The sequence below is a fragment of the Agelaius tricolor genome, unplaced genomic scaffold (assembly GCF_023055355.1).
Source record: "Agelaius tricolor isolate 1412-34295 unplaced genomic scaffold, bAgeTri1.0.p SCAF_8, whole genome shotgun sequence".
Classification (NCBI taxonomy): domain Eukaryota; kingdom Metazoa; phylum Chordata; class Aves; order Passeriformes; family Icteridae; genus Agelaius; species Agelaius tricolor.
The window spans coordinates 29,403,158-29,475,246 of NW_027269268.1; the positions used below are offsets into that span (position 1 = coordinate 29,403,158).

General features: G+C 36.0%; 1 long non-coding RNA gene across 1 annotated transcript; it reads left to right on the forward strand.

Annotated features, from left to right (window-relative positions):
* The first annotated feature begins 6,467 nt into the window (after window positions 1-6,467).
* Window positions 6,468-39,907, forward strand: LOC139592624 (uncharacterized). Its single transcript, XR_011680067.1, has 3 exons — window positions 6,468-6,565; window positions 38,607-38,768; window positions 39,847-39,907. It is a non-coding gene; the product is annotated as an uncharacterized lncRNA (long non-coding RNA).
* The last annotated feature ends 32,182 nt before the right edge of the window (window positions 39,908-72,089 follow it).

The following is a 72,089-nucleotide window of genomic DNA, read 5'->3' on the forward strand; positions in this document are numbered from 1 at the left end:
GGAATTGGATGGGATAGGGGGAAACTGGGTTCAAATATACATTGATTGACTGAAATGCATTTTCTTAGCTTGTCTTTCCTTCCAACAGACTCTATAACTCCTCAAGCAGCCTTTCTGGAGTCTTTACTTTTTACAGTAATCTGGAAGCCTTTTCCTTCTCAAGAACTCCTAAAAGCTTTTGGTTCCCAAATTGATGCTCTATTACACCTTTTTGTACTTCTTCTACATTTAGTTTCTCTGACAATGACAAGATAAGCACATGACTCAACCTGAAGGCCACTTTTTTCTGTTTCAAAAATGGATAAAAATTTGGTTACTGAATTAACATACATTTCATTAAGGCATCATAATTTCTGTCCATGTATGAAGAAAAAAGTGGCATAAGATTCCCACGTAGCTGTTACTAGGGTAGCTTTCCTTTGGATGCCTCAAGACACCTGAGAGGAAGGAAAGAACTAGAATGACAGGAAACGTCTTGGGAAATTCATATCTTTATCTTCTTTTATCTGGCATTTTACTGTTATCCTTAAAGCAAAACTGTATCTTAGCTCTTACATATAAATACCACAAATAAATCTCCATAAATCTTCATCATTGCAGCTACTCTTAAAATTCAATCATGACACACTAATATATAGCTTCATATAATCTAGCCAACATACATGAAAGTTTTTCCACATTCTTCAATACATCTTTGTCACTATAAAATAATTCTTCACTGCTTCCCACTCTGTGACAACCTTCAACCATTCTTCTCATAATTTCTAGCACTGAATAAGCACCATTATGTTAAAAAAACTGACTGATGAATATCAGAAATTTCTGTCACATCGTATGTAAATAGTTAATGGGTTTTAAGCTTTTAGGTTTCATCATGTGCTTTTTTGTCTTCCTTCTAATGTGCATTCCTTCTTTCTTGTTCACTTCCTGAAGCAGATAGAAGCTCTGCTTTTACTTTAGTATTACATATTAAAAAAAAAAAAGATTAGTCATCATATTTCCAGTCTTCTTTATCAAAGGAGAAGAGCAATATCCAAAGATAATTTCCAAATACTGCTGATTCTCTGTCTTTAGCTTTGCTGATTATCTCGGTAGCTCAGTTTCCTAACTATCACAGTAGGAAGTTTCAAGTCTTCTCTTGTTCAGATATATTATTACTGACTTGCCACTTTCTCCTTAATTCTCTGTTTTTTTACTTCAGCCACTGAATCTTCCTGCTGATGTCTTTTTGATGGCTGATTTATTTATTTCCCACAACATCCTCTAATACTGCTTTATTGTCATGACTACACCCTAGGGTGAATCTTGCTGAATTATTACTTCTTAGCAGTCATCCTTTCAGGTAATATATTAACAGTTTAGCAGCCTAAGTACTCCACAACACAGAAAATATCCTTCTGTTATTTTGCTTAGCACAAAAATATTAAAAAAAAATTTGAAATATTTCTGTAACAGAGTTTCTGCTATAGAAGCTTTTCATATTGTGCATTTTCAAAAGAGAACCAGATAATTCTCAATGTGTTTGCTTTAGCACTATAATTTTTTTTTCGTAAGTTATAAAAACATTCCTCTTGCCTTTTTTTCTTCTGTGAGTCATCATAGTCTATGTCTGACACTTTTAATGATAGGACTCATTGTAAAAGGATGAAGTTGTAACAACATAGAGCAGCTGTGGGTGCATTTGTTGAAAAAGGTGACTTGCAGCCAGATATTTATAGAAATAAGAGAGTGTTGCAATGTGTTTTTATCTCAATATATGTGAAATGCCATTGCTAATTCTTGTCAGTTGATACAGTCAAGAATGCAAGATAGCAAGATCAGATCTTTTCAGAGCTAGATTTTAAAATGTTTATTGTTTGACCACAGTAGATTAAAATTGAAAGTTTATAAACATTAGAAAATAAAACAGGAAAAAAAGGAAGGTCCACTCCATTTTCCAAGGGTTGTGAGAATATTGTTTATTTCAAAATTAAAAATATTATTTTGATGTTTGTATTCTGTGAAAAGTTGTTGGAAAGTTAATTTTTAAAATCTATGTTACAATCCTCTTTTTGATATGTATATTTTAAGAAGAAACAGTGTTATTTCTGGGACACAATGTGTTTAAGAACAGTCTGTGATTGTGTTAAGAAAAAAAGGAATGGATTTTTTAAATACAAGATTCTTTACTGTTAGAATCCTCCTATAAGATACTTTCTTCCTTATGCAGTCTTTCAGGTATCAAAATATTGAAGCAATTCTTCCTCCTCCACTTGTTGAACACTAGCTATAATCCACATCCAGAAGAATATTCAAACCATAACCTTAGCTGAACAGTAATGAATTTTTATTTGAATTATTGTACTGTTGGTGGGTGAGTCTCTAAATGAGCTTTAGCACCAGGTTAATAGTTAATTAGGTGAATTGATTGTTCCACAAAAGAAACAGCATTTTCTTGAAGGAAGATTATGATAAACGAATAGGTAAATGTAGACAATTTGAACAAATTGTAATTATCTACTGCTATGTACCTCTGTGTATAAGGGAATGATTATTTTTAATGACTTTTCTACTTTTCAGTGATTATTTAGATATTATTTAGTCATGTTTCCTCATAGCATACTGCAAATTATATCCTTCTACAATGATGGCATTATAATTAAGAAAAGAAGTCACATTCATATTATCCTTTGTATATTTTGAAAAAGCACAATTAAAAAACTTTCTGTGGGGAACAATAAAATATAGGAAAGAAAATGTCCTAGCAAATATTTCCCTTTTGGTATCCCCTGTTAATATTTTTATGAGTCTCTTAAGCTTATCTAAGAGATTTTTAATGCAGCAGGGTATGTTATTAGGTTTGTATTTTTTTCCACACTATCATACATTTCAGTCCTTATCACAGTGGGAACAATAAAATAACAGACCGCAATGCATTAGCATCATAAAGAAAATGTAATAAATGGCTTTATAACTGTAGTAAAAGTTGCATGAGCACCAGCAGCTGTAACAGAGATGTTGCTACAGCAGCATTTTATGACCTAATAGCACTCAGTGGGCTGATAATATTATGTGTGTGTGTGTAATGCCAGCAGTTTCCCAGGCCTAGATTTCAATTCAGATAAATAATTGAAAGCACTTTTAGACTTTTCCATAAAATGTTTAATAAGAGATCAAATCCTCCCACCCTGTAGTGGAAAATTAAATAGTTTTTACAGGGATGTTTTATGATGAAACTCTATTATTAGGAAGAGATGGTATTTGTTTTATTTTTTTTTAACGTGGTTGTTAGAACTAAAATATGTTTGAAGGAGCTCTTGTTTGTTTTGTTTCATATTACTGGTAGTAGAGAATGGTACTTGTTTTTACATTTGTTTGCCATTTCCTGATATTTGGAGACAAGGACCATGATAATAACATTTACTGAATTACTTTTAATATGATAATAATCATGACAATGTGTCTGCATTTCTAGAATGAGAAAAAAACACAGAAGGGCTCCAGAAGAGTCAGTTTTAGAAAACGGTGGGACTGATAATCATACAGTATAAACGTGAAATTCATCTAGCGTTCTCTAACAAAAAAAAAGTGATAATTATTTCTCTATCTCCTCAGCAGAGATTAAAAGCAAAATGTAGTCAGGATGAGTGAAAGAAAAGATCATCCAATGTACTGTCTGCATGTTACCATTTAAAGCACACAAAATAATATACTGTGAGATTTTGGTTTTTGTTGTTTGCTTGTTTTAAGAGGATTTTGGAATTGCTTAATTTTCTCTCTTTCATATGGGAATTACTTGTTTTTTAAAAGGTGAAAGAAAGAGTGTGAGCTATGTATACTAAATTAATTACTGTCTTGAATACTTTTGTTTGGCACAATAACCTGCTCTTTCTGTCTCACTGTTCTGAATACTTATGTAACAGATAATACAAGATTTCTTGTTTGCCAAAGTGCTCCTTCTTGGACTTTCTTTCTTCCTTTCCATGATCCTAAATCATCTTTCAAAATTATGAAGCAGGGGAAATTTGGAAACAGAATATTCTGAGGTCTCACTTATTTCTCACTTGGAAACTTTCTTTATCCTTTTTATTTTGCAAAAGTTAAAACAGGTGGTACAACATAAATCCTCCAAATATTATTGCTTTTCTTTGTGTTCCATCTTTGCCAAAAGAAAAAAAATCCTATGGTTTATAACAATGAACTTTATCAGCATAAAATTAAATCACTTTAAAACAACTTTATATTTGAACTCTGTAAAGGCTGAAAATACTCAGATAGAGTATAATGCCTCATGAAGCAGAGAGTAGAGAGAAAGAAGGACAAGAGGACATTTGGAGGTAAAAGAGAAGGGAGTTGAAACATACACATTGAATTATTTTTGAAAGTATTGCTCTAATGTGTTCCTGAATTTTTATATTATGAATGTTATAATAGATCATCTAGATCCTCTGAAAGGACTTCTTTATTATTTTAAATCTAAATGAATTAATACAGTAATAAAAAAGAATGGAAATATAAGTTTTAAAAATTTATCTCTCTGTAATGAAAAATCCACAGAGTTATTTTTGGATGGGTCTAATACAGAGTTTTGTGGGGCAAGGTAATTCCCTTGTCTTGATCAAGTATAAGTAGGTAGGAGCTGATATCATCACAGGCAAGTCAGCTGAAACTTTTTTTAGTGAGATCTTCAATCTTTAAATTGAGACAAAATTTAAGATACATATTTACCTTTGACTGTTTTCTCTTTTCAAAATTGTGAAACTCACTTGGTGAGAAAAAATGGATGCTATGGCAACTTGGTATTGTGTTTAATAGCAACATTAAATGAACAGTCAAGCTGTGATTTAGTTGAGTTTCATTTAATAGAAAAGCATCTTCTGTTGCTGACAAGCTCTGTGAACCACCCTTGAGAAGAAAGAGCCCTATCCCAGTTAAATTTTGTTTCTCTTTCCAGGAGTTTATTTCAGTTACATCTCTGCAACAGTGCAAACTCCAACTTTTTTAGGATTACCTTAAGAGTCAGAGATATCCCTACACTTCAAAGGCCTTCCAGCTTTTAACTATGTCCAAGATCATTTGCTACTTATGTAAAATGGAAACTAAGACAAATGACCAGCTTGCTCTGATCCTGTCACCCTCTCCTGAGACAGAAAACACCCTAGGCAATTGTTGCTTTATAAAATAACCTATGTGCTAATTTATAGGTAAACGCAATAAAAAGTATTCACCTTTTCTATCAAAAGGTGAGAGGTCCTGCAACATAACAGAGGTAATAAAATGTGAAAAACTGGAACATGCAAAAGATTTCTAACAATAAGGTAACACAAACCTGTAATTTCTGTTGATTGAACTGTAAAAACTGAGCACTAAATATTGATATTTTTCCAGCTAATTAAATTGGATGAACATAGGTTTCACAATTGAAGCCAGGTATTTAAATTAAATTTTAGAAGATTTCAATTATAAAGGTTGAAAGGATTTACAAAGGACGTGGTAAGAGGTCTGTTATCTAGGGCTCACAATTTTCATAATAAAGACTATATCCTCAAAAGAAGTTTATCTTATTTCAATGGTTACATATGTAAATATTACCAATTCAGTTTACTTACATATCATTAATAAATATTCTTGTGTCTTCTCAGAGAGCTAAAAGATCTAACCTAGATGAAGGCATAAACTGAAAAACACATAATGACCTTGGGAAAACCCCACATAATTAGTAGCTTACTTGCACCCATTTTTTTTCCCCACTTCCTGGCTTATTTTCAGTCTGACCCTGAGCAAAATACATGAAGGCAATGCCGTCAAGCTTTTTCTTTTTTGTTATAAAGTTGCTGTTAAGGTTAAATCTTCTTGGGCTGTCCACAGCATTTCATATTGTTAACCATTGCTAGCTTTGTATAGGTAATTTCCCTGTAAGCATAATCTTAAAGAAGCAGAAATGAATTTAACTCCCTTTGTAAGCTGCCAGACGAGGTATCTTTCTGTCCTTTGGGAACTTCTGCACCATGAACATTAAATTGATACTTGCCTTCACCTATTTTCCTTCTGAAACTTGGTTCCTTTCTCTTTCTTCAGAGCTTGACTGTAAACCAAGGTGTTCCTGCAGCAGCTCACACACCTTGTGGGTTTGGAGACAGAGAAAGTGGTTGGGAAGTCTCAGAAGAGATTCTTTTAAAGATAATTGACTGTACAAGAGAGAATAAACAGATCCTGAGAAGAGAATGAAATGTCCACAGAAAATATTTTACATCCCCAAAAATGTACTTAATATATATGTCTCTTTCTCAGCCTTAGTCTCTACTAACAGAGACAAATGAAACTACAGCTATCAACAAGATATGAAGGAATACATACAGTCATTATCTCATTGTTATGCTCCAAACCCTAATTTTCATACCAGCTGCAGACTTTGATTTACAAAGACCTTTATGGTTACTATCTTGGTTTCCTTAGAAACCACCTTAGACTCACACTCCATGTTTTATCAGAAAAAGGCCAAATCACCTGAAGTTTTTTGGAGCCTGGATGTTGTCTCTGAAGGTACTGGTGGCAGAGCTGTTTTGACGGACAGCCCTTACAGCAGGTAATTTTATTTTTTTTCTTTCCTAGATTGATTCATTTTAATGATGGTTCAAGCATGCTTTGCCATAAGCCTGTCTCTATAATTAGGTTTTACGTAATCAGGCTATCCATAGAACTTATGAAGTTCAATTTGTTTGACAATGGCTGGGACATTGTATATATTTATATTGGTCCATTTGCCCCAGAGTAACTAATGCATTTAGTAATGAAGCTTTTTTCATTTATATCTTGATGAGTCTTTATATTTTATTTCAGTATTGTTGATTCTTTTCATTAAAAAAAAAAGATATTTGATATGGCAGGGTTCAAGTGTCAAGGCCTACAATGTTTGGCATATTTGTAAATAATCTGGGGAAAAAGAAAAGTGACCAACTGTGCCAATCTAATAAACTGCAACATAAGACTCCGTGGAACTGCTGATATATTCATGATACTGAGACAACAAAATGACAGATGACATTCAGTGTCCAGAGACAAAAATGAAATCTGTGGAAATACTTTTTTAGAGAAAGGCTGTGCACCTAGAAAAGATATTTTTTGGTTTCATTTTTCTATTCTATAGCAAGATCAATTTGTTGCTGGGTGATATTTAACAAAGCAAAAGGTAGCATTTACAAGGAGTGGCATAGAAAATGTTTTTATTGTCAAAATACTGTGCATTACTTTGCAATTCCTGCCCATCTTGGGCCTATAAGCATTCTGTTCCTGGAATGATAGAAATGGAAAAGATATGGAAGGAGATGATGGAGGTGAATGAAGATGCAGAGGTGTTTCATACTGTGGAGAAATATTCAAGGATCTTCAGCCCGGAAAATAAGTTACTAAATTAGATATGATAGGAATCTATACATCATAAGCTATAGAGATATTAGAAACTATTGTTGGTTTGTTTTTCTAATTTGAGAAAGAAGGGTATAAACGGAAATTATTAGACAGCAGAATCAAAGCAACATAAGGAAGTATTCCACTCTGTGCACAGATAAGCTGCAGTGATAACCAGCTGCCAAGTGTTGCGACTCTGACACGAGACACTGCAGATGCCAAATAAATGTGTGTTTAAAACTCCAGTAAGGCCAAGTTGTTTAAGGAAAATCATTTAAGACTAAAAACACAAGACAGCCACATTCACCCCAGGAAATAAAGACTGCTCAAAGCTGGGAGGACATAGTGGGAAGTATCTCTGAATGTGTTCCTTGTTTCTATATTTTCTTTAGGTGTCTCTATTAGCATCAAAGAAAGGATGTATAATCTCCTGAACCTTTCATCTAAACACAGCATCCAATCTGATTGTTATACACTCATATTAATCTTATGCTCTGTTGTGTGTGACTTCAAGGCTATTTACTGTTCTTTCCTTCCCTCTTTAAAAAGAAAATAATCTGTATGAAATTCCATAACATATTTTTAAAGAAAATGGGGTAGTTTCAATTTGTTTTGTCTAATGTGTTTTTCTTTCTTACAACAAAGATTTTGTTTTTAAAAATTACATTTTTCTCTATGATTACTATTCAGACAGATGCTCGTTTACTCTGGCAGGAAAAAAAAAAAGGACACATTAATGTGTCATCTATTTTGTCTAAAACCTGCTAAATTAATTGAGAACTACCACCACTGAAGCAGAAAATAAGGTTGAATTCGAGTAATGAATGATGCCTGGCTAATGATACTAAACACCATTAGAGCAAGATACTTTTTTCTCAACATAGGCTGATTGGGGAGGGGGTTGGAGTTGGCAGGAGGATGCAAGACTAAGTGAGAAGAATGTGTTATTCATTGCAGAGAGCAAACACTGAAATTTGAGAAAGAAGTTAGAAAGCAAGAGAATCAAAGGAGGTCAGAGGTAGAAAGTAAAGAAGAACAAAACTAGGTGAAAATTGAGTATTTGACACAAATCTTTGGCAATTTGTGCCAAAAACAGCATTATGCCAGCTATATTTTCTGTCTCTCAATTTTCATACTTTTAGGTGGTATGTTGACCACAAGTTCCTGGTCCAAATCCCAGTCTACAGATTGGGACAACATCAGAAACTCAATGCTAAGCATCCTTTTTTTCCCTTATCATTCACGGGATGGTGGGAAAATCTTGCATATAGTTCTCACTGAAAGTTTTGGAATAAATATAAAATAACAGGACTGACTTTTCAAGTGTCTTGTTTACCTACAGTAGGTGTTTCAGTTAGACAGAATTATTCTTTGCTGTGATGAGATACAACCTTTTTCAGATGTGGTATGACTGACATTACAAAAATGAAGTATTCTAGTTTGATTAACTTCTGTACACCATCCTTTCAATTTTTAAACTTTTAAGTCACTCATTTCAATGCTTTTCTGAATCCAAAAGGCTGATGAAAAGATGAACTGCATGTTTGACAAATTAACTCCCTTTATGGCATTATTTTTCTTCCTTTTTTGTCTGAAGAGTCTTATGTCTTTAAAAGCAGACTTGAACTGCCATATCCAGAATGAAGTGACCTAGAAGCTGATGTGAAATAAAAGAGTTTTCTTCCTAATTAGTGTCAGAAAAATGACCCAAACTTTAAAAAGTAGTCTCTGCTACTGTATTCCTCCCGACCTCTTCCCCTCAAAGAGGCACTGAAAACTCTGTGGGCTTTTATCATGTAGGACCAGTATTGTTTCCAGTACCTTGTGCATATAATGAGCTAGCACCACAGATGTCTCTCATTTCAAACCTGATGCAGTCACAGCATAGAAATATTTGAATATTTGCTCCCTCTTTGGCTTAAAATTAGGTGGTTATTTTTCAGTCTCATTAGTTAGCTAGCTCTACAGAGACTGACAAGACTGCAAATTGCTACTTGGGTGACTGTAACTGAGCTGACCTTTCCCTCACTCGTGCATAACACTGCATGTTCTGCAGTCAGAATGGTCTTTCACACTGCAGAGGAGACTCACAAGTCTCTTTCCTTGTCTTTCCCTGTGATCTCTTGATTAACTTGTCTGTACCTTTGGGTGCAAGATGGAGATTGTGAAATGGGATAAGTAGGCTGCAGATTTATTAAGACAGCAGTCCACGACTTGTGTTGATTTGATTGAAATCCTGCTCACACTAATGGGCTAGGTAGCTGCAGCAATATTACATTAAAACTCATGTAATATTTGTGCAAAGGACCTGACCAAATATAATAATTCTTCTTAGATTCTGATTGTTCTTGCTTTCAGTTAGCTAAATATTTTAAATATTGAAAACATCCAAAAATGTAAATTATTGTTTTAATATTAGAGATGTTTCTTCCATGGATTTTACTGTAGAGTTATTAAGGAAACAACTATAGAAATTACTTCTATTTTATATCTGTAAGAATAAGGAGATTAAGACAACTACCACAACTTTGACTGACATAATGTCTAAGTGCTTGACCTGCACTTCACATACTTTTCCTCCCTCATTTATAGAACAAAAATAGACCATGTAAGTGCCTAATATACTCCTTTATAAGCCTCCTACAAAACAAATAAAAGGATAGCACATTTGGCATTTTGCTGAAGTAAACAGCACTAATGTGAAAATGATGTAAAGTTTGGGAACTACTTGGCTCATACATAAGGATTGATAGGAATTAAACTACACAAAAACATTGAAACATGGCTTCACATGTATAACCTACCTTGTGTTTCCAGGGTAACAAATCTAATTATTTTTTCCTGGGGATGTTTTCACTTTAGGACAACCTTGCAGCTTTTTCACCTGTCCTTGCTAGACAGTATCACAACAATTTTAGTTATGCTTTTGTCTCATTGTACCTTGCTAATTTCATTCAGCACAAGAGAATGGGAGAGCATTCTTGTGTATTTCTCACTTTAATTGTTCATATTTTATTGTGACCAGGAAAGGAGGTGTTGAAAAACACTGTTATGACACTCAGTTATCATTCAAAACAGGAGTGTATTATTGGCTTGGGAAAGCAGTCTTGGATGACAGGATGTCTGTTCTCTTTAGGTCCAAAATTAAGCTGTTGTCAAAAAGTTAATAAAGCCCATAAGAATTTAGGAAGCAGAATTGTTTATACTTTGTAAGGTCCTTTATTTGCCAAATGCTCATTAAGATAAAATTATAGCACCTGCAACTCACTGAACATAATTTACACTTTTATTTCATATATTTCTTGTTTGGATTCAGTTTTATCCTAATTAAAACATGGGCCAATATCCATGAGTATGGGCAAGAAGAGCAGTGTTGCAGAGCAATGAGCCCAAGGCCACTGATGCGTGGCATGAAGCTGGGGACACCGATGTGAGACAGTTTTATGGAGTAGCCTAGAGAGGCTCCAGGGAGAAATGATATGCTAGAAAATGTTACTGAAGTCCTGTAGTCTGAAAATTACTAGAGGAAGACAGATGGATGGGATGACCGATAAAGGACAGAAATCTGTAAAATGGCTGATTTGAGAGAACTGGTAGGCTGAGTGTATCAGAAAAAAAAAAAATCAAAACATGGAAGCCCAGTGGAGCAAAAGGCAAGGGCTAGGAATCACTGAAGTGTGGAACCGACAAGCTTTCCAAAAGCTTGATTAGCAGAGCACGGTTATGCCTTTGACTGAGAGGGTCAGCCAAAGCAAACTTTGAAACTTAAATATCACTCACGGTAGCCAAGAGGTTGAAATACGTCTCCTGTGTCAGGTCAGAAATGATAGACCATAGAGAAAGGATTGCACCTTATTTCCATAAACAGCTGTAGTGTGCTCAGCCATGGTTCTGGTGGTACAAGTGGCAGACCTCACTCTGTTGCACACAAGTGAAGGTGAACTGTGTGGCCTCAGAAAGCACTCAGTGGCTGCAGAGGGAGGCTCACAGCCCGAGCAGGTCTGTGTGTGGTGTGGTGATGTCCTACCCTCTGGAGGTCACCGTGCTGCAGAGCCCTCTGTGCCAAGTGCCCTTTGCAGTCAGCTCAGCATTGTGCCAAGAAACGGATTAAATTAGCCTGTAAGGAGCTGCATGCTGCTGCAGCTACTCTGCAGTGAGTGCCTGAACTACTTCATTTGAGCATTGGTTCACTTCCATGTAGTTCAGGCTACCTTGCACTGAAAGCTATTGCATATATTTAATTATAAAAGAATAATAGTGGCATTTTAGTTACATCCTGTTTTTTTTTTTTGTATGAGCCAAAACTGTATTCAGAACTCAGAAAACCGATAAGAAGTTAATATTCATTTCAGCATATTGGTACAGGCAGATTCTTAACTGAGTAACCACATGAGCTTTTTCTATTATCCTACCAATTTTCCTGTGCTTGTCACGTTATTGGAGTTTATGCTTGAAATTAGATTGTTATGCCTTAGGAAAATAGTCCTCTGTGTATTTAAAGTATTTATCAGTTTTGAGGATATTTCCCTGATGCTAATTTTTAACTCTTGTAACCACATAAAATAATCATGGGAAAAACCCCCACAAAACCCAGACTAAATAATTTGGAAAATATACTGTAAATTACTATTTGTCTTTCATTTCCTGATTCTGTTCTCATAACCATATCCATTAAAATATTTTATAAAATTTACTTCATGTCAAATTTTCAATTTTGGCTTTAGATTATGATCTATATTAAAAATTTCTAGTTAGGCACATAAAATTTCTAAAAGCCAAAGGTTCCTTGTCTGTAAAAGAATGAATCAAAATTAGTGAGGAGCTTACTATTTTATATTATATGTGACTTCTCTTTCCCTCTAATGTGCGTATGCATGTTTTCTCTAATGCTTGTATTTATGGTATGCTGGGAAATAAACCAGAGACCAAAGCTTTCCCCTGATTAACAGTGTTCTGGAAAGGGCTTCGAGAGAGGCTGAAATTGAATTAGGATCCAAACTTATAATTCAATGCTATGATAATCCATAAAATAAGAAACACTATTAAATCAACAGGAAATGAAAAAGGCTGCAGTTAGCCAAGCAACCATCACTCAGAAGAGAAGCTAAGTGATCCTTGAACTGGATGAATCAATCCACACTGCCAAGGTCAGTGGTTGCCATACTCGAGGAAATATGAACACATGTAGTAGGAGCCTTGCAATAAAATGAGCCATGCTGCCATCCTTTGTTAATAGCAGCTTTATCTGATTAAAGGGCTGAAGGCAGCCCTTGTATCAGCAAATTTTCACTAACATTTGGAGAAAATTGACTGACAAGAGATGATCCAAGGAAGAATTATGAAGTAGCCATGCTGCAGTACAGTCATACACTATTAAGCTGAGCAGAGGTACTGTAGATAGTAGATTTTAGTATCTCCCTACAGCTGAAAGGGGTTTAAATAGCTGTCTTTAGTATAAAAGGGTTTTGTATGCTACATTATTTTCTAATGAGTAAGGCACAAAGCTGAGAAACAAAAACATGAACTTGGACTTTTAAATACTTTTCCAGGAGTACCTGAATAGAAATATTCTTCTTTTCACTCTAGTGCATTATCTCTCATAACTTATAGCCTCTTTTGCCTTTCAGCCTCAATCAGTTCTGTCACTCTCACATCTATTTCACAAAATAGGATTTGCATAATGAACAATTTCGCAGAGATTCAAAACATAAATTAGGTTTTTCTGACACTGCAGTGAAAGAAATTTGAAAAGATTTGATCTTTGTGACTGTCAGAGTCAGCAGGGGTGAAAGTTAAGTTGTGTAGAAAGCATAGCAATCATACTTTTCATTAAGACCTGCATATTTTCTCATTGATCATTCTCCGTACATCATGCAGATGGAAAACCTATCTCAAACATGACCCTTTATAATAATTCCCTTACATGAACATAATAATTCACTGTCTTTTCAGTTACAGTATAAGATCTTAACACTGACTTCACTCATTTCTGTAATCAAAGAAACTTAGTTACTGAAACACCTAGAAGTGATAATAAGCACTGACTGGAATGACATTAGTGCCTTTAGCCATTAAGAACTCTCCTTCTTGATTGAAATTTTGGATTCTGGCATGGTTATATGAAAGAGGATGGAAGAGAAGAAGAGACTGCTTGAAGGATAGTGATAAGAAATTACAAGGTTTGCTGTAATGCAAAGAAGCAGATGAAATGGAAATGGCTCCATCCTGAATGCCAGCACCTGCCATTGGTAAAAACAAAAGCACTTGCAGCACACTTCTGAGTGCTCTTTCAGAAGTGTTCTCAGACCTGAATGTGTGCATCTCTGAGGGCTAGGACAAGACTTGCTAGAGATTCCAGTCAGCTAGTGAAGATTGCAGTGTGGTTCTGAGAAGAGAAAGAACTTTTGATTTTAATGCTGGATAAAAGGGAGTTGAAGTTTGAGAAGAAAAATTCCTTTCTTATTGGGTTCCTTTTACAATTAGGAAACTGTTTCATGTTCTCTACAAGTAAATAGGAATGTGAAATAAATATATTGAATATTATTTTTTGCTTTGCAAAGATACAGCTTGCAAGGACTTCAGATAATAGGTGAAAAAGGGACATGTTAATTGAGGAACTTTATATTGATGAGCACTGATGAGCAAGTTCTCCTAATAAAACCAAGAGAATGTGAAACAGTACTATCTTTTTGAAGGATTTATAGTGATCCTAAACATCATGAGATCTGTGGTCCAGAGAAGTTTGTACAACCTCTGAAATACTACTTTATATAGTATGGTAATACTGCTTTGTAGGCAGGGTAAGCATCCCCATGGGACTTAGTTACCAGCACCAGGTAGGTAGTAGGTTAGCCTTGATAAGTTAGTAACTAAGTAAGTTAGGTGATTTCCCTGTCCAACTAGTAGGCATATTTCCATTCTTTCAAATGGAAACTCATGGCTGCATGTGCAAAAAAATTGGCAAACTTGGTGGGTTCTTTTCAGGTTTCTTTTGAGATTATTAGAAATATGTAAGCTTTAGATGCCATGAGAGATTAAACACTACCTGTTTAGCAATGACCAAGAGAATCTGGGAAACCACTTATCCCAGGAGAAAAATTCATCACCACCAGATATTTCACCAGCCCTAAATAAGTCAAGGAGAAAATCTGTACTTCAACCAAAGGTGAAACTACATTATAATTGGAGCCAAGCATTAATCTACTTTGCATGAGCAGCAATATAAATGAAGATATGATAAATGGAAAACCCTGGATGGGACTGCTGCAGAACTTTGTCAGCCGGTCAGGTTGGTGGTGGCTGTCAATGCCAGTGTGCAGATGCTATGTGTCACCTGCATAAGCCAAGTGACTGCAGTGAAGGCATGCACAGGATGTGTTTTCCAAGTGCTTTAGCGTATGTTGAGATTAGGAGGCCTTAGTGAAAAAAGCTGTGTCTCCTTACCACTTGTGAAAACAGAAAAGTGGTTCCTAAGGTATCATTTTAGCTGCATTAATAGCTTTGACAGAGGGGGTTATGTTTGTTCGGCTGAAATCTTTCTAGCTGTTTACTGATTTCTGGGCAAAATAAATTACTGTTTATTCTTTTAACTACCCTGTCTCTTTATGTTTTAAGATCTTTTTCTAACCTATGGTCTTCAGTGAGGCATTTTTAAATATTTCTTCAGACTGATACCCGTGTAGCTGCTTTGAATCTACAGGACTTAACAACATGCAGATGGTTCTAAGAATGATTAACAAACCTGTGTTGCCTCTGTAGCCCAAGTAGCAGGCAGCAACATTTGCTGAGAATATTGGCTCCAAAGGTTGGTGGTGGCCTTTTTCTGGGGCAGTTTCCTTTTGTAATGAGAATGCAAAAATGAACAAAATCAACGTACTCTCTTTACATTTACCATTGAATAGTGGTGGCTTTCTTTATTATTGTCAAAGAATTGTCCTTTTATCTGAAAATGGGTAGCACCCATGTTTCTGCTTCAGTGAAAACCTTTGCATTTAATCTATTTCACCACAAACATAAAGGGATCACCTTTTGGAGATTTTGTGAAACAAGAAGCTAACTCACTCAGTCAGTTACCTTCGTGTTTCTGATAGTCCTGGAGTGTCTGTCACCCCATCTGCCAAGCCCCCAGTAGCCAGCAAATGGCACAAGTTTTAGACATAGCTTTTCTACAGTCAGTTACTTGAGAAAAAATAATCTTAACCTAAAAATAATCTTAATTTTAACTTGTGTAAAAGGACTAAGAAAGCTCAGCAAAAGAGAGAAAGGTGCTGAATTAGCCACAAAATATCCCCCAAAACAGGCGGTGTACATCACACAGAGAATTTTGTTTAGGACTGTAGACACTAAAGAAGATGTGGATAGGTAAACGGTAAATATTTATCAAGAAATTATTTCTATTGTGCACAGTTAATATTTTTCTCTTGCTAACAATTTCAGAGCTGAAATCGTAATTGTATGTGCAACAAAGTGGTTTATTTGTGATGCTAGTCAAGCTCTTCTCCCATCTTTCTGCCAGTATCTTGAGTTTTTTGCACATCCTTAGTTCTTAAAAGCAATATGAAAGTGGAAGAAAAATATTTACGTATTAAATTTATGGATTGTGCTTAAAATCGTAGTTTGTTTCAAATAGTCTTATCATAAAGTTCTTTGAAAGTGATCAGCATTGAGAGATTTTAGGGACAAAGACTGAAAATTTAATCGAAGAAGGAAATAAAATGCTGGAAAAACAATTAAAGAGAGGATAGAAGTCACTGTTACTTTGATTAGAAAGTGAAATTTGTAGATGTTTCATGTGAAGAAGACCCAGTTACCACTTTAAAATGTACAAGTCTTCACTGTCCCTAGAAAGTATTGAGCCGGCCTACTGACCATTTTCTGTTATTTAAATAAATGCCAGATATATTATATGCAAATAAAAAGGTCTGTCTGCAGACAGAAGAAATTGCCTTTTCACCATGAAAAGATGAATATGTTTGATTATGCATGGGTATGGTTAATTAATGTAGCTATACCGTCCAAAGTAGTAGTATTTTAAATACTTTTTTAAAGTCTGAAATTTGAAATATTACACAAAGTTGTCTGGAATGAAAATAGCTTTACAACACGTTCAACAGCTGATGTTTAAGATAAAGTTATTAAAATGACATGTAAGTGCTAATTAATCATAACAGACCAACATAACACATTGGAATTCTTTATGCTCTCCTGGAAGATATATATGTTCATCATTGCTCTTTTTAATAATAGAAACAGGGACAAAAATAGAAAGTTACACCAACAATATTTTTGACTGCAGGCCAAGAAAATTTAAAATTACCCTAGAGATAACAAGGCTGAACACAAATAAAATAGTTAAGCATGCTCATTACTGATGTAGGGCCCATAATTAAGCTTATTTATATCTGACTTAAGGCTTGTAGCTAAGCATACCCATAGCTGGCTTTTATGCCAGTGGAAATTGGATCAGGCTCTTAGACAACATTAATAGTTCTGTCCCACCAGGGTGCTTAAGGGCTGGCTCCTAATTTAAAGTTTCCTGTTTTTTTAAGAGAGGTGGAGCTGTCTTATGCCCTACTCACCTGCAAGCGCAGGGTTGTGAGGAAGCTCTCTGTGCATGGCTGGGGATTGCCGGGCTGGGACAGACCCCACTGCAGGACAGCCCAGGTGCAGGAGATGCCATCCTGACTTCTCTCTGCATCCTCCCTCCTACCCAGCCTCAGGTTTCTCATGCCCCTTCAGACAAAACCTGGAAAGCTGGAGCAAGCCACAGAGTCAGGCATGAATCTGGCCCCGAAAATAAACCACTAAGACCAAAACTTTCCAAAGAAACTGGCCAAGAGAGCTACACAGGTGGCCTAATTCCTCAAAAGACTAAACATTCAGCCTTCAGGTATTTGGCTGAATACCCAAACTGCTTGAAAGTGGGCTATATACTCTTTGAATATCAGCATTACAGACTGTCATCTCAGTTTCATAAAGATTGCTTTTCAAATATCTGTCAGTCAGATGCCCGTAGCTATCACAGCAGTGAGTGTTCTGTAAGCATAGTTACAAAAAAAGCTATCAATTGTATGTCTGCCTCTACCTCCTGTATTCTCAGTTCTTCTACTTTTCCTCTACAGGACGCTTTCTAATGACATTTTTACATTAATTTTTATAGCTGTTTTAATGAATATAGAAAAAAGCCTCCTATAACTGTCACTACTTTTGTCTTATACATAGAATAATAGTTATTCATCTAGCAAAAAAGCACTGCCATATTTTAAAGAGCCCTCCTGAGCATATTTGTGCCAAATATTAATTTCTTAAAAATGCAAATGTGTCATCCATGCTGTATACTCTTGTAACTTTACAGCTTGTTTCAATTTGTGTATATCCCCACTGATCACTCCTACTACATCTGCTTTAGTGAACTAATATAATAAAAAATATTATCCAAACTATTCATCTGGTCTTCTTTTCTTTGCTCCTTCCCTCTTCAGCTGGACTGATAGCTCTAACCAGTAAATTCAAATGTACATTTTATAAATTATTGCTGTGAGAGCAGGGATTCTATTGAAAATATTCCAAAGCGTTTCAAATGCTTTTTGGAATTAAGATTGCAATCACTGAAGGAGTGTACAAGGAGAACAGATTTATTAAGTGTTAGAGGCCTAATTAGATGGAGGGGTATTCTGAAACTCTCCTTTTCAGATGCATTAAAGCATTAGGTGATTTTCCCTGATATTTGACAGAGTGACTTTTACATTGCATCTTTCATGAAATGCCAAATCCCATTCTCCATGGCTATGAACAGAAACTTCAAATATTCCTGGGGGTTAGACATTCCTTGGTATGGGAAATAAGTGTAAATTCTGCAGTGCAAGTGTTAACAGCTAGGATCACCCAGGATTGTACTGGGGAAGGCCTTTTCATCACCACACACCAACCTTGCCTTTCTGCTTTATATCCTCAGTGTAAATGTGAAATCCTGCTCTTTTCCCCCTCCACCCTTTTCAGGAGGATACTACTTTGAAATCTCTTTATGAACAGCAGAGCAAAATAGGCCTTATCTTAGAGGGGAGAAAAATTGTATTGACTTTGAAAATGGAGAGGAGCATAGTCCAGAGGAGCAAACAGCAGACTTGAGAAAATTGCAAATGCTTTCTCCCCTAATGCATATACAGATACAAAGCAATCAAACAGAAATGAGATTGTGCAGCTAATAAAATCAATCAGGCCAGGCTGGCTAGAGCTGTTTCCAGATGGCCGTGGAGAGTTCCTTATCACTGCTGAATGGTTATTGACGAATATGTACCAACACTTGATCTCTCTTGGGAAGCTATTTAATTTATCTCCAAATCATCTGGCTAACTCCCAGGTGGCTGTTTATCTTGTATCAGTATGTTTTTCCAATTGTTACAGGATTCCTTCCTTGTTTGCCTAGATTTTCCTGTGTTTCCTCTTTCTTTGCAGATTGTTTATCTCCAGATTTCTCACTCTAGGGGAGCATACGCATAATTTGTTTGTCAATAATAAATAATGAACACATTTTATTACGTGTTACTAATGTTTTGGTGCAGAACAGAAGTAAAAAACCTTATAAAACTGCAAATTCACTGAATGTGTATAAATAACAGTGGGCACCTGGCCTGCATATTTCTATTTGCCTTTTTTTTTTCATTTTGTACATCAGTATTTATATTTTTATCTTCCTTTAGTTATAAGTAAATAGCATATATCTAGATAGTATGTGTGTGTATATATATATCTATATATCTATATATCTATATATCTATATATCTATATATCTATATATATATAGTTCAGTACGTAAATTGCATGTTGAATATGTTTGAGCTGTTTCTGGGTAGAGACAAGACATATCTGGTTATTTCACAAAATCAATGAATGGCTAAAACTTTTGCCCTTAACATCAGATGCCAGTCATTTGATACACTCTAAAATTTTACTGTGTCCCTGACTCTCAGCCTGAAAAAAATAATCTTAGTCCTCTATTCATAGGTGCACTGAATACCTTCTGATTTCTTCCTTTTAAAGTCTGTCTTCAGTGACGGCTTGAACTTACCTATCTGTCTCTATTAAGTGTCTCATGGGATCAACCCCTTTTGTTCACATACTTTTGTTCACTTATGATAGTGCCTTGCTTTCACTATGATTTCCTTGAGGTAGTTGTATGGAGTATACTGTAACCCTGAGAGTAAGTTGCAGCTCTCTTTCTGCCCAGGTCCTGTGACACAAACAGATTGAACAGGAGGATTCGGGGCTTTTTCAGTCAGACAGGGAACAGTGCAGCAAAATTTGTAACAGAAGAAAGACTGATCAATTGTCAAACACAAGAAAAGATACCAGAAACTGTCCCATGAGGTTTAGCATGAAGGTTGGAATGGTGCAAAATACCAGCGTCATCAATTATGTGATTCTGTATTAGGGACAGGAGAATCCTTCTGAAAACATGCCAAGCACTTTCTTTTGATGTCTTACGCTTTGATCCCCCAGTTGCTTTGTAGGCTAAAAACTTTTTTCTGAGTTATGATATATGTATGCACAGGATTTTATCTCCATTTGTCCTTGTTTCAGCACTGTCCTTGTCTTTAATGTTAGTGCTTGACATTCTCTTCTTGATGCATAAAGACAAATCAGTCTTCTCCCTTTTGTTGTACATTTGGGCTGCTGGACAAACCCAGTCTCCTAGCGTGCCTTAGTAAGACAGGCCATACAGTCCCTTAATCATTCTTATATGTCTGTTCCAATTCCAGTCTGAATCCCTCTTTTGTGGTATTGGCTCTGCACAGTGTTCGCTGAACTCTTACTGGCTTTCTGCACAATAGGCTGAAGATTTCCTGAGCTTACTTGAAAACAGCTTGATGGCTGCATTTTAAACTTTCACTTTTTACAGGCACTGCATTGATGAATTATACACATAATGAAATCAAAACAAGGACCAATTTATTTTATTCAGTCATCACAGTCCATTATCTCCAGGCTCATTGCAGAAATCAACATTATTTTATTCTCCCAGTGTGAGGCCTTGCATTCTGACTCTTTCTGTACTACTCTATTCTCATATTCTGTACCTTTCACCCCATTTTTATTTCAGCTTTAAGGTGATGCTTATGTTCTTTCTGTACAGTCTATCCTCTGTTCATAATACCTCTCTGCTTCATTCTGTCAACAGATTTTGTTAGGACACATCTATATTTTTCAGGAAAAATGTCTCCCAACCCTGTGATTTCAGTAGGGTCTTTCAGATTACTTCCTTACATATTTTGTCTCACCTCTGAATATAAATTCATTTCTCGTCAAAAACCTGTCTGGCAGAAAATGGTAGCTCTACTCAAAGGGAACATTGCATTGAAGGGCTGCCTTAATGACACACCACAGGCAATTACAACCCAAGTCTTCCATATCAGGTTTGGTTGGGAACCTCCTCAGGACCCAGTTAGATGGGAGGTGTTTGCTTCGTCCAGCACCTACCTTCCAAGTCACTCCTTACATGAGTCAGTGCCAATATAGCAGCTTGGTCTGGCTGGTTTTTAAGCACCTCTCAAAGGGACAGCTCTCCATGACATGCCAGCAGCCATTCCATCATATGAACTTGGCATTTAAACCAGCAGCTAGGGTTCATCTGTGTGGGTGGAGAATTAAGATCTGATTCAGTCATTTCCTTCTATCACATGGAAAGTTCTGGCTGAGATATTGCCTCTCCAGGTCTCACATTTATCTGAGAGCCTGCTTGTGTTTCTCCATATCAGTGTTAGAGAGTGGAAAAAAGTTATTTTGGATCAACTCTTTGATGATCTTAGGCAGACTTTCAATGAAATAAAATCATTTTAATTTATGCATCAGAGACAGTGTAATAACCCCACTCCTGTGCTTGTGCAGAAGTAGGAAAGCATAAACTGTCACATATTCTATAATTTTTAATCTTCAGTCTTTGTGCAGTCAGAGAGTGTAGAAGTGTGTTTTGATTGGTTGTTCCAAGTCCGAATTCTGTAGGGGTCCAAGAGTTCTGGGCTGGGCAGAAGCCTGGATTAGTTTGGTATGGATGTTGTCAGGACTTATAACCAAAGAATGACATAAAGAGGCTGCAGTAAAGCATTTTTAAAGTAGAACAGTATGTCCAAATTCTGTCCTTCTGTATTCTTTAGGGAAGGACTATATTTAGTGAAAGATACCTTGGGCAGGTGCTGGCACTTGACTCCTCATGACATGTGATACAAAAAAGCTAATCTCATTAATTAATTTTCATTCCTTTGGAATCTTTCTGAACCAGGGCTGCTTGTGGCTGTAAGAAGAATGTCTAATGGGGTTAGCTGCCTTTAACGGCATTGGTATTTGGAAAGCAAACTCTTATTTCTGTGATGCTCTGTTTCTGTTTGCATCTTTATCATATTTTTTCCTAACAACAACAGCAGAAAGAAATTAATCCTAAAAATCAATCCATATATTGGCCCAAAAGCAGTATTAAAAGCCAAACTAAGGGCTTAACTATGGACACCATAGAGCCTTAACAAGATGCATAACAAGGTGTGACAGCTAATCAGATTAGTAACAAACAACAGATATGCAATAGAAGTAACAGAAATGCAACAGTCTTTCAAAAATTAAAGTCTTGCTCCTCCTTAAGTGTTTTTGAAGGCCTACTTTAGATATTCCTGTTTTCTGGTACACTAAGTTTACCCCAAGCTAATTCACAGGTATTAGTACCTAATCTATCAAATTGTTTGACTCGTTAGAGACAAGAAGTGTATTGCAATATCACTTGACATCATGCACAATAGCAGCTACGTCATGGCCACAAACTTCTACATTTGTTAAACATTGCATATCCAGCTGCAGGACCAAAAATGCATCTTCGGGCATGAATTGTTCTTTGCTCAAAATCCAGCACATTACAGTTTCTCAGCAGTGGTTTGTTTTCCTGTTCTGACAGCACAAACTCTATTAATAATCTGTGTTCATACAGCTACTGGCAAACCAGGAAAGTAAGTGATGTTGTGGCACAGTAGAAACAAGAGCTTTTAATCACACCAGCAGTGTTGTCTGGAGGGAAAAAGAGTAAGCCAATGCTAGATGTGCAGAGGAAGTAGAGAGAAACTGGAGCAAGATCATGGAGAGTTTTATAATCAAGAAGTTCCTTTTGCACTGTGTTCTGAAATTAATGAGCAGCCACTGGAGTTGCCTGACAATGGGGGCGATATGACTTAGTTTCCAGGGAAGTTATTCTGAGCCAGACACGTTGAATCGTTCATTGTTTTCTCCCACTGAACAGTCTTATAATTCAAGTACTTAATCATAAAGAACAATCAAATTCTTTCTCACTGGCTTCAGCTTTTCTACCTTTCTCAGCTGGCTGATCATGCCTTAGATAATCAGACCCATCTCATCTCTGACATATAGACCTGATGATTCCCCTGTCCCTCTGTGCCTGCCTTCTCCTTCGTACTATAGCTCTATCTCCTTATTCCATAGCTGTTATTTGCAGACTTCTTTCACAGTTTTCTTGCAGTGATGGCATTGCTTAAAGAAATAAAAGCAGGAAAACCTTATTTCTGCCCTCTCCCATGCTATTGCTGCCTTACTTGCACTGTTCTGTCCTGGCTCCTCCTTTTGAACCTTGGCATACTTTCTCATTTGTGACTCATTAGCTAGAGATGACCATTTGAAGCTCGACTATCAGGACATTGCAGATTTCACTAATCACATTTCTGTTCATGGTCTTGGGTGCTTTTCAGATTGCATTTCCCTGCCACATCCCTCATCATGGCTGCACTATTGATTTGACTGAAATTCTGCCTTATGCACTCAAATGAGATTTCCTTGAAGGATAATAATAAGAGTTTTGGTCTCAAATTAGTCTGATTTGCAGCATTAACCACTGAGTATGTAACAATTACAGAATTGTACTTATCACCTGGTAGTGCTGCCCAATTTCTAGACTCAGGTATGTAAAATCATTTAAAATGGAGTGATGTAAAGTGAGGTGATAGTCATGATGGAGAACTAAAAATATCTTGGAAAAACAAACTTCAAATTTCCCTTTTTCAAGGCTAATTATTTTTCACAGTAACCAATCAAGTGCAAGGTGTTGAGATATTAAAATACTTTTTTGTTTTCCTAAAGATGAAAGAAAAATAAGATTAAAAAAATTCAGAAGGCTTAGTAAGATACAAGTCACCTTGACTTATCAACAAAACCAGAAGTGCATCTCTTTAGGGTTAAGGGGAAAAAAAACCTATTCTGGCCCTACTGGGCATTAAAAATGATAAATCTTTGGCACAAGAAAAGATTTTTTAAATTAAATTAAATTTTCTTTACAACTTAAGGCTTTTTTGATTTATGCTATCTAGCCCCAAGCAAGGGTCTTAATTATTTTTTATTTATTTCCTTCATTCCTGAGAAAGGTCTTTCAGCTTTTCTTTATTATTTCAGTTCTTCTTCTGTAGGCATATCTATGTCTTCTAGCTCTTATATTTGCTGCTAAGTTTTCATGTTTTATTTCCCTCTTAGGTGAAATACTCTGGTGAAAGCCTCCAGGTCTTAAACAAAACTCAGCTTGCTTTTACAAACATAATGTAAGGTTGGTGTCTTTTGATTTTAATTTCAATTTATTAATTTGTTTCCCCATGACTTCTGCTATGTTACTATAAATCAGATATCCCGTCCCACCCTATAAAGTTATAAGTTTCCTGAGCATCCATATGACCTCTTTTTACTCTCAGATGATATTTTTAGGTAAAACATTCTATGAGAGCTTATGGACTTTTTACCCTAGTGATAAAATGGGGTTTAGTAATATGTTTTCTCTTCTTTATGAGAATTTTTTTTTTCACTTCCTATGCGTATAAATGGAAAAACATGTCCTGGCACACTTTCAGGATAATGATAGGAAAATGTCCATGCCCAGCAACGCTCAGTAATTAGAGCATTCTCCAGGACTGCAAAATCCTCAGTCAGATAAAGCAGTTGAACCTTTGTCGATTCAGACTCATTAAGCTGTGGCTGTTGCTGTATAACAGGGAAAAGCTGTTTTTTTCCAAGAAGGTCTGTAGGTGCTTTCTGAGCCCTGCCAGGGTGGAGATTCTCTGCCTGGCAAGAGGATTCTCTCAGGCTGAGGTGGGAGCAGTGTCTGGGGCTGCTCTACCCAAGCCTGACCAGGCAGCCCTGCCAAAATAGAGAATTGCAATGCTGAGTGCCTTACTAGGATAAAGAAAGCACTCAGAGATTTTAGGGATTTCTCAGAGTTTGCTGAGTGTGAGTTTGCTCTTTGATATAAAATCAGGAATTTGACTTGCTGCAGTGCCCTCCATGCTAACTGCAGCTCATGTTCAAATACTCAGCAGTTGCTTTCCATCCAAATCATCAGAAGCATGAGTTTGCCTGCAATGGAGTTTGAGAAAGTCAGATTTTATATGACAGGGGCTTAGAGTGCATTAAGTCCACAGGCCAAAACCAACCACAGAATTCAATGCAGCAGTAACAGTGCACATTTAATGATTTTTTTAGTTTCAACAAAAGGAAGGACTAAATTCAGAATTCAGGGCTTCCAGGCCAAGAACCCTCATGCTTCTGCCTGGAGAAAAAAAAAGTCTGGATAGGCAAGGGTTGCAATATATGTGTACGAAAATAAAGGAACAGAAGGCACTGAAGTTTAGTAGGGAAAGACACTGCTTTTACATAACTAAAAGCCTTTATGTTGATATGACACACATCTACAGCCATTCTAAATTCCCTACCCGTCCAACCACCAGTGCAGAGTTGGTTTAGTTTGCTCTTAGGATCCAGTTACAAAAAGGCTATAAGAAATGCTGCTATTTGTCAAAACCAGACATAAAAATGGAAGGTAATAAATCAGAGAAGAGGGCTTTGAGTGGTCTAAATGCTGGTGTCCCCATTTCATCCCAGAACAGCCTGGTGTAAACCTAGCATCCAGAACTGTTTTGTAACAGGCAAGAAATAACATAGTAAAACTGCCTCAGTAATGAGAATCAAAGAGGAAGGGAATTATACACAGAAACTGAACCTTACATCCTTCCAGATGCTGTAACAAGACTTTTGTGCAGCACTGGGTGTATTTCCAAGCAGACAGCTGGAGCGTGGCTGTGGAAAGGCTCACCCTCCCTCCCATACCTCTGCTCTTTAATGTAGCAAACACAGCTATATATCAGCTATATGTCTGGAGACAGAGGGAGTTTATCTCTTTATGCCCACCAGAGCATATCTATCTATGTGCATCTAGCATCTGTACCCAGGAATGGCATGAATCCAGGGTATTCCAGCACATTCCACCACATTTTTTATGCTTGTATGCATATGGGATTTTACTGTGGTCACTCATGCTAACATATAGGCTTGTCAAGTGCTAAGTACAGGGCCTAGTAAAGCAGACAAGGCTTGCTCAAGACCACAGATTCCTAGAATTTAATGTCTTCTGCCAGACTTCCCTTACAGAAGATCATATCTATGAAATGGAAAAATTCATAGGCAAATCAAATACAGCTGACAGGTGGGTAAGCTCTTGTTATGACAGCTGGGTACTGATCAACATGGCGTGGGAAAAGCTGGTCAGAAGTCAGAAAAATAGCAGGGTAATCAAAAGGTAGATATTGAGAGGACTCTGAGCTCACTTTAAGGTTATGCAGCCAAGAATACATAATTCATCCCATATTCTTAAAGTAAGAATCCATCAGAGTGAGACATTTAGGCTAGTGGCTAAAGAAGATAAAAAGTAGCTACAGGTGAGCAAGCTCATGTTTTTTAGTAAAATGCATAAACAGAACCCCTTACACATTTCAGCATTTTTACTACAACCAAATACACTGTTCTATTGACCATGGTGAGCTATCTGTGTTGGATTACCTTTGGCTTCATCTGATTACAATTCAAAATGCCAAGTCTTGCCTTAATATAACTGGCAGTGGGAATATGAAAATAATTTTTACTCAAACCAAATTTGTAGTAATGGTTACTGAGGATGTTTCATAAGCCTTGAACTTATCGAGGTTGTCAAAATGATACTTTTTTAATTCAGGAGAACTAAATGGACCCAGAAAGTCAAAAGTAATAACAGGTTTTTTGCTGTGTAATATTAAGCAGTTAAAATTGGTTCAAGATTTTAGTTTGGGGCTTCTTTACTTACCGCTATGGAAAATATAAGCAAAAGAAGTCCAAAATTGAAAAAAATAATGTTCAGCACAAAAAAAAAAAGAGGTAAAAAAGGAAATGTAGAATTATGCAAAGCAAATTCAAGCCTGTTTGCCTCAGAGAGGTTACTTGATAAAGTTCTATCTCTCCTAAGCAACCCATATGAGCAGGAAAGAGGTTAATTTTAACCCTGAAACAACTGCGAGCACAGCAGTTACTTTTATGTCATTCTGGTTGCCTAATTTTGACAAAATAGACAACCAGAAAGAGAAGTGTAGGTAGTATAATAAATCATAAGAAAACTTATCTCTGAATATCAGATTTTAAGAGAGTTTATCAGTTACAGGTAGATACTTAGAACTGACAAGTTGCCTCTCACAGGTATTCCCCTAGGACTTGGTGCACTTTTGTCTAAGGCATTTTTTGGCAGGTCTGGTTGCCCCTTCTTCGACTCATCATTCTCAGGCATTACAGAGGTACACAGTTTGCCTGCTCATAGGCAGGAATAATTTTGAAGACAAGAGTAAAAAATGGAGGAAGAAGGGAAATATGTACAGAGGAAAGTCACAGAAAAGGGGATCAAGGTGGAGGGAATCCTTGATGGTTTGGTAACAAAGGTCTAAAGCATTCTGTTGCTCTGTGCATCCTAAAGATCACCAAAACAGGGAAGCCTTTGCAAACAAACAGTAAACTAACTTCCTCCATGAGATTGTCCAGGAGTGATTTCACTTGGTTTGGCCTCAAAAGGGTAGATAGGTAGAATGGACAGTTTTCTCACTCTCTGCTCACTAAGCTAACATTTTAAAACAGAGTTCTGATCTTTCCCTTTCTACTGTACCTGAGATGATCTCAGTTGATGTGGTAAGAATAAGTCACTCAGTTTGAATCCAATGGTCTTCTATTTTTTATATTTTTGGCGGCATTCATTTCTTTGCAAACTACTGTAGCGCTTATAAAAGTTTCAGCTGCTTCCTACAGAAAGGTTCAGCATCAGTAACTTTTTAAAAAAAAGTAGTAGGATGTTACAGTATAATTACTTGAATAGGTATGTTTGACTGGGCAGGTTGGGATCTGACTGTACCAAAGCTTCATGAATGAAATGAGGTCACACTTGCCCTGATGACTTGCATTCAGAAATCTGAATTACACATCTTCAGGTAGAGAAGAAGAAAAAAGGTAGAAAACAATTCTGCCAATTGATTTTTTGCTATCTTGTCATCTTTCCTTATATCCACATTGGAAATCAACCTAAGAATCTCTAGAGAGCCAAGAAAAATGTTATTCACCCTCTTGCTCAAGCTCAGAAATTGCTTGGCCTAGTGAGTGACATATTATCCAAGTTAAAATTAGCATAATGTATAAATAATAGATTTTTCCTCCATTAATTACTGCATTTTCTGAAAAGAAAAAAAAATGTCTGCTTCAGGTGCTACAGTGTCTCTTTGTCCTTTCTGAAGCCTTTTTGGTGGCCTAGCAGACTTTTTTCCCCTGAAAACATAATTTTTTTCCTAAATTAGAGTTTTGTGTGGTCTTCAGTGAAAAGTCATTTGAAACCTATTGACTACTTTATGTATTAAAGCAAGAGAATATATTTTGTCTTATCAAAAGGATAAAAAATAGTTCTAGAGTAATTACTTAATATTCACTTTGGAGATATTAATTCTGCCTCTATGAAACAAAGGAAGGAATGCAAAAGTTTTATGTTTTGTTCTTTCTTCTAACCTTTAAATATTGCATGATTTGTGTCAATATTTATCTCTTTTTGCTTAAAGCAGATTGAAAATCTAATTTCTTTATCTCTCTTTTTATTCTGTTTAAAATCTGCAAGGAAAAACCCTTCTGGCCATGGCTTTTACCAAGAGAAATCCTCCAGGAGGCAAAAGTTAATTGGGCTAAACTTTTTAGATGAAGAAAAGAAGGGGAAAAGAAGAACAAAAAAACCAACAAGCTTATTCTGAAAAGTCTAATTTTTTATTGTATTGTATTCTTTGACATTGGTATGAAAGTGTGAGGGCAGATTTCAGAAAGTCTGAAAGCGTGAGGGCAGACTTCTGAAACTGCTGAAAAATCCCAGCACCTGAAATTTGAAGTAGGCATAGTTTTGAAGACCATCTCCTTACATACCAGATAGGGAGCTATGAGAATATTTGGAACATGGTAGATTCAAAAATGACATAAATGTTTACCTGAGAATAAATATATATATGTAGAAGGAGCATAATATTTTCTCAGTAATAACAATAGGTTTTAACAATGTTAAAGGCAGAATAACCTCTGAGGTTGCAAAAAATGGTAATTTTGTGTATTACTCCAAAAATCTTACAAGAATTCATCCTTGTTTACACAAAACAATAAACAATTCATAAAAAAAAAAAACAAAAAAAACCAAAAAAAAAACAAAAAAAACAACCAAAAACCAAGAATTCATGGTTGCAAAACCAGGAATTCTTCATTCCCCAAATAACTTAATGCTAACCTCAACTCAATATGTTTCTTTTAAATATTGATCAACTAGCCTTTTACACTCAGCTGGCATAATGCTTCTCACTGTCTGCTATCTCTACAAAATCCCAATTCTCTGAAAATCCATATACATTATCTGCTAGGCACTAATTTGATGTGAATAGCAACAGAAGAGCTCTCTTAACTCCAAATCCATCCACCATATATTAATCACTGGAAAATTACTGACACCTCTTTTGTTTTTCTTTCTCTCACCTTCCAGACCCAGCCCCGTCTCTGTTCCACCATTTAGCCCATTTTCTCATTAATTCTTCAGTGCAAACAGTATTTACAATGGCCAGCAATTCTAACCTGATTCATCTGAACCATTTGACACGGCTCAGACAGCTTACCAAAGAATTCAGCCTATGGCTGCATGAACTCTTGAAGGAATCAGAAACTATACGATATAGATAAGCATTATATACAAGTACTTGTTGTCATGGTTACACAGATAGGCTCGCTTCTGACTTTTCCCTCTGAATAGGAAATAGAGATCCAGGGAGACTCTCTAGCCCCACTCAACAAACATTCGTGCAATTTAAAATGTGTAGGTGTCTGAGAAAAAGGAAAAAAAGAGTGGATGGGCTGTAATCCATCTACTTCATCTTTTAAAATATTTATAGATAGCACAGTGTAAGTCAACAAAAATAAAAGGAGCCTGTACAGGTTTTGCTGCATTTTTCAGAGCCAAAATACTGTTTTGCTGTCAGGGAAATCAAAATAAAGTAGTTAAACAAAGTATTGCAAAGAGTAAATAGACCTGAGAACCTGTCAATGCATTATTTCAGTAGACATTTTAAGTAACCAGATCTTTTTTGAGAAATCCATGAGAAAAAATCGTATCTATGGCTCTAAGCAGAAAATAATAAAGGATAAACAAAATATATATGTTGTTGTCCTTGACAAATATGAACCCTGCACAAGTCCATAACTCAACATAACTATTGAGTGCTTTAAGCCTTAAGCTTAAGTTGTGTGATAGCAATTTCAAAACAGATAATGCAACTTCTGAGTGAGAAATTACACTCTATTGACTGAGAAGTGAAGCAGGCATTTAATGCATAGTTATCTCCTTAGCTGAGATTAAATTGTTTGCTTGACTTCCTAGCTGCTGACATAAATATTTAAATTATTTCACTGTTTACATATTTGCAGGTTATTGACCTTTAGCCTCCAAGCACATCTGAGAGTGTGGGCCAATAATCTTTATAAAATCTGGTATCTAGTCAGCAGAAAACTCACTATTTATGGGGTGGATTCAGGTATTCTCTTACAACAGGCTAACTATTGTATCCCCTCTGTTGACCAGATGTTCTCACAGGGACTCACTGGTTTACACATGCACTGCTTTTTTCTTAAGGATGAGTAGCTGAAGGCAAAGATAATAACTGAGGAACTGAGACCTGCTCCAGCAAAACACCAAAGCATGCAATGAAGTGTGAGTAAATAAGGAGTCCTCTTATTTCCTCTTAATCACAAAGGTCTCTATTATGCAGAAGTACACAATCAAAATCAAAATTATCCGGTGACCTGTTGCATTAATTGACATATATAATACCTTCACATTTTATCAAGCGTTATGGTAATATGTGTTCTTGTTGCCTAGTGAATTGTACTTTTTTTTAAATGCTTTTCAATGAAACCAATATGCAAATTAATTTTTTGTATTAATATTAATATAATCTGAATTTGCTGATTTAATTTTGTTTCCAAGGAAACTGCCTGGGAATTTTTCCCATAGTTTTACATTTTTTAAAATTAATTTTCTTGTCCCTTATTTGGGGCAAAGGTTTATACATATTTTTCGACAGAAAAGTTTTTCCCCAAATGAAGTTGGTAGAAAGTTTCAGCTGCCTGGTTATCCCTCCATAACATTATTTCTTTGGGTTTGTTTCTCTACTCTTCATACTAGTTTGATATTTGTTGGTTTTACTCCTTTTTTTAGCTTTCTTGCTTTGTGATAAGTTAACCAGCTCTTTCTGGTCTCAGTCCTTTTAGCTGTGAATAAGGTAGGTCTGCAAATACTGAGGTAACTTTTGTTGTTACAGTCTGTTAAAAATTTAAAATCAAGGGAAAACAGCTAGTATGTAAACTCCAAAAAGCCAGCCAAATAGAGTTTTTGAGAGTGAGGCAACAAGAAATCACTTAGCTATCCATACCAGCACGGACTAAGTAATGGCATTAAGTAATTTGAAGACTACACAGGTTCACTGTGAGGATACTCTGGGTTAAAACATTAGTAGGAATGTGATGCTGTCTGGTGAACTGAAGTGGGAGTGTTTTGCTTTCACTCACATCCTCCAGGCTTTGGGCAGCAGATTATTATGGGTATGACAGCTGAACATTGAACAGTTGAACATTGGATAATAGAAAGTCACAGTGGTACAGGGAACTCCAGAGCCTGTGCTTTCAAACTCGACTTTTTTTTTGTGAAATATACCTTTTAGTTTGTTTTGAATGCTTATAGTGCCTTTTATACACTGTCTGCAGGCTATTTTAAAATATATTATTGTGACCTTGGTGACCCTCTAGATGATTATTCTGCTTTGGTTTCCACACTTTTTCCTCTGCCTTTTTTAACTCTTCCCTTGCCTATTCTTTTATATTTTTTATCTATTTCCTGAAATACTTCTCTCATTTTATAAATAAAAGGTTTCCATCTGATGCCTCTTGCTTCACCATGCACTCAAGCAACTCTTAAATTGTAATCTCTTGCCTGTAGTCTGGGAGATGAGATTTATTCTAAATTTTATTAGATATTTGTAATATTTTTTTTTTACTGAAGATATGCTTTCTTCATAATGAAAAATAAAATGCAGACTAAATCCTCAGCTAAGCACACTCCAAAATCATGTAATTTGCGAGATTTATCTTATTTTCATGACTAGAGCTAGAATAACCAAGAAGGTTAGAAGAATCAGGAATCAGAGGTCTTTTGGGTTTTTTTGTTTTTTCTTTTTAATTCAAAAAAAAAAACAGTCAGGAGGAAAATGTGGGAAAGTTCTCTTTTTTGCTCTTCAGGAATGGTGTCCTGTTGGTAAAGCAGTGTGGTAGGTTACCATGGCTGGATGCCAGGTGCCCACCAAGCTGTTCTATCTCTCCCCATCTCTTCTGGACAGGGGAGAGAAAATAAGATGGAAAAGCAATTTACAGGTTGAGATAATGCTGCTAACTACAGTAGAGGCAAAAGTTTGGGTGCAAACACAAAAACAAGTAGGTTTACTCTCTACTTCCCATCAGCAAGCAATGTTCAGCTTTTTCCTGGGAAGCAGAGCTACAGCACACATAGACATTGCTCTGGAATGTTTTAGATTCTCAGTCAAAGTGTGGAATTGCCTTTCTGATTCGTGCAAGTCTGGCCCACCTGCTCATCTCCATACCGCCAGGACACGTCAGTGTGGTGCTCCAATAAGAGACCACTCCAAAGCACTGTGGTTTTTCAGCACCATGCTTCTCACACACTAATCCAGACCACTTTTGAGCAAGGTTAGGAAAAAGGAAAGGGGTATTTAGGAGGGGTCTCAGTACCCACTTAGAGTCAGCTCCCATACCCCTCTGTTGAATACAGTTGGTGTAGGCAGATCACTGTGTTATGTCCACAACATTGAGCTCATTTGTGCATATCATTTTATGAGAAAGCTGTTGACAAATTAGAGGAAAGGACAAAATTAGAGGAAAGGACAGTTGCATTAATTGAGCTTGCTCAAATTGAAAGAAAGTAATTATTTATGGTAGCAAATAGTGTAATAATTATGAAAAATTGAATGAAATTAAGATAAAAAATATTTAAACAGAATATTAGAAAATGTTCTCTGACAGTGAGATATATGAAGCTGCAGTTTCTAAGGAGAGGTGGTTATATTCTCATTGCCTGAAGCACTTGAAACTATACAGGAAGAGAAATGTTGAAAATTGTGGGAAGTGTCTGTGCCTGAACTGGCATGAGAACTGACTGACCTTTTCCTTCTTTTATTCTGTGAATATTAAAAATGAGACTTTTAAAAGACTTAAATATCCATGTCAAAAATTATACCTACCTTTTCTGGTATTTTCAGGTATTTTCTTTCTTTCTTTTTTTTCCTTAATTAGTATGGAAATGTCACTGAATACATTAACTGACACACTCTTTATCTCACTATATTCCTTCTTCTCCTTGTTAATATTACATCTAGCTTATAGTGACCGTTAATTGATTTTTCTTTATCTTTCATAATTTTCCTTTCACATGCATTGCCAATAGCACTTCCATCTCAGAATATATTCAGTTTTGATGGTTTTCCATCTAATGAAAATTACTCTGAGAACTTCACTACTGTGGATAACACTGTTGAGGTAACTGGTCTGGTAAATAATTTATATCACAAGGATTTAATTGTTTAGTTCTAGACCTACACCTGATTCTAAATTTTTTCAAAGTTTTTGTTTATTCTCTTGTTTTGGTTTGTTTCCTTCAGATGAAAATGTAGCCTATATATTCTGCAATATATATGATATGAAAACAAATTTTTATCAAGTATATCTTTTATGCTGCTCAAAATTTAAATTTCCTGTAGAAACAGCATTTCCAATGCAGACTTGGAAACAATACCTGCAGATATGTTACTGCTTATCAGAGCCTCAATGATCCTTTGGATCTGCAGGTACAGTTTTCCTGTTCTAAATCACTCCATTCAGTTCTGGGCTTTTAAATGAGCAGTAAGCATCCCTCCTGTTTCCTCTGATGACTCTACCAAAGCACATGTACTTTCAGCTCCTCCTCGGTCTCTGCAGGCTGGATTTTTTTTCCCCCCTGGGAGATGTCTGAAGCAGTTGTCCTGTGCTTGTAAATTCCATGTCAGGTTTGCCATAATTTTTCATGGTTTCTGTCCTTTAACAAGTTCAGTGACTTTTTAACTAAAAAAAAGAACATTTAATATTTTTTCCTTTCACTGCTACAAACTTTATCTTTTCCAAAACTAATTTTTTCTACACCTTTGTATTTAACTGGCATACTTGGTGAGATGGACTAACCCATCTCTGCAAAACATCAGTTTCACCTTAGCCACCCACCTGCTGCTGACTTACCTAGTAGTGACAGCATCCTCAGGGCTCTCCTGTCCTTAAAAGGTGTGTGAGATGTTAAAAATAAAAGCTGTCCCATTTGCAGCTTGATAGTCTTGTATTGGCAAACATTGCTCTTTTGAATATTTCCCTGAGCAAGCAGCACTGGACACTTTGTCCTTTCTAAACACCTTTCTTTGTCTCTTGCCATGGATACAGTCCAGTGAAGTCCTTTCTGTCTCAGAGTCCCTCCCAAATTCTGGCTTTTACCACAAAATATGCAGACTTTTTTGGAAATAAATACTGAAATAATTGTCTTTTTAACATAAATATCCTTTTTTGAATCAGTTTGGTTTCTTTTGTGATGGCCATGGTGAGTCTTCATATTGTGCTATCTTTGTGATAGCTCATGCAGGACCTCTAAGGACTCGTCCTGAGTCTTGCATGGCACCATTCCATCAGACTTTTTCTTTTAAAAAAAAAAATATGATTTCCTAATGAAGCATCTATAACTCCTTCATTACTCCTTTGTGCCGCTTCATCATTATCATTAATGTTCTTCTGTGGTCATTTTTTTCCAAAATATCACTGAAAAAGAAATCAAATCACCTTTATACTTCATTTTCACAGGAAGCACAGCATTTTCCAGACCATTAACACGGAAGTCCATTGTTAATTTCCTCTGCCTGATTTAACTGAAAACTACTAAAACATTAAGTTGCTTCAGAAGCAGCTTCTTTCAGAAATATATTGCTTGTTTTTGGCACTCTATTCATTGCAATTGCAGGATAAAGCAAAATTAAGCCCTTTTTTCCAGTTGTACTCAACATTCCCCTGCTGCTCAGAGTAAAACACAACTGATCAGCCCTTTCTTCTGTATTGTCTCCTGAACTTCTCTGTGTGGTAGTTTTCCCTTATCTACATTCCTTCTCCTTTGGCCCTGTATTGTTTAACACAGTTTGGATTGATGTGCTATGGATGAGACAGTTTTTTCTGACATTACTGCCATGTTCATAATGATGCAATGAATGATTTGCACCTCCTCAGACAATCAGTTAATAAAAATACTTAGGTTGCCACTTCAGACTGGTATCTAGCGAGACAGAAGACCAAAGTATCTGTTTCCAGGAATAACTATAGTAATGAATTTTTCTGGACTTGCTAAAGTCAGTGAGAGAAGGAAGGTTCTGAAATTAAGATATTTATTAGACAGATCCAAAAGTCCTAGGAAAGGACCAAGGTGGTGTTGTTTAAGGAATGTGACAGAGCCCTATGGATGGGAATACTAAGTGAAGCCCATCCCATCCTATCACTTAATGTCTACTGCTCCTAAAATGAATCACAGAATCATAGAATGACTTGGGATGGAAGGGACCTTAAAGGTTGTTGAGTCCAATCCCCCAAGGACCAGCCTGACCTTGAACATTTCCTGGAATGGGGCATCTACAGTCTCTGGGCCTCTTGTTCTAGTGTTTCACCAGCACTTACAGAGTTGCATTTCTCCGATTGAATCTGATGGTTTCTGTTGATTTTCATCATTTTGGAAATGAAATTTATACTGATGCTTAAGCAGAAATAATTTGAGTCATAACATAATATTTGAGGTGTGATTTCTGCAAAATATTGAGCATTACCCAGCAACAATTATATAGTGTCATTGATCTTGTAAGAAAATCCTTTCAGACTTTCTGGGGGATGGGAGTTTTGTATCTTGTGAAATTCTATAAAATTTCAGTTGACTGCATTGTGTTGACAAATATATCTTTACAGTAAAGGGAAATACTTCTTAAGTTCACCTCATTTCAACTTATCTTTCCAGAACAAAGGTTTAATTCAACCCCTGTTTAGCCAACCATACATAAATGTGTTTTGGCTGGGGACTTTTTATGTGCCTCAGACATCCTTTGTTATATAAGGAAAACATACATGATACCTTTGGTGGCAGTACTCATTATACCTTTTATCAGATACATAAGATTAGGCAAAGAAAGGAGGTCACAGTTTTTCTGGCTGTTTTTCATATTAGCTGCAGTCATTTCCTAACAAATTAAGTGGATGTAGATTCTAAAATCCTTCTATACAGCTACAGCAGGTACTGTCAAGCTGCATCCAGAAAAAAATATTGTGGCACTTAAAGCCATGTCACTGTTCCAGCTGACCAGTTTAACCTGAAATTCATGCTATAGCACAGAGAAAAGTAAAATATCTGCACTGGCTCTGAAGTAAAAGGAATCTGACTCCACCAGTTTGGGTTCACACACGATACATCCGCTACCCTAACCAAATACTTTTTCTTTGAAACATAATGAAATCTGATTAAAAAAAAAAAGAGTTTTATCCTTCTGAGGAGCTAAATATGAACTTTTCTTTTTTTTTTTTTTTTTTTTTTTGGCTCTGACTGCAGTAAAAGAAACTTGCTAGGTATGCTACAAGGCATTTACCTTGTATGTAATCCAAAACCCATAGGAGTCAGTACAGGCAAAATTTCCTCCTTTTCAGAAGTTAATGATTTTGTTTTCAGGCTTTTGGATTCCAGAGGAAGCCTTGTTTCAGAGACATAATCCTGTAAGTCCCAGGAAAATAATCTGGGAATTCTCAGGGTATAGCAGGGATAAGGGGAGAGTTATTTTTCAGTGAAAAGTTGAGAAAAGCATGGGTTGAAAAAAGCACCAAGATCTGAAGCAGCACCACTTGTCCAATTCTGTAGTGCAGTAAATAGTACACTGTCCCCTTTGTCTTTCCTGTTCTTTGTTATGACATTATACTTCCTAGAATAGCATTAGATCATTTTTTTAAGACATAGTAACATTTTCATCAGGCAGCTACATGATTCTTAGGTGACCTAAGATATAATACTACTTTCAACCTGAAGAGGTAGAGCTATTTTCCTCTGTTGAGGGAAAAACTGGTACAAAGCACATTTAACATGATGGGTGAGAAGTATGTGTAGCAATGGTCACTTATAAAAGGTACAGCAAGAAATCTGTATTAAAAATGATGCAAAAAATGAACAAGTATTGAAAAGAAATACAGAATGAATACTGTTTCCCATAAACTTGCTGATTGTACATATTGATTATTCAGTATTGCTTTTTTATATTAAGGAGGAATTTATTGTTGCTGTTGTTTGACATCTGTTGTATTTCATCCTGAGCTAATTATTCCAAAAGTTTCATCAGAGTGAAAAAAAGTCCACCATCTCTCTCTTTGGCACAGCAAGTCAGTCAGGTATAAGGTATACAAGAAACTAGGCTCAAATATATTGTTACCTAAGCTACCTATGGAAAAAATGACAAGAAAAGGACATTTGTACACAACCACATTATAAATGTTTTGATTTACAAGCATCTGCTATTCTTGTTTGTGAGTGCTTTACCATGCATCTGGACCTTGACATCTAGGAGCTTATTGAATAACTTGAATTTTCATCTCTTATCACCTTTATTGTGGAGAACTACACAGGGTAACTCTTCTAATTCTTAAAATGAAACCCTCCCAACAGAAGAAATGCCTGGTGTTTTGGAAGCCAGAAATCATCAACGTAGAAAAGAGTCCTTTAGAATGTTCAGCATAGGAGAATGTTCTACTTAAAGTGTGCTGCTGATAAAAGAACTCTCTATCTCTAGAGATACAAAGCAGAAAAAATGATGTTGTACATCAGAGAGATAAAAGATCACTGTGCTGAAAGTAATCATCAAACTATGACTTTTAAAGCTTGAAACTGCATTTTTCTAAAGTTTCCACTGTTTCTTCATTCTTTCCACATTTTCACAAAATAATACTGTTTCTTTAGAAACTATTGAAAATATCTGGAGAATATAAAAATATAAGTTTTTAAGAGACAATAAAGAAACTCTATCTGAAAGGTTTTTTCATTTAAAGTAAAATTCTCTAAACAATCAGTCCATTAAACCAGCAATATTTTCCACTTTCCAGAGATAAAAAGAGATTTGTTTTAATGTGCTGACTGTATGAAAAGACAAACTTAAAGACTGCAGAACAGTCTCCCAGGCATACAATTAATCAGAATGAAAATTTTAGTTGGTATCTTGATATAAATAAAAGATACCATTAATTTGTTGTTGAAATTACTGAAAACGTCCCTGCCAGGAGCAGTCTGAATAAATCCAGGTTTGACTGATAGGGCATTAATGGCAAGCACTCAGACACTTAAATCAAAGGCTTATTATTCTTTGTAATACTTTTCCTGTACCCAGCTTATTTTCACATTCAAGTCCTGACAGAGATTTTCCTTTTATTGGCCAACTTTATATTGATAGACTATATTTAGCATAATCATATCTTTTTGGCTTAAATTATTTATATAATAGCCTCTTTCAAGGCAGAACAGTAGACAAAGACACTACTCCTAAAAGATAACACTGCTAATTGTGTCAATATTTATTAAAATACTAACATTCATTCTGTAAAGACAATTAGTGGTCAGCATGGCCCTGTTTTCACTGAAGAATCTGGTCACAAACATTTCAAGGTATTGGATAACTCTCATGGTTCTACTGTTCCAGCAGGACATGCTCAAAAAGACTTCACTGTGAAACATCCTTCTCCTCTTCCTATGGTGTGCAAGGAAACACACCTTACACCCATTTTCTGCTGAGTGGAGTGTCTCAGGGCCACACAGCCCCCTGCAAGATTTCACAAGGTAGAAGATTGCACCAGCAAGCACCCAGGTAAAACCTATCAGTATTGGCTCTGCTACGTCCACGTGGATAGAGGCTGGGTAGTCACGTATTCTGTGCACAAGTGTCTTGGTTTGTAATGAATTCATCAGTGGCAAATCTTAGTCTTGGAATCTGAAACTCCTTAAAAAAGAGACTTGAGTCATTTCCCTAGGTTTTGCAACAAATCCTATTTTTTTTTTTCAATGGGGATGAATAATACAAACAGTGAAATCATACTGTAAGGTACTCAATCTGAATTTACTGTATAGTACAGAAGTAATATAAACCACCATTACCTTGAGAAATACAGTGACTGCCTTCTGCAAATTGTGCTGCAAAAATAGAAGTTTCTGTGCTGAGTACTGAAGTGTGAAAGCAGCAATAGAGTTCAGAAGGTATATGATTTATTTTTCAAGAGTTTATTATGGCATTATATCATACTTGTTATTTTTTGGCACAGACAGCATTGTACTGCTGTACTGTTTGTCTGGGATTGAGTTGCATCCCTTTCTGTCTGTTTAGCTCAGCATCTTAGTAATATGAGTAATAAGTGCAAAAGATTTTCTGTAGAAACTGCATCGCTCTTTCCTATCTATACTTGGTAAACACTTTACTCTTATTCCTTGTTTCTCACAAACTCATTCCAAGCACATCAGTGAAGCATAGTGGCAACACTTGAGTTTACAAGAAACCATTTACCTGGTAGAAGGGAACAAAATTCCCATCCAAGAATTACTGCTCAGCCCAGAATATTGAACCAGTTCTTAATGCAAAGTCAAACTAGGCACGTCCTTAGCATCAATGGTGCATTAACAAGAATCTCTTCATCCCTGCAACCAAGCCTGGAAAAATCATTGAAAAATAGTAAGCAGGCATTGAATTTTCAGTACAATTAACACTTTGAAAAATGCTGAGACTGCTAAGGAAATAAAGAGGACTCTTAATATTAGATAGAGCTACTTAAATAATGTGTTGGGAAATGTTAAATTTCAGCTTTCTTCTTGTTTACAAATAATCAGTAAATAGATGCAAATTTTAGAGAGTTAGTCTTGCTGAGTATTTTAAGAGAACATTTTTTACCCTACAGATTCTTTTGATCAAGAGCTGAGATACTTCAAAGAGAGATGTATTATGGAATCATGGAGAAAGTAAGTAGCTGCCTGCCTGACTATTTTTTATAGCCAGTAGTGTCTAGAATTCATTATGTGTTTTGTGCAATTAGTCACACAATATTGGTTCTGCACCTAAACATTATGCAAATACATGTGAGGACTGCAGGAAAGTGTCTTTCATACCTGTACACCATAATAGCTAGGAGCAGTTTAGTGTTTCAGAGAGAGAGCAGAAGAGAATTCCACTGTACACTTTTTAACCTTTCCTTATTTTCTTTATTTTTGTTTGTTTGCTTATTTTTCTCCCTAAGGAAAACATAGTATAAATTTATATATGATGACTTGGGATGTAAACGCCTAATTCCCTTTCCATTCTAGGAATAAAAATATATAAACTATCTTGTCTCAGCTGAATGTTTACAAAATATACACTCCTTTTGCTCTTGTCACAATCACCTAGAATAATTGTATTTATATGAACACAATACTAATTGCCAAGGATTTGCTCACTGGCCTTTGTCTCTCTTATCATATTAATTGCCTGAACACCAGGGTTCCTGATGGAGTGTTTAGAGTGCTGTTGTGTCTATATGCTGAACACTGTTTCATCTGCTCCCCTAACATACAAACTGGAGCTGTTGCTGTCCTTAATATCATTCTGATTAGGTTACTTTTACCATTCATTCCCTTGATAGGTGTGGTGCAGTGAATATTTTGATATATTACAATATAGCATTCAGAATTATTTTTGCTCATTAAATGGCATTTAATAATGCCATTTGCATTATTAAATTTTTCAGTGGAAGTGGTAAGAGAAGTATTTTTGCAAACACAGTGCAACTTTTGGGCCTTCCTACAATTTATTGCAGATAATCAATAGGTGATAAATTTGGGAAAAACCTAAGTTCTTGATGAAGGATTTTAACATCTGGTAAAAAAAACGTCTAAAACTGAAATTGTCTTTGGAGGAAATAGAATTCTAGAAAACAGGAGTCTTTAAACTCAAAGGGAGCTTTAACTAGAACTACCAATCAATGAAGGTAGACTGGTATTCCTAGGTGTGCTCTGTAGCTCTTCCTATTGGAACAAAACTCCAACTTCACATGGCTTCACCTGTCTTTACATTCAATGAGCATTGCAAGAGTATTTTCTCAGCCTGTATTAGTAATGATTATTTCAAGTGTAACTGAAACAGGAAATGCTGGACATGATTTTCCTTCTTAGAGGGACCATGATAGATTAGCACCAAGTTGTTCACATAACAGAAATTTAGTAATGGATTCTTTGGCTTTGAGACTATATTTTAGATCAGAGCATTCTCCAAAATTGAACGGTCTGGGTGACTTGTCAGTATGTTTTCTGTGCTTCTCACATTGCAGAGATTGCCTGGAACTAAAGTCTGTAAGTAGCTTCTGACAGGAGAAAACCTGATTATGAAATAGAGTACGCCCAATAAACCCCTGGTCCAATCAGGATGGTTGCTGCCCAACATGATGTACCATACCCTGTTACCTAGAGCACAGGAGGCACGCAGCAGCAAGGAATAGTTAACCTGCATACAGTTCCAGACCTCCTCTTCCTCAGTTCCCCATCCAAAATAAATACTTTCCTTAAGTCTTTCTGTTAATACTGCTATTATATCAATGGAGCTATTCTGTAAATTGATACATATGTCATTCTAAACTCAGGCATTTTTATCTATCTTAGCATGATTTAAAAAACCCACTGAAACACTGGGTTTCTATCTTCTCTTTACTTAATGACAATTTGTGTCTGAAAATCTCGGAAAACTGGGCTTTTAAAACTTCTGAAAGTCATTATCATGTCCCACTAAGTCAGTTCTTAGAAGTACTATCAATCATTTCTGTGAATGTTGTTATGGAAATTTATGACAAACACTCCCTCCCACTGATTGGGACTGAACCACACACACACCAAATGTACTGTGCTCCTGACACCTGTCTCTGTATGATAAGGTCTGCACTATTCTTTTTAATTTTATGACTTTTCTTTGAACATTTTCTATTTGTCAACATTCTCCTAGAAGTACAAACTTACAAAGAAATGGCCAGAGTGTTCCAGTGGTCACAACATGCTGAAGCAAGAGGTACTCTACTGAGGATTAGTCGTAATGAAGATGCTACTTTTTGATTTAAAATTTGTGTGAAGCTGGCAATTCAGTAGCATCCTTAAGTCTTTGGCAAAATCAGCTGTCTGAACATGGAAACCCTTTATATTTTCATTCTTTGTTCATTCATGAACAACTGTATTGTTGGTCATATCAAAATGTAAATTATTTTCTTGACTTTTGAGTAATATGTATTTCATAATCATAATATGATACATATGCATTATACATACTGACTATCTTTCCCAAATGCATAACAAGTATTTAAGGAAAATTTGTTTTCTTCTCCATTACCATTGAAATAAATGACATATTTATCTAGCTGCTGGTCAATTTCATTGCTAGGTTCCTTTTTGATCCATATTTCCTTGAAGAAAAGCCCTTATTTTCAGTCTGATAATGATAGATTTTTCCACATCTAGTATTTTCCTTACCACATTCCTTGTGAATTTTCCATGATTTATAACATCATGGGTGTATTTATTGTTATTAGCTTAGCTATTGTCTAAAAGCCTACCTTTTTTTCTATTCTCTAGTTAATAGCTACTTTTTAAAATCAGACATTACCCTTCTTTATGATTTCACTGCTATTTTTTATTAATCAATTTTTTTCTTCAAAGTTGTCTTAGACAAATTTCCAGTGTTGTAATTTTCACTAATTTAATATTTTTGTGTTTAAGTTTTTCTCCTCCCTGATGAACATAAGTATTTGGGAGATTTTATAGTATGCACGTAGCAGTTTATAGTAATGCATTCATTTAGTCCTGTTTATAGAACAGACATAATCAAATCATCATCATGCATCCCCGTAGAGGTCATAACCAGGTAGTATTTAGTTTGGTAAATGAAATATATTTATCTTTGTGTCATAAGGTTCCTGGTGTGTGTTAAATCTAATTTCTGCATTTCGGTGTTTTCCTCCCCTTCTACTCATACTTTATCTACAAGCACTTATATATACAGGCAGAAGCCAGTCTTTTGGGTTTACAAGACCTACGTCTGTGAGTCAGTAAATGATGCAAGTTATCGATCTAAGCAGAAGCACAAGATGGGGAAATAATCTATACAGATTCAAAATCAATGGCACCAACCTATCAATGATTCAAAAATTCAAAAAAGGACCATTTTGGACAGGGACTATCTCCTATGTCTTCCCTACACTATTTTTGTAATGGCATATAACCACTGATTTTAATATTTCCGTCATTAATCCTCCAGGTTTCTCAAATTCTGATTGAGACAAATGAGCAATTCCAAGTCTTCTTATTTGCTATTTATTCTCAGCAGTGGCATATAAATAGTTAATAAGTATCATTCCCTTGTGTTCCCTTAGTGCCTTGGCTAATTTTGTAATCAATATCTTGCTTTGGAGTTAATTGCTTGATTTGTATTCCTCTGTGCCCATCCAGCCTGTTAGTGCTCTGCAGACTGCTGTCCCACCACAACGCTTCCTTTTTTTTATCACATAAAGGCAACTCAGAAAATTGGTCTCTCACCTCAACAAAGATTCCACAAGTTTCCAAATTCCTACATAACTTATTAATCAGTGGTTCATTTCTACATTTTTACCATGTTTCCTTGTGTTTTGGACAATCCTGTTTAATGTTTTTATGGAAAACTTGCTCATCAAACTCTGAGTAATGGCACGTGTATAAAATATGATAAATATGTTTTTAATATGTGCCTTCCTTTTTAGAAACGTGTCTTGTCCTCTGGTTAAAGAAAATGAATTGCAGTTGCAGAGGAAAGAAAAGATATTAAATGTTTGTGTTAGTTAAGCTGGGGAAAAACGTAATTTTTAATTCTTTTTTCTTAAAGTTGTTTCATGGTCTAACATTTACTCTTTTTCTGTTCATAAATATAGTGAAATCTGGGGCCAGGTTCTGTGTATCTGTCTTTCAGGGTTTCATATATAGAAGAGTCACCTTTCTGAACTAGAAAAATGAAAAAGGAAAGAGCAAGGTGAAAGAGAAAAACTCAAAGCATTTAAAGAATATTAGAATACTTTTTCTTTTCTCTACAACTGATTTCCCAGTCCAACTTTCAGTATCTTGTGGTTGTATAATTTTCATGTATCATTTTCAAAGCTTTATGCTCCATGATTGTTGTATTTTCTCTTGTAAAGGACCATGAACATGACATTCAGGATAAAGCAATTCTGTTTACAAATAAATGTGAGTATGTTTACAAAGATTCACTTTAGACTTAGTCAATACCAGATAAAGAACTGGAGCTGTTAGTTCATTTCTTATGACCTGTTACGATGAAGCATTTCTGCTAAGCTGTGGAGTGGAGAGATCTATAAAATTAATTGCATCTCATCAGGTATCAATGACTTTATTTCAGTGCAGTCTTCATGAAGACAGGAATACTGTCATTTCACAGGTGGCTTGATGTTTTGCCTCATTCAGGAGGTAAACCAGACTGTCTTCACGGTTCATTAATTTACAGCCTAACATGTAACACCATCCAAGAGTTCTCCAGTCCAACAGCAGAGCCAGGCACTGCTGTACTCTCTTTGATGACAGCGTGCTAATCCCGCAGAGCCTCATATTTGACTGACACTTTGAATGGCTGCTGTGGCCTCCTGTCAAATTACGATAGGTTACAGACCCAAAAATTGCCTTCCCATCAAGGGTTAAACTATATCATGTAATTGCAGCTTATTCTAAAAAATCTGCTTGCCCTGAGGTCAGGCAGAGCACTGAGCTGCAATCATTAATAAGCCATTTTGTGTTTGCCTCTGTGATCAAAGAGTCCTTGTCCAGAGCGCAGTAGCTTGTTTCCTTTGCATTTCAGCTTCAAATTTAGTTTCCAGAGAGAAGAGAGAATAAATCCTGACAATAACAATGGTGAATCTTTAATGGCACTTATTAAAGTCAATGTTTGATTTTTCAACTGTGCTACCTGAAATTCAATTTTTAGACCAAAAATGCATTTAAAAGCTTTGGGGCCTTTTGTAACAAACACCCTTTCACAAGTTATACTGATCTGCTATGTTCGATGGAAGACTATTTTATGTTATTTGTTCCATTAGTTCCTTTAATTTCCTTTATAATAGCTGAACCTTTACAGCAGTTAAAAAAAAATCTAATAGCAGCTTTGATCTTCAGATATCAGCTAGAGGGTACTCCACACTTAGATTTTAAATAATGTACTGTAGAAAGCTACCATCCAATGAAAAATCCTCAATTACTTTAAAAGCTACCCTTCACCATGCTTTTACATTTACAGGCCTTTCTCTTTTTTTTTTTTTTTTGAAATTTCAGCCTCCATATTACTGAGGTGCTTTAAGAAATTATTTATGATAACATTACCTCATACTAATTTTCTGCTCAGTGCATAAACCAGAGTTGCATCTGCTTTTTTAGAACAGGGAACATGATCTAGCTGATACATATTCTTCCTCTTCTCTGGCATAATCGATGGAAAACTCCCCGCGGAGCCAGCAGTGCCTTTCTCTCCTTGCACAGAATGCAGTGTTGATTTAAATATTGTTTGGTAAATACATTAAAACAAGTGACAAAAAAAAATTCCCAAAGCTGAACTCTGTACTATAAAATGCTACAATACATTTATTTTTGCACCTCTAGGACCAAAAAGTCTGGCAGATAAAGCTCTAAGCTTCATATGCTGTATGAGTTAATGTGCCTCGCTGTCTGTAACTAAATCGGCGCTATTCCATGTGCGTGTGTTTGGCTATGGATATGGATATGAGTGCCTGGCTTCATCTGCATCTGCTGTGGGCATGGCTGAACAGGGACTGCTCCACACAATACACTGCATATAAGCAAAGATGCTTTTGCCCTCTAGAGGGGAACTAGTTGGGAAACACTCATTCATCTTTCTGGAGGAAATTTTGGTTTTGCAGGAAAAGAAAAGTGATTTGCTTGCAAACAAATCAGATGGAAGTCTTGCAGGCTGCAAAGCCTGCCAGTTTCACCTGATTACAGGTTATTAAAGGTTGGAGGTCCTAAAATGGGCATCTACACATGATGCAAGTGCAGCCACCTGTTGTGCATAAAGTGCACAGGGAATTGGATTAGATTCAGAATGGGAGTCTCAATAATCTGCTCAGCACCAGTGAAATGCAAAGGAGAGGTCTCAGTGATGACTAAACGAATGCTATTCCTTTGTATTATGAAATTCCTTCTGTCATTCAGTATCTATATCTACTTCCAGACAGAGAAATAGCTTTTGAAATAAATATTTTTATTAATGTTCTGGTATAGGAGATACAGATTTGAATTCATGTCCTGTGTGATCAAAAATGAGGCTGGTATATTGAAACCACCAAACTGCTGGGTGGTTTCTCACTCTCTTGCTGAAACCTTTCTGCCTTGTATTAATAATTGAATAGGCTTGAAACTGTCTTGCCACAGCTCTGCTATTAACAGTGTCAACTAATCCAGTTCTTAATTCCTCCATCCCTCAAAATATTTAATTCCTGGCATGGAGTGCTGCACTCAGTCTCCCCCACCTGAGGTGACTGCTGCACACCCTTGACTGTTGGATACATGCACACATAACTTGTGCTGTCCTCAAAGTACCACCTCCCTTTACATTTCAGCTCTGCTACCAGTGTGCTAGGGTGCTTCTTATCTTGATTCCTGAGATCAGAGTATTTCTGAACCTGCCAGTCCTGCTGATCCCTGTTAGGCAATTAAGTTAGAGGCATGCCATAGCTGAGAGATGTAATAAAAGGCATTTGCTGACATTACTTATCAGATTCTGAAGCCTGCTTCCAAGAAATGGAAGACAGATGATCTCAGCCAGATCTGAAGTTGCCCTTCTCCACTCAATTGCTTGGGTGGGATTCAGGTTCAGCTGAAAGGTGAGCCAGGTGAATGGTGACAGGACTGTCACTCTTTTGTTTTAATTCTGAATGACATTTTTTTTAACTTTCATGAAATATTAGGATTTTTTGAATACTTGATATTAAAAAGCATAACAGCACTTAGGTAGTTAAATAACAGTTGAAAGAAGAAAAATATTAACTCTAATTTTTCTGCCAGTTATAACAATGAGGGCAAAGCTTTTTAAGTCTGCACTGTAAATCTTCAAAATATTTTAAGGAATTATTTCTAAGAACTACATAAATGTAAATGTAACTAAAGCAAGAGACAGAGGTAACTTTCATCTTATAATTTAGTGAACATAGGTTTATCCTTTAAGATTGTCTGGAAGACAGAACTGGTGCAGACACAGCTGTTTCTGTAAAGAAATATCTTCATACATTTCAATGTGAAATTGGCTGTAAAGCTTACATATCCTGAACTGGGGAGGAGGAGAAATCAGATAACTTACTCTTTCTTCATGGAAATATTACAAAACTCTTAAAGATCTCCTAAGCTCCAACTCACAACAAATCTAATGAAACATATAACAAATATAAAATGCACCCATGAAGTCCTTCCCTCAAGTCATTAAAGTACTTTCTGCAAATTGTTCCTCAAATCCTTGGACTGAAGAAAACAGAGATTTGTACAATGAGATTTACAATGTAGTCATATGAGATTTGCAGTTCCTTCATCAAGCTTTGTGGAACTGACAGTGCTCAACAGATTTGTGCCTTTTTTTCCCTTCCCTTCAATTTCAACTAAACAGCAAACAAAATTACCAAAAGTAGATTGATACAATAAGTTTCAATTTCTTCTCTAGAGAATCATGCTGCTTTATGTTTGGTAATTCCATTCAGAGACCTAGATTTTCCCCTTCTCTGCTTCCTCTGACACATAGTGAGTAATGGATGCCCAACATTGAAAAAAGTATGGGGAAAAATGTGTTTTCTCCTGACACTGTAATTGTTTACAGTGATATTTTGGGGTCACCTTTGGGATCAAGGTCTCTTTTACTAGTTTAGATTATAATGTAAAAAATACTCCTTACTTCAGAACAGTTATAATCTTACTGGAAATGAATGACAGATGGAAGGTAGAGGGCAGATATGTGACTTGTAGGTGCTAGCTCTTGTAAGTCAGGGTCATTCAGGTATGTCCTAATGAAAGGGTGTGAGTATTTTAGTATTGGAAGGTTAGCAGTCGAGAGAAAAAACCTGAAAGACAGAAATCAAGTCCAGACTAGTGGTGGACAGGGATGGATTGGCTTCCTTTTATAGTTAACCTGGTGCACACTGAATATGTGAACCGGATTTTTCTCCCTGTTCACACACATGCTACCAAGCTTGGAGCCCTCCTCCAGGAAGTGAGTCGAGGAGGGGGGACTGAACATGAGTCTCGAGGTGGAGCAAGAAGTTGGCTCAACAAATAGCTCTGCCCCACCTTCAGAGGACCTTATTTTCCAATCACATCTTTCCTGTCATAACAGTCACAATATTGAGACAAAAAATGCTTAGTTCTTGTCCTCCACACTTGACCTATATATTTACAAGGTAGAGTCCCTTAGGAAGTAAGAAGTGCATCATTTGAAAGGTCACATTTCATCTATTTACCTGTTATTACTGGTCTCCTTCAAGTATTAGTATTACCAATTTGGGTGTCTTGGTAGCTGGTGTAGCAGCATGACATTAATTAATGTTAATTCATGGGTTTTGTTTCATAGTCCTTTGACTGACATGATATTTTAGCAGTGCTCACCAGTCCTGCTATGAAGAATTCCATTGGGTTGATGATGATCCATTTTTATGCAATATGTGAATCATCTCTTGGTTTTAGCTGCACAATCCATTATAGTTCTTTGCCATTTCTGCAAATTAAGTGCAGTCTTGAATTACCTAGTTTGTTACAAGTTTCTAATTCACATTAACCAATAAAGCAGATGTGGTACTCAACTTCTTGCAAAATTTTCAATTTTCATCGAAATTTTAAGAGAAATTATTGTGTTGCTGGACATTGTGTGCTCTTGTTTTTAATCTGATTTCTTAATACAGAGGTCTGAAGGGTTTGGTTCTTTTTCTGACACTAGCATCTACTTCATTCCATGCTTCATGGTTCAAGACTTCTGGAAAAGTATGAGATCAGCCTCTGCTCAATAGCTCATATGCTGGCTGTGATACCTTTCACTGCCTGCAGCTTTTCTGTCCACCAATTTTGGAGGAGCTCTGCCTGCAGAAGGCTCTCTACTCCTTTCTGTAGAGGACCCGCATACGTGTTGCTCTGCTGGGGATACTTTGAGCTCTCTAGTACATCTCCAGGTATGAAACTAACCACTCTGCTCAGCTTCATCTACTGACTTCTATGCTTGGCTAACAGTAATTAGCACTGTATGAAAAATCACACTATGAAAGCCAGTGTCCAAAAAGAAGACAGAGAAGTCCTGCAAATTTATTAGAATAAAGGGATAGAGTCCATTGGGGCACACGCCTATGGGGTTTTCTCAAGGTTTTGGAGGGTGCAGCCTCCTTTGATGCTAAACTCCTGGCTGCAAGTTGTCCTCTTCTTTCCCCACTGGCTGAGGTACTGGGAAGGTCTAGCCTTCCCAAACAGCCTACCACGTGTCTCCCCTTGAACTTGTCATTTTACTCCAAAGCTTAGGAACTCAGGCTGGTGCAGATACACTGGTCCATTTCAGGAGCTAAGCTGTCTGGGCTTTGTAACAAACTTCCTGCTTGAAGTTAGAGACATTAAGACCCATTCCAAAGATGTTAACATCCATCCCATCACCCATGGAATTGCTTGTAAAGACTTTAGCACACATCTTCCCTATCAGCGCAATAATTATGGCAACAATTTCATGCTCTTTTGAAATTGCTTTATTGAAACTTAGGTAGACTTGCAAACTCCCCAAGTTCTTGTTTAATCTTCAAAGCCTCTGATAAAAAAAAAAAAAAAAAAAGAAGAGAAAGAAGGGAAAGAAGAGAAAGAAGAAAAAGAAGAGAAAGAAAGAAGGGAAAAAGAAAAAGAAAAATGAAAGAGAAAAAGAAAGAAGAGAAAAAAAGAAAAAAGAGAGAAAGAAAAAGAAATAAAAAGAAAGAAAGAAACCTAAAGTTTAATTTTTATTTGGAGGAGGACTCCTCAAATTTCAGTGATAGAATTTCATAGTTAACCTCCTCAGCCCTGAATTAACTGAATATTGTTGAAACATCAAAGCTTCAAAGCCAGACACCTATTGTTCGGAATAGCTCCCTGTCTTCCTTTTCTCTAGCACCTATTGCTAAATTACCTTCCTTTTATTACCTTTTCAGCTGTTGTGAGGCTTTTAATGGCTTCATTTTTCAAGGTCTTTGCCTAATTTGCTGCAGTTCTGACTCAATTATAACTCAGAGCCAAGAGGTCTTCGTCTCAGAGTACACAAATTTTGGCTGGCATATCAGCAGTCTGGGTCTCTGCCCAGCCACCAAATCCCACTGCCTCTGGAGTCAGATATGGATCAGAGGAATACCTCTTGATAAAGTCATTGTACTGGTAGGCAGCACGTTTGCAAAGGGCAGATTACCAAGACCAAATGTTACCTTTGTTGCTGGAAGGGCATTTAAGTAAATGTTAATCTTTGATGTCTCCAGAGAACCTTTTGTTTTTGGAATGAAGATCAAGCAACCAATCACACGTAACAGAAAACCACTATGCATTTCCATTACTCAGAAAACATTCTCAGAAGGCAAATTCTCTCCAATGACTATATACATGAACGAAATCAGAGACTAATCATGGTATGGGACCTGAATGGGGGAGAGAGTCATATCAAGGAAGTACAGAGAAAAATCAGAAACTGGAATTTCTGGGTGTTTGTGCCAGTCTGTTTTCTGGGAAGTTTTGCGAGTTTAAATTTCAGACTTAGCCTTTTCTCAAGATTGATTTGGATGACAGTTCCAATGTAAAATATATTTTCACCAATTCCCATTGAAAGCCCAATTTCAGACTCATTTACACTGAAATCTATTCAACTAAAGCTGGTGCTTTTGGAGTTCTTTCTATTACTCTTGTTGTTTGCAATCAAGTCCACTATTGTAGTTCTGTTAAAGGAAAAAAATTGCAGCAGCCACAGTATAGGCAAACATAGGAAAAAAAACTATAAACAAATGAAATATATACATATAAAAGTGCTTTGAATTCCAAACAGGGGAAATAAAAATGATTTGTATTAAAGGTTAAATGTATCCTAAACTACAATGTTACAATTTTCATAGTAATGATCTCTCTACATCCTTGTGCAATATATCATCAATCCACAGCCAAATACCACTGACACTGTACATATTTTATTTTTACAGAAAAATATTTGGATATGACTTACCTCTGAGGCAGTTCTGGAAATTTTAAATATACTTCTTACTTGGGAAAAAAGGAAAGAACATCAAAATGAATGGTGAAACCTACAAAATGAATTTTCAGCTGTTTTATGTAAACTGGTAGAAAGAGTAAAATTTCTTGGTCTATTTCACTGTACCCAGAGTTCTGATGATAGCAGTCAGGAAAAGTTACATTACCTAACTGTGAGAATTATCTAGTTGTTACTTAGGACTGTAAATAATCACAAATAGTCTTCCTGGTGTGAGGAGGAACTATGATAATACAAGCTTAAAGTAGCCCCATGCAAATCCATGGAACAAATTCCAGCTGGACTGGTGAAACATAGCATTTTACAAATAACATTACTAAAGCAAGAGTTCCTATTTAGTTGCAAATTTGCAGCACTTCCTTTTTATCCTGAACCAAAGTTATTTTATTCTTCCTCCTGGTGAACCAGAACAACAGTGGCTAGAAAGCTGATAAGAGCTTATCACAAGCTTGCATACTACTCTTCTTGATGAGTCCCATGGCTTTAGTTAGGAAGATAATCATGATCAGAAGGACTCCCTACTAGATGCTGGAGAAGACTATGTGCAGGAATCAGTAGTACAACTGTAAGTATTTTTAAAGCTGAGTATAAACAGTTAAGCAATGTTTACTGCAATCAACTACAAACTGAATCCAGGAGGAGAGCAATGCTCTCTGCTGTACAGCATACCACTATAACATCTCTTTAATCTTCTTGTGACCTAATTTTCTCAATTCTAATATGTGCATTATCTTTCATGATACTAGCAGAGGGAAACATGAGGGAAACACTGTCCTTGTGGCTATCATCTGGTTGAAAGGGTAGGCCTAGACAATGGTGTTCTATGGCTAATTTGTAATACTTCCATCATTGTACTATTGTGTGTATACAATGACTGTCAGTTCATTAGACATTAAATACGCTTATAAATATTTGATGTTAAGTTCTTTGTTAAAGAAACTTTAAGCCTTGTCTAGTCTAGTGATGTGTTTATTGTTTAAATTAAACCTTAATATTTTACTTGTTTAAATTAAACCTTAATATTGCTCTAATGTTTTATATGGCAATAGAATTTTACAAGGGCTTAATAGGAATAGGCTTAGCTAGCTCTACTGTCATGAAAAGGTTTTCTGTCTTGTGCAATTTCTGCTCTTATTCCAGTCCCTCTCACTGATTCTGAGATTTAGTGGCTCATGTGTTCTCTTAGACATAGTCATCTATATACTATGCTGCTGTGACTATTTCATTATTCTGTTTCTTGACTTCATGCCCATGTCATCAATTCAGCAATTGGTTATTCAGTTTGTTAATGAGGGAAAAGTGCAATGACCATTCAGTCAAATTACAGAATATAGAAAAGGTCAAGGTACTAGAGTACATTATTCAAATTCATAAAATATTGTACATAAGAAGCTATATTTTCCATTCCCCAATACTTCATTTCATGGGAAAGTTATTAAAAGAACATAATACAACATAAAATTAATCCACACTAAGAACAAAGCCTGCAATTAAAATGCTAAATGGCATAACTTGAATCCTTTATTTTGACAATTAGTGGAGTAAGAGTAAGGATTTCCTCTGGTACCAAATGAAATCATAATTTTATCATTATCATTTGCCACAGGATACTAAGTATATTTAAAATCTTCAGCATGATACAGGGGCCGAAGTGCTCCTTAACCTCTCCACCCCAAAGGTAACTCAGTACAAATCAAGATTCTGCTGTTTCATCTAATCCTAGAGACATGTGAAAAAATAGCAAAGTTTTTCATCAAGGAAAAGACAGAGATAAAGAATACAGCCAGGATTTTGTAGGCTCGTGGTTTCCAAAATCACCTGTGATAGTCAAAATCATGATGACAGTCCTTGCTGGGCAACTATGCAAACATTCACTGTAAAAACTGCTTTAAAACCACAAACTTCTTCCAGGAGCAGAATTTAAAATTTCATCTCCATTCTTACAGACAGCAGTCACAGGACAGGGGAATTCTGGTTATTTGCTCTGGTTTGGTCTGATAAATCTTCTGCTTTATGTCATACAAAATGGAAAAGCCTTGAAAAAAAGTTTTAAAAATACCTTTCCTCTTAGCTCAATCCTGGATGAGAGGGCACTTCCATGAGGTGCCAGATACAATCTCTCATGTAAAACAGAGATTAATTCCACCTCTTATCTTTCAGCAACTATTTTAACTGCTACATTTTCAGATAAAAATAAAAGAGAAGGGTAGATTTTAATGAAATAATTTTCTCTTATCTTTTAGTCCTCATTCTCCTTTTCCTGGGTATTTTCTTTCTTTCAGAAAATGCTTAGGTAGGTAATTCAAGAGACTACACATCAATGAAGGCAAGAACATCAATCCAGAAGATACAGAGTTTTAAATACATTTTTCAATTTCTTAATGGATAGCATGCTATTTTATGGATAATTTCAAAGCTTGTGAGACATTTTGTAACACCCTAAGGTTAGTTTTGCTTGGTATAGCTTTAAAGTGTGGAGCTTCTAATTGGCATTTTTTTCCGCAATTTTGCTCTATATGTTAGTGCTGCATGTCTACCTGCTTGTTTCTTCCATTATCCAGAACAGTTATTATTTTTATTCATACTAGACTCTCATGATGGTCATATGAATTCACATATTTCTGAAGCCTGTAATTTCCCTCTATTCTGCTTCACTAAATGGACTTACTGATATTGTGATGAATTGAGCAATTGTACTGTCTCAGTTCTTTCCTGCTATTAATTGTACTCCATTCATTAATATGACAAATTGCAACGTTTCCAATTTTGTTATTCTTTTCTTCAGTATTCGGAAAAAATCATTTTCATCTTAATCAATGAAAATTAGAGCCTCATAGCAGATAAAAAGTGAGAAGTTATAGTCAAATAACAGGTTGGATCAAGCCAAAACCCACACCCGACTTGGGCTCACAATTCAAATTATGAATCAAGCTGTTTTTAGTCAGCTAAGGGCTTGTTTTACATTGAGTTTTGTTTTACTCTTTCTGTCATAAGTAGAATAGGATTGCTTGTGTGACCCATTAGTCTCTCTAAAATTCCATTTTACAGGCAAACAACAATTGCTTTGAGACTTTTAGGCAGCTTTTCACCTGTTTCAATAATTCTTTTTTGTCAGTTATTTGGGGAAATAAGTATGTTTGGGTAAAAATAATATACAATTGCCATTTATTTCATATGGCTTTGAGAAAAATTTGGGAACACACTGTTTAATCTTTATTTAAAGTTATGCATTGAGAAGGAAAGAAGAACATGTACTTCAACATATAGTAAAAGATTCATAATTTTTTCTGGCACGTGTGCTGCTTGAACAATAGCTGCACCTGAACACCATTAAATTTTATTGCCAAATCCACTATTACAGACTTGAAAATCTGAAGGACATAATTCAGATGTACATTGGAATTTGTCAAAGGATACATGTTTTCATTGACACTTGTGGCTGCAGTTTTTTCTGTAAGGGATTTAACAATGTTGAACTACAAAAGAGAAAAGGTTATGAAGACCTTTACAAAAAAAACAGATACAAATATAAGAAAAGATCATTATTTCAATGCCGGGAAACATTTGAATGAGGACTTTCAACATTTCTAAAAACCTTTCATTTCTGTCTTTTTTGACTTCCTGGTATTCTTTCATTCTGTCTTTGTGATGTTTTGTAGATTTTTTACATAATCCATTTTTTGTATTTTTTTTTTAAGGAAAATAATGATGAATCATAACATAGTCACATAAACAATTTGGAATGGAAGCTTGATACACATGCATAAAAGCATTATCCAAATATAATAATTGAAGGGCTGAAGGGATGTAGAGGACATGATCTCCAATAAACCAGCAACATTTTAGACCTGAAAATGTGACTTCTCTTACCTTTGCTGCTGTGAAGAAAAGGTTGATGATTCTCTGGAGATTCTGTGATAGCTCAAGACATGTCAATGACTCATCTGTAAATATCTATTCCCCTGAAGCTAGCAAGGAAAACTCCACAGAATGTGCTTGATAATATAAATCTCATCATGAAGCAATATACATCTTGTAATTGCCACTTCAGGGGTGAAGGCCAGATTTCCTGGCAGGTGTGAATTGGCATATGTCTGCTGAAATCACAGAACTGCTGTGTTACATCAGAGCCTGGACCTATTTCCTGAGCTATTTTTGTCATGCCCCTAAAATCAATTCCTTGAAGGCTAAGATGGTGAAGAAAGGAAATAACTCTTTATTCTTGGGACATTGCCTACTTCATAGATTCTTGCCCTAAGACATTTGGGTTTTACTCTGTTATAAATGACAAAATGTAAAAATCTATATAATGTGAAAAAGATACGGCAAAGGAAAGAGAAAAATCCAAAAATAACGCAAGATTTGAAATCACAATTTTGTGAATTTTCCTCTTTATTTTGGACTATTTCAGATAATCTGCAGGTATGTAAATATAACATAAAATCTATGAAGCAAATGTTTTCACTTTTTCTATATTTCACAGTAGAGTCTGAATTAGACTTACAGGATTACACACAAAGGAACACTTACATATTAAATATTTCTGAATGATCAGACTTTTCTGAATAATCAGTTATTTTTGCTTTTATATTCTGTGGATATGTTTTTATAGATTGCCTTTTTATATTTAATAGCACAAATGACATCATATTTTCTCTCATGTCTGAAAAAAATCACAGGACCCATTTAATTTTCCATGTTTCCTGCCAAACTACTTAGTCCATCTCTCATCTAGATATGCTTTCTCTTCATTGTCAGTGATATGAACCAGAATGCCTATTTACTACACCTTATATACTCTAATAGCAGTCAGCTCATCCAGTTGCAATTACATTACTTCAGGATAAGACTTTAGTGTCACAGTCCTTTACACAAGACATATTCACATTGGAAATGGTCTGGTTTTAACCAGTGAAAAATTAAATTTACTGGTAAGAACTGTGTACGCTGAGAACAGATTACTTTGTGAGTCAGTTGGAGCAAAGGACTGGAAACCTGTGGGCATAAAATATGCATGGGATTTTCAGCCTCTTGGAGGGTGTATTTGCCCAGATACTTACAAAATTTTTGAAGTTGAAAACTTCAGCCTTAGCTGGAAGTGGGTCCAGCCAGAAGTAGGTCCAGCTGCTTTAAGGAATACGTCTACCTGGCACAATGCAGAAATCCTGATCTACGTGCTTTGCTTCTGTATTGGCTTTAAATGTCCAAGGTGTTGGCAGCAGAAGGGCTGCAGAAGTGGCCTCTGTGGTAAGAGACCAGGGGCAGTGCCAACAGATCCAGTGCAGCAGGAGCAGGCACAGGAGCAGGAGCAGGAACAGGAGCAGGAGCAGGGGGCAAAAACAAAGGCAAAGGCAAAGGCAAAGGCAAAGGAGGCACTTAGGTGCCACAGCAGGTATCTCTGCTGCAGCCTGTGGAGGATCCCATGCTTGAGCAGGAGGGTATTTCGTTAAAGAACTGCAGCCATGGAGAGCCCACATTGGAGCAAAGGAAGAATGTATATAGAAAGGATCTGCAGAGAGAAACTGTAGTCCCCTCCACCCTCTATCCCCTCTGTGCCACTTGGGGCAGTGAGGAAAAGTCAGGAATCAAAGTGTGAAGTTGTGCTTGAGGAAGTGGAGAAGAAAGGTGTTTTAATGGGTGTCTTCATTTTTCACCACTCAAATCTATTTTAATTCCCTATAAATTAATTTTTACCCAAATTAGTCTCTTTTGCTTGTTGCACTAATTTGAAAGCAATTTTCCTGTTTTTATCTGAATCAATAGGTTTTCTATTCATATTCACCTCCACCCCCTGCACCATCCCATGAAGGAGGAATGTGAGAGGCTGGATGGCCATTTGGAACTTAGCCAGGGCAAATCCAGCAGGGGTTTCTTTTTAGAGAGAAGCTAGTTTTATGTATAACATGCTTGATCTGTGTTGAGTTGTGCTATATTCACCTGTGTTGATTTCGATGCTCTTTTGCTTTCAGTATCTGTTGCAGGGATTTTGGGGTATGTCTGCCAGGCTTTGATTGCCACAGGCATACCTGAAGTTCCAGTTTCCTCACAGGTATCTTTGAGTTGCATGGACTTATTCTTCATAAAATCCTTTGAGATCTACATATGAAACCCAGTGTATTTGAGCTGAGTTATTAATTTATTTTTTTTTTGCTGTATGAGCATAGATCATATTAGAAGACGTCAGAAACTGACATGATGGTTGGGAATTTAATGGGGTATATTTTCTTCTTGATAGGCACATATATTTCCCATTAATGCTAATGGGAATTATATGTGTGCAGCAGGAGAACACACCACTTTGCATGTAAATTTCACATTTTCTTTTACAGAGGGTATGTAACCCTATTATCACCAGTGCTGGCACAAAAATTTTTATCCCAGTTCAGTGGGTTATAATCAAACATTAAAATGATCTAGCTGAACCTAATTTTATTTTACCTTTCCAACTCTTTTGTAATGAAAGTACTTTAATCCAAAGCATTTTCTGTGTCATGTGTGTGAATAAATAACCCTTTTCTAGAAGTTAAGTTGTTTTTAAACTCAAGCTAATAAAACTACTCATTTCCATTTCCATCAGAATTACAAGTACAGTTAAAAGGCTTACACAATTTATATTTGAAACATTCTTCAGGAAGAGACTGGTAAAAGATCACATCCTTGACTTTTGAAGGTATCTTCTAAAGCTGATAGAAAATGCCAGCTTTTATAAATCCTGTATTTGATCTAGAAAGTATGTAGGGATTCTGCCATACAGTGATTTTTCAAGTAGAGAATATGCAAGGCTGTGTATTTCAAAGTCTTGTTACTCAACTTAGGGTAGCATTGACCATGAGTGATAAGCTGCATTTGAATTAGCAATCTTTCCTGTTTCTTCTTCCTTTATGATTGCTATATTATATGTATGAATTTCTTCCTTTTTTCCTTGCTAACCTGTCCAGTCATACCACAAGAAGCTGCCTTTTCCCTGATATATTCAAAAGGTGTTCTCCACGTTCAGGAACATTCAATTTCAGGACTCTTGTCTGAAATTAACAGCAATTTAAAAGATGTGCACTAGAAACAAAAATGCACCTTTGTTAAATTTTTGGAAGAGAAAAAATTCCTAAAAATAAAAATATTTTTTTTCCAAATTACCCATAGATAAAACTGGAAAATATTAATTCAGCTGAATTATGTTCTGCCTCACCAAGAACATAATAATCTAATAAAATGAGCTTTACATCTAGCATCATGAATTTCATTATATTATATCCACAGTAAAGTTCTAGCTGGAGATTTCTGGCATGAGTCAAGATTTTCATTGTTATCAGGCTCCATTTTCACAGCAGAAAGCCACTGGGAGGTGTTTAAATCAAACAAACTCAGTTTTTGCAATAAGACTTTGGTTCTTAAGTAAATTCCACCCTGCTGGAACCCAAATAGAAATCCTGCTGGAGTAAAAAGCAATTAAAAATTATAATTTATTTAAACTGCTGGTAAGACTCAAGTTCTTTTATTTGCTAATCAAATAAGAGGCATTGTAAAGGTAAGATGGGAGACAATAGCAATTTGGGCAATACCTAGAGAAGGTCCTTGATGCTTTAAAAAAGTAAGAACTGATAATTTAGATTTCATGTATAGGTGAGAAAAAAATCCATAATAGATAATTTAAAATCACTAGGACAAGCATTTCATCCCCAAATCAGAAACCTGAAGCTAAAAAGAGATTTGTCATTGACTAAGAACATAGCCTAGGAAAAAAGTAGGTTTTATTTGACATAGGTAAATACTTTGTAATTTTGATTTTCAGTTATTTCTTCTGCTATCTGAGCTCCTTTTTTTTTTTGTGCAACTCCCTAACTCTGCTTTTCTTCCTCCTGGTGATACTGATTCTACTTATTTCTCGATCAGATCCTTGGAAATCAATGTGGCTGGAGTTATTCCAGGAGAGGAGCTGCTTTCATTATACTATCAGTGCAAAATTACCATTCTTTAGGAAGAAGCCCTAAACTTCTCCTCTCCTGTAAAAGTGCTTGTGTACTGAAGAATCTTGATACACAAAGTACAGCAACACAGGTTTCTACTAATATTGATGAGATCTAAAAAAATGAATAATCATCATTGTTATCCTCATCATCATCAGTAAAACTTAATTTTAGCTAGATTTTCTTACTATTTACCTTAGATACTTTTAAAAATTTGTGTTTCTTCTTTCTGAATTTTGAAAACAACATGTATAAAATTCACCAGAAAATTTTTCATGCTTAGAAGCTACCATAGTACTTTAGTTCAAGAATTGCCATCACTTTTCTTCCAAAGAAACCTGCACACTTCTTATATAAGTAAAGTATATAAAGTATAAGGGTTACAAAGCTGACTGGTAGGAAAAATCAAAATTAGTCAGATTCTAAGTCCTGTCTTTTCAAAAAGACATAAATACATAGTGAGGAATGACAGCATTTCTGCAAATATGTTAAACTGTCAAATATTGTGATGGGTGTTCAATAGTAATAAATATTTATCGTACTTTTAAACTTAAAAAGTAGAAAATGTGAAATTCTTGGATAAATTCTATTAGTTTTTGCAGATATTCCTGTAGGTCTTTGTGCAAAGGTCAGTCACATGGAAAAACCTCATTACAAGCATAGACAAAACTCATGTTTCATGCAGCTAAACTTATGCACATATTTTGGAATTGTCTTGACTTTAGTTTTATTAAAGTAGCATGACTTTCCATCCTAGAAAATCTTTTAGAAGCTTGACTCAACTTGCTGATCCCTGTATAGAAAATAAAGGCATTGGACTGATTTCTAAGGGATTCCTGTAAGCTGTATCTCTCAGAATCCTACTGTACACTAAATTTCATGAAATTTGTCATGTGGCATTTTTGATAGAGACTAGGATGTCTAACATAGATCAGTGAAGCCTGGCAGGGGCAGCCAGCACTAGTGCTAGGAAGTTATATTCATGTAACTGAGGTTTCAAGATACAGTCAGTAAGGCTGGACATTTGAAAAATGGTGTCAAAAGATCCTTATGAAAAGAGACAGAATATCTCTACAGGGTTTAGGAAACCTTAGGACTGCAGAGGAAAATGTTAAATACATTTTAGTGGAAGAGGAAAAAATGCATTTAATTTCTTTTTTTTTTTTCTGTCAGAAACACTAAACATATGCTAAGCAAAACCATTCGGTTTTCACAGAAGACAAAATTAATCCAAATTGTTATCAACCTCATTGAAATTCTTACTTTATAAGTGGGTTTTAAAGATAGTCTGGATTTTTTTGGTCGTACCACTCTGGTTTAGGTCATGGCTGTTCACATGGCAGGGACAGAGATAGAACAGTAAAATAAGAACCCTGATCAGAGCAGAAATTGGCCAAGATTAACTCAGTTCATTAGAGCACAGTCTTGATAGCACCAAGGTTTTGCATTCCACCCCTCTACGAGCCATTCACTTAAGAGCTGGACTCAATCATCTCGCTGGGTTACCTCCAACTCAGATTATTCTGTGATTCTGTGAATTTGTAGAATACTTCAAAAGGCAAATTAACACTCAAACCAAGATGGTATCTGTTGTTTTACTCTTAAAAGTGGGTTAGTTGGTATTTGGGTATATAAGAAAACATATAAATTGAAAACCCTGAGAATTATGCCACATTCTTGAGCTTGGACTCACCCTGTGACCTGTTTCAATTGTCCTGATTTCTGTTGAAATGAAATTTTAAAACTCATCTTCTCATATCAGTGCCTTGAAAACCAGTCATGCTTAGGATACTTGGGCCAGACTTACCATGCTGGCAGCTGGGATACTCAAGCTCAGGAATAGTGTAGAAGCATAATTTTTGACACCGTTTGGACAACCAGACTTACACATATTCAGAATTATTTGAATTCCAAATTGTACTCAACTAACTCTCAATCTCAAGACATTTTTGCACCAACATCAGAGGTGGCAGCAAGGGCACTTTATGAAAGTGGCTGACGATCTGCTAAGCTCTATTTCATCCTTGCAAAATGCAAGTTCCCACTAGTCAACAGTGTCTGGGTTGCTGAACCAGAGCAATGAAAGCCAGAGTGGGGAAAAGGATTTATCCACTTAATGCTCAAAGACCTATTAAGTAATATTTAGGGGAATACATAACCATTCAGCATAGCCAAAATTTCTGCAAGACAAATCCTCTGTCTGATTTGTTAGTAGAACCTAATAAACCTAATATGAACTTTCACAAGAGTAGGAAAGTAGCTCTGCAAACGTACCTATTCCCATGGCTTTATCATCTTGTTCTAGCTAACCCATTTTTCAGCTGTGGTCTAGACCCACAGCTGGGATAAGAACTTCTAGATAGTATTTGATAAATGCAAAAATGCTGTGAGCATAATTTTCTAGCACTGATTCAATTTGATAGAACCTGTCCATCTCTCTACTTGTTAAAAATAACACTTTTCAGAACCTGGAAAATTGGCAGGTTGATCCAGAAGGACTAAGTGCAAACAAAATCTTGAGTGTTTTTTTTAAATGAAGGCTTGAATATTTTTCTGTGTGTCTCCTTGGATTTGTTGTGTAAGTATTTTAATCTGATTCCTCAAAACCATTCTATTTTACTAGTTTCAGTCTAAAGGGCCATAGCTTTTTTGGGGGCATTTAAATGATCAAATAGCTGTTGCCCTAGGAAACAGGGCATTTCTTTACACATTAATGGCAATATTAGCTAAGGTCAAGACATTTGTTTTGAAATATTTGTGTTTCCCATGTTGTAGACTGTTTCTTTTAGCTACTGGAGCAAACCTCATGTTCAATGCTTGAGACTCATAAGGATTTGTAGTCTTTTAATGTTAATTTTCTTGAAATTACGGAGAGTTCTTCAGCCTAGTTCTTTGTCAGATGAGAATTAGTAGAGAAAATATTTTAAAATGACAAGTAATGTGACAAGAGGCTCTGCTAAATCTCTCATGGTTTTAGTCTGTGTGTCGGAATGTTCCAGTCTTTCTCCACAATGAACTTTCAAGGTGTTAGATATTTATCCAAAAGAGCCTTTTTTTTTCTTTTTAATAATAACATCTAAAATAGTCCTAGCACATTTACTGTGACACTAATATACCTCAGGGCCACCTTCTTACTGCACAATTTACCTACAGCGTTCATTAATGGCTGAGAAAAACACACCCTGTCATGGCTTACTGCAACCTAAAAGACTTAAATTGCATCCAGAAAGCTGACAGGCCACTGCATTATTAACTGAGCCACTGAGACCCTTTAAACTGTATTGTATATAAGTTTATAGCACAGGGAGTACAGAATTTTAAGCTTGCACATTTTAATGTATTTAATTTGCCACACTCGGCAGTTTGCTTTGTGAACTGTTAATCTTTTCAACCGATACAGCAAAATGTCACTGTATTCATTTGCAGAGTATAATAGGCTTATATCCTGAAACAATAAAGTTATAATAGCCTGCCTGCTGCCTGGAGAAGTTATACAAATTCAGCATGTACAAGGTGTGGTGTGTCCTACTTACCCTCTAGGTTTTAAAACTCATCTTCTCATATCAGTGCCTTGAAAACCAGTCATGCACATTACTTTGGTGAGATAAAGGCAAGTAAGTGTCATGGATCAAGCTCTGATGAACTCTCTCTCTCTCTTTTTCTCTCTCTCATTCTCTCTGGAGTTGCTTGCAGTACTTTGATCCTAATTCGTTCTTGCCATCTCCAGCCATTGCAGCTGCAAGCTGAAGTCACAGATATTCAGGTTTGTTCTGCACCCTCTGTACACACACCAGCCTGGACCTGATGGGTGAGTCCTTCACTTATTGTAGTGGCAGCCAAGTAACCACAGATCCTAGGAAAAAAACCCTGCTACTAAGCAATAGAACCTCCAGGAAAGAGGTTCTGGATACTTGCTCAAACCTTACTGATATTCTTTGCATTTGCCCTCCATTCTTTCTTCAGACCGTTTCTGTCCAAATTGTCATCTCTTTTTCTACAAGTGTTATGAAAAAGATTATATGGTCATGGTGGTACCACAGTGTTGCTACAGAAATGAGACATCCACTGCAACAGAGAATTGTGGGTGTGAGGGTAAAGATGGGAACAGTAGTAAAGGGAATTCTGATGCTATCAGTGCCAGCACAGTGAGACCTGACTTTTTTAAAATATGTTTTCTATATTTTTTGAATGAAACTTATTAGAGAAGGAATGGATTTGTTATTTCTATAATCGGCTATCCATTCTGAGGAGTGGAAATATGACATTTCACAATGAATTCCTGTCAGGTGACTAAATGACACTGCATTTATTCTTAGTCAACTTTTGGTTCACCTTGTGAAGTGCTTAGTTGACTTGCAGGACATATTACAATGTGTGTCTTTTTAAAAAAGGATTGTCTCTCTGTGTAAGGTTTCTGGGGACTCTTCCTGTCCAAAGCAGGAATCTCATAGAGGTTAGTTGAGCTTCCACACTTAGATACTGTTAAATATTCTTTAGAAAAAAAGATTGGAAAACAAATAAACTGAAATGCAATGGAGAAAAACCACTTGTCAAATGAAGTCTTTGTTTTCTGGGCTATTTCTACTATAGTGATTACTTAAAAGGTAGCCTGAAGCAGAAGAAGGTCATGCATCTTTGTTCACAACCAAACAAAGTCTTTAAGGAAAAATCAATAAAGTGATCCCAGGCTGATTGTAATAAAAAAATATCATGTAAAGAAAAGTAAGATTCTCTAAACCAAATTCAATGCATTAAAAAAAAAAAAAAGTGGTGGTGATAGAACATAACTTTCTGGATACCCTGGACTTTAGCAGTTCTAAAGGGGAGAGTGGATCTTAAAAGGCAAGATGACAGAAAGGCAGTCACAAATCTATTTTTTATATTGAAGAAAACTTTTAAATTAAACTGCACTTTTCAGTGGAATCCTATTTCTAGTGTTTGCATTGTGTGAAAGTATTAACAAAAGTAGGCAACATCTTAATGAAAACTATTTCTTTCAGGAAAAGAAATTGTAACTTTTACAACTGTGCCCTTTCTGCCAGGTTAATTTGACATAGAGAATTAAAAGAAAGATTAAAACCAGAGTTGTTTAATAAGGTGATGAGTTTGCCTGTCTCTTTTTAATGAGGAAATTACAACAATGGTTTAAAAATTTTCCATTAGTAATAGCATTTATCTTGGAGTGTTTTAGACCATTACTCAAGGTTACATTCTGTTTGGGGGTTTGTTTTGTTTGTTTTTTTGTTTTGTTTTGGTTTGGTTTTGTGGTTTTTTGGGGTTTTTTAATAGGTAAAAACCTCACAGATTCTCTCTGTGTCTGGAAATTCAAAATAATGAATGAAAGCATGGATCTGATTCTTTTAACGGCACTGCTTATATAGTCTTTTAAGTCTTTTTATTTGCCTGTATAGTTTGGACATTTCTACGTCAAAGTGTGATGGATCTCAAGCAGTCAGTTAAGCCTCTATTAACTGTCAGTTAATTAAATACCATCTGGCAAGGACTGTACATGCTCCATTTTGATCTGGTGGACCATGACACACTGGCTTACAAAACTTCTTAAGCTACCAGTTTTGATTCATGGGAACATGATCATATATCTTTAAGGTCTCAGGCAGTGTAATCTTGGAAACACTCATTATTAGAAACTCATTGCCACATCTTGTATTTTTATGTCTGCTGTAACTTCTTGATTTATTCCTTTGATATTATTTCACATTCATCAATCAATGCTGGTTTTGAGGTCCTGATCATCTGAATGAATTTAGCAAACTACAAGACATGAATTACTGTAAGTAAAATCTTTTCAAATTTTTACTGTGGTTGGGGTCAGGGAGAGTTCTTAAATAAAATATTTAAGAAACATCTGAATATAAGCAACCCCATGAGAATGTGGGAAAATTATATTATTTCTTAGACTACTTTAACATCAAAGGTAGCACTGGCGAGACAGATAATCATTAAAAGCTGAATTGCTGAAAATGTCTCAATAGTGCACTTAAACACATTTCAGTTGAGTGAAATAATTTAAAATATAAAGTGTGATCCAGAATCACATGTGTCAATTATCATGTTGTCTGTGATATTAAAAATGTATGCAGCTGGAGGCTAAATTATCTGAGATCTCTAAGAGTAGAAACACTTCATCCTTTCCTTTTTTTTTTTTTTTTTTTGAGTGGGGCAATTTTAGATATTGAATGCAAATAAATCAGACAATGAAGGGGAAAGTTTTTCTATCTTTTGACATTCTTGGAAGCCAGAATAACATGAGAGATTTGCAAAAACTAACTGTAAAAACTTTTTGTGTGGATGGAATTCCATTACCTGCTGCTGACGTTGCTTGACTGAATGTAATGGATTTTTCAAATGGAACAAAGCCTTTTACACAAAGAAATATTTAAAAATATGACATCTACTGTATTTGCATGTCTGCATGACTAAAAAATTTTTCTATGAAACTGACACACAAAATTTTGTGTGTCATTTTCATTTTTCCATAAAATTGATTTTTTTTCTTTTACTATCCTAAGTCATGGAAAAACCCCCTTTGAACAAAATAGTTCTAAAGTTAATTTGCTCTTCACTGCTCTATTGTCTCAGTTTTATGTCCTCCATATCACCATTAGTAAGGGTAGGACTGATCACTACAAAGTGCAACAGATTCATAATAACAAGACACTCTTATTTTTTCCTTAAGTTATGACAAAAGCCAAGGTCAGAAGAGATACTTTGCCTACTTGCCTATAAGTTGGGGTAATAAGAAAACTCTTTCTTGGTCTTATGAAGACCAAGGTGCAGTTCATAGAACTCTAAAATGATTTTGATTATGGGTTTGAAGGGACCCACAAGAAACACCAAAATCCAGCTCCTGGCCCTGCACAAGACACTTTCAAGAATGACTCTGTCATGGTATTGTCCAAATTCTTATCAAACTCTGTCAGTCTGGTGCTGTCACCACTTCCCTGGGAGCCTGTCCCAGTGCCCAACAACACTCAGGGGGAAAATTTTTTTCTAATATCCAGCTTTAACCTCTACTGATGCAACTTCAGGGCATTCTCCCGGGTCTTGTCACTGGTCACCAGGGATCAATACCTGCCCCTCCTCTTCCTCTCACGAGGTAGTTGCAGACCACAATGATATTTCCCCTCGACCTCCTCTTCTCCAGGCTGAAAAGATGAAGTGACCTCAGATGCTCCTCATGCAGCTTGTCCTCAAGGCCCTTCACCATCTTTGTTGTTCTCCTTTGGATGCTCTCCAACAGTTTAATATCTTCCTTAAGTTGTGGTGCCCAAAACTACGCACAGCTGAGGGGATTCTTGCAGAATACACCTCAATCACAAAGCTTAGCTGTCTGGGAAGTGAATACATAAGTATGAACAGGGAAATCTTGTCTTCTAATAGTTCTCAGGAACATCTAAGACAATTTTTAAAACTTTTTTTTTTATTTTAATAGGCAATTACATATGGTCCTTGGCCTTTCGTTACTTGCTGTAAGATTTTGCAAATGAGATATCAGAGAGTCAGACAGAAGTCCAGGATATGTTGTTTGTCCAATAAATTAGAAGAGATTTTCTTATCAGAGAATCAGCATTTCTGCTGGCAAGCCACCTGCTCAAAGATTTATCTGCAGATTCCATTTTGAGGAAAGTTAAAGTTTCATGGAGATATTTACAGATATTAGTTAACAATATTTCAGTATTCAATATTTGAAATTCACTTTTCAGGAGTCTATTATGATCAACCACACAAATGATCCAAGGATTTGGTTTAATTAGATGTTTGTTCAAGTAAAATACGAAAAATGTAAAAGTACAGTAAAATACAATTGCCCTAGTTCCAAAATTAAAGGAAAAGACTTGTGAAACTGTAGCCTTTATTTAGCCAAAGTCAAAAATTGTTTATGCTGTTCGTTTAGTCCACTGTTTTGTTGACCAAGATTATTTCCTAAGAAAAAAATTGCAATGAAAAGTATTTTATTTCCCGTCCTGTTAATAGACTTAACTAGGAACATTGTTTTGCATTTGCTTTTGAAAGTAGACTTTTTTAAAAGTATCTTCACATGTCAAAGAGTGAGGCCTTCCAACTCAAAATATTCTGCGATTCTGTGGCTTCTTGATTTATTTGTTTAGTTAGTTAGTTAGTTTAAAAAAAGCATTTGGACTGGCCAATGATCCTGGACACTCATAATCCTGAGTCTTGTTTTGTAACTTACAGGATGACATTCCTTCAGAGGCTACTGGAAATCCATTGGTGGTCAGAGGATTGAATGTCATCTGAAAATGATACCTTCCTTTTGTGATCTGAATCAGAGCTTGTTTTATTTTAGTTTGCATGAAAAGTCCCTTGATTGACTAAAACCATAACAAGAGAAAATGCACCAATTTTCAAACTGAAACAGTTTGAAAAGCAAAGTTTGGAAGGCCTGTCTTTTTTGAAACTACATGGCACAGTAATTCAAATGGAAACTGTAGTTCATACATCAACATTAATTTGAATTTGCTTGTTAAAACAGTTGTGATAGGTTACATGTACTGTAGTATCACTGTTGTGATTGCTTTTACTTTTATTATTCTTCTGGAAAAGGATATGTTATCAATGCTGAATAGTCAGACATATTTCTGGCTCATTTCACAGCAGTGTGTGGGAAATTTGATCATATGGTCCTTCTTGCAAGTGTTGTGGAAACAGTTTATCCAGAATTAAAAAAGGTTTTATTCAAAACCTTAAGTGCTTCTCCATCCTTTTCAAAGTTTGAACTTCACCAACATCTCTCCTGGGTCATAAATCTGTGTAAGAAGAGTTCATATGGAGAATATGTGCTGATTTTTACCTTATTACTGCAACTGTGTGTATGTTGTATTATTTATGTTTATCCCAGGCAAAGGTTAGCTGAGATAGGTGATGGTTATTTTATTTGAAATTTATATTGTTGGTGGGCCAAAAGGCAAACTACTGTGTTAGGCACTTTACAAATAGAAAGGCAATGACAGCTCCTGTCCTAAATAATTTAAAATTTGCCTATGATTTGTGACAATTTAGAGAACTGCCTGTAAAATAGCAAAATGAAAGACCAATTAATAATGACAGCCCTTTTCCAACAGAATGCAAATACAATTCAACAAAATCCTTCAACAACTCTAACCATAAATATGGATTTTTGAGCTCCAGAGTGTCAGAATATGCATGACTGCAAAATGTGCATCTCTGGCCACGTTATTTCATTGTCCACTGAATCCCATGGCCCTCAGCACTTGGTAAAATACCACTGTGCTACTGATCTGAACTTATTTTGGAAGAGACAAGGACTCTGGCACTCTGCAGCTGAAGGCAATTGCAGAGTCCACAGAGCGATCTTTTAAAATACCTTCATCCTTCTAGAACCAGCAGTCACTGTTATGATGACAGGTGACCTAAGAAACTTGAACTTCTGCCAGCACAGTCTTGAGTCCCATTATAGCACCATATAGGTATTTTTCACCTGATATAGGATCTTTGGTATGACCTTCTCTAAAATTTACTGACTTTATTGTAAGTGGTATCTTTCTAATACTGGCAACACCTTCATACATTTTAATGAGCTGCCCTGAAAATAATAGACTTTTGTCATCATGTTCAAAATATCTCAGCTCTGAAAGGAGTATTTCGCATCAGCATCAATTCTTAGAGTCCTATTCCCAGCACCTATTCCTTTACATCCTGGAGGAAAAAGACAGCTTGTTTTCATTTTAATGGGGCAAGGGACACAGTTATGTTGAAGGTCTGTTTATCCACATCTTGGAATTACTTTGTCTATTAAACTAACTCATTATTTTTTTATTATTATTTAGTGTGTGCTGCAGATATAGTCTACGTTACTATGCTTCTACCTCTGGCTCTGTTTCAAGTAAGTCTGTAAAACAAATGTAGGCCCATGATAGTCTGGTGAAGTGCTAGTACTTGCTTAGCAAGTAGTAGGTTTCCAGATTTTAGTGGGTTACTTCATAGAAGACAAGCTCTAAAAAACCTAAAAACCCCCAAAAAAATTAACCGCAGCAACGATTCCTGTACATTGATCACTACCCCAACATTTGTATATAAATGAAGCATCTGGTGCTGTAAAGAGTGACAAGGAAATGTAAAACAAAGCTTGGTTAGGGGAACCCCTTGTTTAATACTGTCTTTTATTTTCTTTTTTTAAACATATAGTTTGTAACCAATAGTAAGACATATTAAAGTATGGTAGGCACTAAACAATGTTATATCATATTTTTAGTTTTCTTAGCCAAGTTCTAGTCAGTCAAGCAGGCCTAGAAAAAATCATCTTACCCTTCTACTGATCCACAATAACGAAATTAGATAGAAAACCTGAACTTATCATGAACTGCAACAAATACCCAAAGAAATCTTGAAAGACAGGAATTCTTGTTATTTTTCAAGACAAGATCATTGAAAGCATCAACTGATTTCCTTAAATAATGTTAATGTGACAACAGAATTATATATTTATTCTATAACATTATTAGATTTGCTTCTATTTTAATAATTTATATTTCTATGATTTATAATATGTTATAAATATTATATGTTTTACTATACTAAGGGAATATATATGGAAAAATCTTATCTATATGTACAGTGGCCCTAATTTAGCAAAACTCTTACTCTTATTAACTTAGAGTTAACCACATAGTAAAGCACTCTCAGTATCTTCAAGCAAACAATGAATATTCATGAAGTTAGGCATTTATTTAGAGGGCCTACTGAATTTAGAAATTAATCATTTGTTGTTTTTGAGACCCCACTGAAAAACTGAGTTTAGTGGAGAATAAGCTGCTACTGAAAGAAACTCTGAAACAGGGTTCCTCTAGAATACTGCAGTAGGAATATGTTTTCTATTAAACTGCCTGGGACCTTTCCACAGATGAAAAGTTGAGTTTATATAATTCCATCTGGGGAAAAAAAAATAATCCAATAAAGGAGCAAGCCCTCAGCTTGGGGAAGCTAAAGTCAATAGCAATGGCATTTTTAGAAACTTTGCACATGCTGAAAACACACTTCTTTATAGGATTTTAATGCAACACTCAATATTACCAGCATTAGACAAAGTGTCTGAGACAACATTATCAGCACAAGAAAATGTTTCATATGCACATATATTGACATAACTGAATTTTTGTGGGTTTTTTTCTGTCTCCTCTTTTGAAAATATTTCTCCATGCTTTCAATGATTTTCTCTGTAATATATGAGAAATACTATGCTTTAAAAAAAGAACAAACGAAAAAGAATACCTGACTAAAGCATCTGGAATTTTTATTCGAAATATTTTCATGTACATAAGTTTTGTTCTGGCAAGAAATGTAGTGTCTGATTTTTAGTTAATATAACTGTTTTTCAGTGAGACACACACAGGCTGTCTCACAGTACATAGCACTCAGACGTGCTAAAGAGGATCACAACAGCTGCTTTAGTCTTTAAGGCAGTCAGCTGAACCAAAAATTCACGGAAGAAGATAGAAATGAGAAGGTCTCCTAAGGTGAAACTAAATAGCTGCTGCTCTTCCTGTTCTTCCTGCTGTGTTTTCGTGCTGTGCAGTTGTGGTGCAGAAGAAAGGCTTCATGACCCAGCCAGAAGCCCCTGCTCACTGTAGCCCTGTGCTCAGGGCGATCTCACAGCATAGTGACAAAAAATTTGGTTCCAAGCATCCAAAAAACAAATTGAAAATTTTACTTGAAATTCTCTGCTGGTCTAAACAAATGCGGCACTACCAGAGTCAGTAAAGCTTTGCCTGTTTACACCAGTGGAGAAATTATTCCTCTCTATAGAGAGATCTTGGAGTTCAGCTATCATGGAAGACTGATTTCCTGTCAATAATAAATGTCCTCAGTATCCTACACAAGTCTTCAGTTTATTGCCTCTGGACATTTTTTAATAGCTGCAAGTCTCAAGATGGAAGCAGATTTTTATGCTTTATTTTGAAGGGTAAGGATTGTTCAGAAAAGATACTTCCTGAGCTGCCCAGGGAAAAGACTATTATAACACTGCCGTGGTTCAACCTATCAGCCTAACTTGCCTAAGAAAAGAAACTTATTTCTTTATAACTTGTCTTTCATTTTCACATCCATTTGTTCAAAGACGTCTGAAAGTCCCTGAGCACTGACCTGAATAAAATGAAGAAGGAGGCTAATAGAGTGTTCACCTACAGTATTGTTTCCTCTCTTGTTATTAGATGGATATGACCCTGTCTTTGATCTTCCTACAGATGGTACAGCCAAGGGTGCCTAGAATAAAGAGTGTCACACTCCTCCTAGGAGGAAAGAAAGAAAGAGGAGTAGAGCGGGAATATGCACAAGCAAGGAAATGGCCACTCTGGTAATTACAAGTGACAAAGATAAATGAGTAAGAATGCGTGAACATGGTCCTCAGTGGGTCCTTAAATAGGTAGAAAATGTAAAAATGCAGCATGGGAGTTGATGAAAGCAAGGTGAAATGATACTGAAATAAAACCAGGACTTTCTCTTTGATTCAGTAAACCCTGTAAGGGAAGTGATTAAAGAAATGAAATATTTTAAGGGTTTTTCTCTCTCTTGGTGGTTCTTTATATACTAGCACACTGTTTATTTTTCAAGGGTATAGCTCCTTATTTCTGCTTGCTTGTCAAACACTGAGCTTATGTCTATTGTCAAATTACAGTGAAATGGTTGCTGTTAATAGAGACACATAACAAGGAATAAGGTAGCCAGCTCTGATGTGTGAGTAAGAGCTTCACCGGGAAGGACAAGGTTATGTTCTTTTATGTGTTTATCCCAGTGTCTCTTTGTTCATTGCTCAGATATTTAGCTTTGGACTGTGCAATGAAGAATTTGAATGAAAGAAACAATATTGTCTCCTCTCCTTGACATTAGAGAGAAG